General features: G+C 37.4%; 2 protein-coding genes and 1 pseudogene across 2 annotated transcripts; 2 read left to right on the top strand and 1 right to left on the bottom strand.

Moving 5' to 3' along the window:
* Window positions 1–6397: 6397 nt before the first annotated feature.
* HYAL4 (hyaluronidase 4) lies at window positions 6398–13761 on the top strand. The gene is made up of 3 exons (XM_026018683.2): window positions 6398–7379; window positions 11272–11361; window positions 13111–13761. Exons 1-3 carry the CDS (start codon window positions 6402–6404, stop codon window positions 13510–13512), a joined length of 1470 nt encoding a protein of 489 aa, XP_025874468.2. The 5' UTR covers window positions 6398–6401; the 3' UTR covers window positions 13513–13761.
* Window positions 13762–27116: 13355 nt separating this feature from the next.
* SPAM1 (sperm adhesion molecule 1) lies at window positions 27117–45936 on the top strand. Its single transcript, XM_026018655.1, has 4 exons — window positions 27117–27172; window positions 37932–39071; window positions 39545–39634; window positions 45345–45936. The coding sequence occupies exons 2-4, from the start codon at window positions 38115–38117 to the stop codon at window positions 45918–45920; spliced, it is 1623 nt and encodes a 540-aa protein (XP_025874440.1). The 5' UTR covers window positions 27117–27172; window positions 37932–38114; the 3' UTR covers window positions 45921–45936.
* Window positions 45937–52094: 6158 nt separating this feature from the next.
* On the bottom strand, window positions 52095–52635 carry LOC112935081 (gametocyte-specific factor 1-like; annotated as a pseudogene).
* Between the last annotated feature and the right edge of the window lie 19454 nt (window positions 52636–72089).

Below are 72089 nucleotides of genomic sequence, written 5' to 3'. Positions count from 1 at the left end.
CAGGCCTGAGGTTGGGCCTCCGCTCCCAGTTCCTGTGTACCCTGCCTGGTCTGCCACCCAGCTCTTCCAGTCAATGGCTTGGCTCATATCTTGGGGGGAAGGAGGTGTTTTCAATTATCATCTTGACTATGGACACAGAAAGGACTTAACATTTCACAAACCATTAGATTGCTTTACAGTTCAAAAACTTTAATTAGAAAGCTGAAGATTCAAATCAACCTAATGTTATTTTAAGGAGCTTAGTTAAAAACAGGTTGACAGAGAGAACATTTTATTCAAAATGTGGTCCTAAGACTTTGTGTGCTTTTCCAAGAAAGCTGTTGATCTTGGCTGCAAGAAATTTCAAGTCCTAAAGGAAAGTAATAACTTTTTGACAAAGACTAAGTATATACTCTTGCATAAAGACAATTATATTCTCTTTCAGATCACATTTCTCAAAACAGAAATTGTTCTTGCTTCATAAAAAATATGGCCTTCCCCCCCGAAGAGTGAATTTTCCATTAGCACGAGTGACACTGAAATAGTCGTTTTTATGTACTTAACAGAACTTAAGCTTATATTTTAGGGAGACTGGCAGGGAAGCAGTTTCATACAATCAAAATAATCCAGGAGTTTTAAAATTTGTTCTGATGGAGGGACATCGTGCTCTTTGATAAAGGCATGAAATAGAGTTGTAATAAAACGAGTACATAATGATGAATTTGGGGATTTAAAGAGACATTATCACATAGTGGATTATATTATAAACCAAGTTTATAAGATATTGGCACCAAGTTTTTAAGATAAATGTATGGGGAAAACTTAAGTGAGAAACTTCTATCCATTACAGTATATTTTTTTCTTCTGCTGGAACATCCAGCTTTCACAGTATTGATATTTCACAATACTGATGAGAGAAGAACTTAATCATTAGGAGAAGACACTGATTGACAGTCTAAGTCAATTGACAATGACTAAGGCAGTAACATCCTTCAAAGGAAAGAATAGATGCCTATTATTGGCTTTGCTTTAATGAGATTTTATTAGAAAGCAGGTCAGCAATTAGCTCTACAGAGCTGAGGGTACAGCTTTGAACTAAGTGGTTCTGCTGTATCTTCCATTCTTTTTTTTTTTTTTTCAAGATTTATTTATTTATTCATGAGAGATACACACAGAGAGAGGCAGAGACACAGGCAGAGGGAGAAGCAGGTTCCTCACAGGAAGCCTGATGTGGGACTCTATCTGGATTCTGGGATCATGACCAGAGCCCAACCGCTGAGCTACCCCGGCGTCCCTATATCTTCCATTCTGATAAATATTTATGCATATATTTGTATTACTGTCAACAAAATTTCACTTTGGTCAAACCTTTCCTGAAAGGCTTGGAAATAAAACACTGCATTTTAAAATTTCTCCCCAAAATGGGGTTCACTGGGATCCCCACCTAGGGATCATGACCTTCAGGATACTCTTTTAAATCTTACTGATTGAGGGGGATCCCTGGGTGGCCCAGCGGTTTGGTACCTGCCTTTGGCCCAGGGCGCGATCCTCGAGTCTCAGGATTGAGTCCCGTGTCAGGCTCCCAGCGTGGGGCCTGCTTCTCCCTCTCTCTGTGTCTCTGCCTCTCTCTCTCTCTCTCTCTGAATAAATTTAAAAAAAAATAAATAAATAAATCTTACTGATTTAGGGGCAGACACTTGGCATCTTAAAGTTTTGATAACAAAATCTCAATATCATGAAAAAAAGAAACAAGAGTTGTAGATCTGGAAAATTAATTCCTCCTACCAATACATTGAGATGGGTGTGGGTATGTATGTGTTTAAAAGCCTTCCCAGAGTCTTCCGTCTATTTAGAATTTAGAGTTGCAGTCAAAATTAAAACAAAACTAGCAGGATTAATTTATAGATTTATAATATTATTATATTTCTCTTCTGGTGATTAATACAAATACTGTAAAATTCTGAATATCTGGGTTGCAGCACTCTCATCTCTATCCTGGATTATTGCAAGAGCCTCCTGTTGGGCTTCCTGCTGCTTCTCTTTTGTGCTCCTTCCCTTCTGGGCTTGCCTAGCAGAGCAGCCAGAGGAATCCAGTTAAACCCAATTCAGACCAGGTCATTGTTCTCTCAAAACCTTCTAATTCTTTCCCATCTCACTTAGAATGAAAGCCAGAGTCCCAGCAAAGCTCTACAAGACCCTCACACTTACCTCTCTCTTTTACCTGGCCACCAGTTTCTTTGAAGTTCTTCAAACATGGCAGGCATCCTCCTGCCTCAGGGCCTTTGCACCTATGTGCCTCCCATGCTTTCTCAGATATCCTTCAGGCTTACTTCTTTTCTCTTGTAGATCAGTGAGGCCTTCCCATCTACAATGAATCCCTGCCTTTTTTTTTTCCATTACAACTTTCCAATGTACTATACATTTTATGTACTCATCATGTTTATCATTTGTCTCCCCTGAAAAGGTTTAAACCTTAGAGGGCAGGGTTTTTTGTTTGCTTTGTTCACTATTGTATTCCTAGTACTTACCGTGGGAAGCCTGGTATATAGGTGCTCAATAAATATTTCTTGAACACTAAGTACTGCCTTCACACAGTTGTCAATGCCCCGAAGACTACCTGGACCACACCTACAGTTGAATGAGTTGGGTTTATTACATGTTACAGCAAGGGAAAACGTGCAGCATGAGGAACTGTGAGGTTTCTCAGTAAGAGGGTATCAGCAAGAGCCTGGGAATAGAACTTCAGTTTTAGTTGGGTCATCTGGCAGAGGGTCTAAGAAAATGGATGTTTGGTCCATTGGATGCTGTCAAAAAGCCGGAGCATATCTATAATTGGGTAAAGAACAGCAGTTGTTCATTCAGCAAGAGAGAGGGATGTTCGGTATTGTCTGGGGGCACGCTGACCTTGTTTTTATCTGTGCTTGGGCAAAATGAAAACGTGGCCTTGCTTTGTTTCATTTTGTCACAGCCTGAGATCAAACTTGTTTGAGGTTGGTATTCTGTGAAATTGTTAGTCTAACAGGAGAATAACATGGCATGGCTCTAAGTGCCTCCAGGTTCTGAAATCTGGATGTTGCTTTTGTTTTTTCCCCTTAAGTGTATCACAAGCAGCTACACACTTGTGGAGGAGTGAGTGGAGAAATAGGTGTAAGGAGAGGATAGAAACTTCTCTGTTCTCTGCAGACTCTTGTATGTCCACATGTCGAGCCCGTCTCACAGGGGACCCCCCTTTTTCACCATCCTCCACGTCGGAATGGGGTGAGGACTGAGGCCTGCTCAGTGTAAGGCAGTCCCCCCTTTTCTGTTATCTTTGTCACATTCCCCACTAGTGGGCTAAACAAGTCAGAGCAGTTTCAGCTAAGCCTTCCTCGTGGTGGCTCTTCTTTCTACTGCGGGAGGGGTTTGAGGAGAAAGCTACCTCCCTTTCCTCTCAGGTTTTCAGGGTTGTGTCACTTTGCTGGGAGTCATTTGTTCAGGGGCTTTCAAAATACCTTCACAGAACTTTCCATGGTGAGGGGAGGGAACTAGTCCTTCGTATATGTTCCCAGAACAAACCCTATTCCCACAAAGAGAAAACTAGGTGATAAAATCTAGGGGTGACATCCAAGTTAAACTGTTCACTTATCCCCACCTCCGATATCTTGCCCCCAACGCTTCCTAAAATTCCACCAATTAGAGATTTGCTTAAAGAAGCAAACCTTCCCGGGATGATTGTAAGGAAGCAAAGAAGGGTGTTGCTACTGGTGACTCCTGGTTCAGTGTAACTGCACAGACAAGAGAGAGGTGGAGCTGGGCAGTGAGGATTTGAGTGGTTCACAGCGGTTCTGAGGCCAAGGGCACGTTTGGAAGGGCAGGCATGGGGAGGTTCCCTGATGCAGAAAGGAGGGTGGGAGAAGCAGCCAGCCAATGATTGCACAGTGCAGGCAGGGGACCCCAAAACTTGCTGACAGGTGCCGAGTGAAGGGATCTCCTCTCAGCGAGCTATGTTTAATTAGGTGAATGACAGAAGGTGCACCAGCACCCTGTGCTGCATGCGCAGGAAGCAGAAAGCTGAGACCAAACAGGTGACACAGGCACTGAATTGTCCTTTTTTTTTTTTTGCTTGTATTTGTTGTGTAAAGCTGCACATTTTATTAGGAGTTCTAGGGACACCTGGGTGGCTCAGTGGTTTAGCACCGCCTTCAGCTCAGGTCGTGATCCTGGGGGTCCTGGGATCGAGCCCACATGGGGCTCCCTGCCAGCAGCCTGCTTCTTTCTCTGCCTGTGTCTCTGCCTCTCTCTCTGTGTCTCTCATGAATAAATAAATAAAATCTTAAACAAAAAAAAGGAGTTCTGCCTACCACCTGCCATGGAAAGTGCACCTCCCATCCATCCACCAGAATCTGGGGAATAAGGAGGAGAGAATCGCTTGGTAACTTTGTAATGAATGGGCGAGGATTTCTGAGGCAGTAATGAGGGGGTTGACCAAAGGGAAAACAGTAATCAGTGGAAAGCAGTGTTTTGAATAAAACTCAAAGCAGAAAGTGTTCTGATAGGTTAGATTTTTATATATACATATATAGCCTTCTCTAACATAAAGTGAATTTTAACTTTAGCAAAAGCTTTTTCTCCTCTATTGACGAAAACATATGCAGATAAATCCATTTTTCTTATCTTGAGGCAGACTATAAAAAAAAATCAAAGATAAGGAACACTTTTAAAGACCATGATTCTTATTGTATTCATAAAATTATATTCCCTTTAAAATACCATTCTCCTGGGGCGCGTGGGTGGTGAAGCTGGTTAAACATCTGCCTTCTGCTCAGGTAGTGATCCCAGAGTCCTGTGATCACCCGGCATCAGGCTCCCTGCTCAGTGGGGAGCCTACTTCTCCCTCTCCCTCTGTGCATCCCCCTGCTTGTGTTCTCTCTCTCTGTGTGTCAAATAAATAAAATCTTTTAAAAAGAAAATACCATTCTTTTCAAATCATAATTTATACCTTCAGTATAACATATATGTTAATAAGTGAGGTAATCTTACCCATCTTTGTGCTATGGAGGAATACAGATATTTATTCAATTTATGGATGAAGAAAATATCTACCTCCATAGCACTTGAAAACTGATATTTTTGTATCTATCCATTTACTTAGTACTCCTTAAATGTCTTTGAATAAAGCTTTACATATTATTTTAGTAATTGGTCTGTTCAGATTTTCTAGTTTTCATAAATTATTTTATTTATTTTTTCGTAAAGTATTTTAAATTTTGGTTTTACTCCGTGTTCTAGACCTAAAAAATGCTATACAGTTTAGCTGGTGACATCTAGTGGTGAAAAATGATGATTACATACAACATGCAGTGCTTGCAGCTTTGCTGATGGAAATATTCAAAAACCACAGATTCCATGGAAAAAAAACCTATGTCAGTCGGAGTTTCTAGTTGTAACCAATCAAAACAAAATCTCACTGATTTGAGCCAAAAAGTGCTGTCCCAGGAGGACAATGTTGCCACTTAACACCAACACTATGGATATGTGGTTCTGGATGCCCCAGTAGGAGCTGCCACTCCTGGACATGGGAATTTCTGGCACCACCACCTTTCAGGTTCTTTGGTTCTTAAGATGTCAATTCAAAGTCTAGGGTAGGAAGAAAGGCACACACACACACACACACACACACACAAACAAGGTCTAGAGTAGGATGGATCTTGGCCACTAACACATATGGGTACCCTAGCTGCAAGGGAGCCTATGTAAGCATCTGGACGTTTGGGCTTACTTAATGAAACAATAAAAAGTTATTATAAGATTAAATGAGATGACTATTTGATAAAGTACTTAATCTTGGTGCCCAGAATTTGATGAGTTTTCCAGAATGATAGTTGATACAATTCTACATTTTTATTCAATCGTGAGCTTTTTTTGAGGTTAAGGACCACATCTTGTTCATTTTATATTCTGGACATAGGGTATGAAGTTCTGTGAGTGTTTTTCGTTTTTTGTTTTGTTTTGTTTTGTTTTTGTTTTTGTTTTTGTTTTTTAGATTTTTAAAATTTATTCATGAGAGACACAGACACAGAGAGGTGGAGACATAGGCAGAGGGGAGAAGCTGGGAGCCTGATATGGGACTCGATTCCAGGAACCCAGGATCACTACCTGAGCTGAAGGCATATGCTCAATCACTGAGCCACCCAGGCATCCCAGTTCCATGAATATTTATTAAATTGCACTGCTTGCCTCTGAATAGAAGCAAGCTTCTATTCTACCCTTGCTTCTATATCTCAATTTATGTATAGTCCTCTTTCAAACCTTTAAAGAAAAAGCACTTTAAAATAGAAATATATACCAATAATAATAATATCCATCCAGTATTTAAATTTTTTTCCTCCAAATTATCACTAATAGAAAATTACATCTCCCTACAGGTCTTCCACAGTACATTAATGCAGAAGATAAGATTTTATCTTATGAAAGTATTATCTGATGGACAATTAAGGCTTTGTGTTGTTCAACCAATACATCTCACATCATGGCTGCTCATATTCTTCATTCTGAAGTCTATCTCTTCTCTAAAACCTGCCCGGCTTCCAATTTATCAAAGGAAACCTTTTATAGCTGCTTGGAATGCCCCAACGGATCAGTGTTTGATAAAATACAATATAGGATTAAATTTGAAAATGTTTCAGGTTATTGGAAGCCCACTGGCCAAGGCCAGGGGGCAAAATATCACTATATTTTATGTCAACAGATTGGGATACTATCCATGGTATACATCACAGGGGGTTCCCATTAATGGGGGTCTCCCCCAGAACATAAGTTTGCAAGTGCATCTAGAAAAAGCTGACCAAGATATTAATTATTACATCCCTGCTGAAGATTTCAATGGACTTGCTGTTATAGACTGGGAATACTGGCGACCTCAGTGGGCCCGTAACTGGAACACAAAAGATGTCTACAGACAGAAGTCAAGAAAACTGATTTCTGACATGCAAGAGAATGTATCAGCTACTGATATTGAATATTTAGCCAAAGCAACCTTTGAAGAAAGTGCAAAAGCTTTCATGAAGGAAACCATCGAATTGGGAATTAAGAGTAGACCCAAGGGCCTCTGGGGTTATTATTTATATCCTGATTGCCACAATTATAATGTTTATGCCCCGAATTATACTGGGTCATGCCCAGAAGAGGAAGTTTTGAGAAACAATGAGCTCTCTTGGCTCTGGAATAGTAGTGCTGCTTTATATCCTTCTATTGGTGTCAGAAAATCTCTTGAAAACAATGAAAACATTTTGCGCTTCTCGCGATTTCGAGTGCATGAATCCCTGAGGATCTCCACCATGACATCCCATGATTACGCTCTGCCTATCTTTGTCTACACAAGGCTAGGCTACAGAAATGAGCCCTTATTTTTTCTTTCTAAGGTAAGACATCCCTTGCAAAGATGGGGAGATTTCCATCCTGTTCTTAAAAGAGACTTTTTTTTTTCTTCAAGGTTTTATCTATTTATTTGCGAGACTGAGAGCACAAGCAGGGCGAGGAGCAGAAGGAGAGGGAGAAGCAGACTCCTGCTGAGCAGGGAACCCCATACAGGGTTGATTGCAGAACCCTGATGTCATGACCTTAGCCAGAGGCTGATGCTTAGCCTACTGAGCCACCAAGATGCCCCTAAAACAGACATTTCTTTGTTAATTCTCTTCTTTGAAGAATTCCCAATTATGCTCTTTCCTAAGAGCATAATTGTTCCTAAACTACCATCCACTTAGACTCTTTATTTATGCCAACTGAATCTTAATTATTTATCATTCTTTTAAGGAACATGGTATGGAAGGAAGGTTAGAAGACAATAAGAACAACTCCTCCCCACTTTCCTCCCCAACTTTGATGGTGCTCCCTCATGATTGGCCTTTATTGGAGCAGGTAGTGGTGGACCAGCTGGAAAGTCAGAGAGGGGATTTTAAAATGGAGTAGTTTGCTCACACATGTGGAAGTGTAATTGGAAGTGTTCTTGCTTCTGGCCTCACCATCTAATATCAAGAGGAAAATGTTTTCTTTTTAATGTGTAATACCGGTTTTGATAAAAGGTACAAGAGAGGCACAACAATGTGAATACATGTAACACTACTGAACTATACACTTAGAAATGGTGAAGGTAGTAAATTTTATATGCCTTTTTACCACAATTAAATAGTTCTTAAAAATTAAAAAAATTTTTTAAAGGCATAGGGGCATTACAAATCTGCAAAAAGTAGGTGGATCTATAGATTTAGCCATCTGGTTTATTCTTGACTCTATGACCATAGCTAATGGAAAGTTGGTAAGAATGGTGCAAGTTTTTAAATTCCATCATAAATTCATCACCAGTCCATGATTTTGCAATCCTAGGTTAAAACTTACAAATACAAGTTTTAGTCTATTTATTTTACTACTGTAGCCAAAGACCTCCCATAAACCACAAGGGTAACTTTTAAAATAGATGAACTTTTGGCCCAATTATCTCTGCCTTCTTCTCCCCTTGCTACTCTACTCACTCAGATGGAAACTTCTAGAAATAAAAACTTAAAAGCAGATGACACTCTAGTGGTTGGACTTGGGTAATTATGTGTAGACTTACTATGTTAAGAAGAGTTGAGACTCGTTCAGGCTTTTACATGGGTGGTATAGTGGTATTTTAAGATATTATTGGATACTATGGGCTTATCACATTTCTTCCTTCTCCACCATTACAAGTTTCAATTCATCAGTGTGTCTTAAAATATAAAGATGTTCTGACTGTGAGGCACCCAAGGGAGAAGGCTCATCCAGATGAGGATGTTAGTATGACCAATAGGTATCTATGGAGCATATAGGGAGTACAGCTTAATCCTCAGAGGAAGAAAAGGCACAGATGTATCGGGATTTGGTAAATGCTAAGCCTTGGACACCATTGATGAGGTCAGTAAGAAAAAAAAGTCTTTATTGTGAACTGATATTTGTACTTCCAGAAAAGTCAGCAACAAATGATTAATAACGATAGGAAATCAATACTACCCAGGAGGTTTAAAAAGTTCTCTAGAACTTCTTGACCCTGGAACTGAAAGTTAAATACTACTTCCTTCTATGAAACTTCTTTACATTTTATATTTGGCTTAAACAAGTTTCTATCTTTGATGATAATACATTTACTTTTGAAAGAAATAATAAACTTTAAAGGATGAAGTGTTCATATTGAAAGATTAGTTTAGACTACTGGTACATTGTGCACATTCTATAAACCTAGATAAGCTTCCTTGAGTAGCTATAACCTCAGAAATGTTTCTGTTCCAAAGAAATAAGGAACAAAGGTTAGGGTATCATTAAGAAACAGCTCTCAGGCAGCCCTGGTGGCTTAGCCGTTTAGCGCCGCCTTCAGCCCAGGGTGTGATCCTGGAGACCCGGGATCCAGTCCCGCGTCAGGCTCCCAGCATGGAGCCTGGTTCTCTCTCTGTATCTCTAATAAATAAAAAATATTTAAAAAAAAAAAAAAAAGAAAGAAGAAGAAGCAGCTCTCTTTGACAGGCCCAGGAATCATTCTGTAACATTCTGAAAACTTTCTGAATGGGAAGGTATTTCCAAATATTTCAAACCATCAGTTCAGCCACCATTTTACTCTACCCTCTGTAAAAATATGCCCACAAAATTTTTGAAACCTTTTGAAACGATATTCATTTACACCAAATCATAAATGACAAATAATGGCTTCCATTTCTAATCTTCCCCCAAGATAGCTGCACTTTATTTTTAAGATTTTTTATTTTTAAGTAATCTCTATACCCAATGTGGGGCTCGAACTTAACAAACCTGAAATCAAGAGTCATATGTTTCACTGGCTGAGCCAGCCAGCACTCTGATATCTGCACTTTAGAGTAGTCGTGTATGTGTGTGTTTGCACAAGTATATACAAACATATATAGTTAGGATTACAAAAATGATTTAACAATAAGTAGCAAATTTCCTCACCTATCCAGACCTCAGTACCTCAGCGTCTTAAGATATACAATGAGGCACTATTACCTGCCCTACCTACCTAGCGGTAATACTATGAAAATCAAATGAGAAAATTTGAGACGCTACAAAAATATATGTAATATAGAGTTTCTGATTCAGCATGGTAAGAAGCTTGGAAATTGCCACTCCATCCTAACAAGTGAAAAACTAAACAGACTGAAAAATCAAAGCTTCATAAAAAAAAGAAAAAAGAAAAAGAAAAATCAACTCTTTTTAGATTCATGAGGACACAAGACAAATTCCTGCCCTCAAAATTTGAGGTGAATTACAGAGAATACAGAGAATCACAACTTACTAGATCAGAAATCTCTGTGGGAACCACTGCCAGAGTAGGGAAATCTGAATTACAATTGATGAGTTGCTAGAGACTCAGTGAAGACAAATCTGAGAAATAAAAACTCCAGGGGACTCAGTCATGGGTGGGTATGTACTTTTGTGAGTTTTCCCTCTAAAAGCTTATCAGGTGCTCACAATGAATATCAGAGAAAAATCTTATGCATCTAGCAGGGGGCAGGAGAAAAAGAACTGTTTTGAATACTCAACAACATTCTGTTCTTCTTAACAAAGTCTGCCCTCAGGAGAAACTATTCAACCAGAGCCAAACCTACTGGGGACTTAGCAGAGCCTAAGTGAAGGGGGCACGGGGGGGGGGGGGGGGGGGGGGGGGGGGGGGTGCGGGGTGGGGGGGTGGAATAAATACTCAACTCCAGTTGGCTCGGGTCTCCCACTTGCAAGGGAAATGCCCTGCTCTAGCCCCATCTAGCCAGCCTATCTCACCTAAGAAGGGGCTAGACCAAATTAGAGCCTGCAGGGCCTTAACACTGTATTGCTTTGCCTGGTCTTGGGATCCAAATGACACAAACCCCCTCCGGGTCCCTGTGGAGGCAAAGTCCTCAGGGGAGTGTTGCAAACAGGGAAGAGAATTTAGCTAAGAGGAATGCAAGGTATTCTTTACATTCGGAGAAGAAAAATTTCTGGGCCATGTACGGATGGCTGGTTTGTGTGCATGTGACCTTAGTTGACTTTGATTAAACAGCTTCTGTTGGCTATTTCTAGGCTGTCATCAAAATAATATCCTGTTTGGGAAAATTCAAGCTTTTCCTTAAAAATATTTAGTATGCTCTTCCATGTGAATATGGAGTATAACTTAGAGCCTTGGTTTATTCAATATCTATTTTACTCTGAGAACTAAAGAATCATCCTATTATATTGAACTCAACCTCGAATCCTAATCCCTGGCATGCTGTTTTATAGCCAAATGAATAATGAACTCTATTGTCTTCAATCTAGCAAGATCTAATCAGTACTATTGGAGAAAGTGCTGCCTTGGGAGCTGCAGGCATTGTTATCTGGGGAGACATGAATTTAACTTCGTCTGAGGTAAGGCAGTACCTTGAAGGTATAGTTAATATTATTTAAAGTATTTGCTCTTTTTTTTTATAGCTAACTCCAGTTGGAGCTCTCATGGCTCCCACAATAAACCAGCTTTAGACTTCAAGTCCAAATCAGTGCCTAATACATAGAAGGAGCTCAATAGTATTATTAACTTTTGTTAAGATAGTAATCATATTACTGACATTTGTAGACTATTATGTGCTGGGATTGTGCTAATTGCTTTTTGTTTTGGATGTGCTCACTTACTGGTCATAATAACCCTTATGCGGTAGGGTTATTTATTTATAAATGAAACAAAAGAGGAAATCCAACTAGGGTAAATAGCTAGTTAGGCGAGTTAATGGCATTAACTGCAGTTTGACTGGAGCCCTTGCATTTAACTACTACATACAATGTGTCATATCCTATTTTGAGAAGAAGAAACAGATGGTAACTTTTTAATCTCCGCATTGAATCTATTTTTTCTTTATGGAGAAGTTAGCTGAAAATTAATAGCATTTAAAATGAGACCTATATAGTTCTTCTCAAATTTCTCCCAGCTCAGATATTATTTACCCTAATAAATCTTTCTAGTTTTCCCCAATCCACATTAGTCACAGCCTCTTCTGTATTTCCAGATGCTGTTTGTTTATATCTCTATAATACGATATGTTTGCCTGGAATTGTAATGCTCGTATCCTCAACACTTTTTGTTAAATTGAATTTTTTGCAAGTTCATGATGATCTGATATTATTCTTAGGATTGCACAGGCTCAATTTGTTGCTGTCAAGGTACCTGTCATGAAACTGTGACAATATAAGGTTAAAGTTTCCTCTGTCTAATATAAGAATTTGGTAGAAGTGGGGAGAATCAATTCCTGACCCTCTAGGTGTGACATTCCCTCCCCCAGCCCATGCGGCTCAAGAGAGGAGCTCCATCAGGATGCTGAGTGCACAAACCAGGTGGCCTCTGTTTAGAACACATAATCGGAACCACAAAAAAATGATCCAGTCAGCCTTCCAGGCTTTCCTGTGTTTCAATTGTGTACAGATGTCCAGAATCCAGGGCAGTTGATATTTGAGCATAAATAACAGGAAAATCTAGGAAGCTACAGGTTGCCACTTAACAATTAACTGGTAGAATATGAGAATTCAGGTTCCTACACAACCCTGAAAGGTGGCCAGAGGACAGCAACTCTGGCATGATTTCTAATTTGGGTTTGTTCTTTTTTTCACATTCCATTAATGTGGGGGGCCAGAAGGAGAAAAAAAGATGTAAATGGAAAGAAGGCAAGGTCATCATATGCTGACTCTGGGACCCATTGACAAGTTCAGTTGCTTAGCCCTAGTGTAACCTATTCTCCATCTCCTGCCTCTTGGACTTGCATCCTTTCTTTTTTCTTTTTTCTTTTTTCCCTGGAAGGATTATATTTATTTATTCATGAGAGAGAAGCAGAGACATAGGCAGAGGGAGAAGCAGACTCCCTGTGGGAAGCCTGATGTGGGACTCAATCCCAGGACTCTGGGGTCACACCCTGGGCTGAAGGCAGATGCTGAATCACTGAGCCACCCAGGTGCCCCCTTGCAGCTTTCCTGATCAGGTTCCCTGTGTTGCAGCATCTGAGCCTAAGAGATCAACAACAGGAGCCAAATGTTAGGTTTCACTCAGGTCCAAAGAACTGCCTTGTGGGCCCAAATGCTCTAACCCTATTAGTGCCAAAACCCACTAAGACCCATTTGTTTCTACATTTCTAGGGCAACTGTACAAAGGTGAAGCAGTATGTGAGTTCTGACTTAGGACACTACATAGTCAATGTGACCAGAGCGGCTGAGGTGTGCAGCCTTCACCTGTGCAGGAGTAACGGGAGATGCATAAGGAAGGTATGGAAAGCTCCTGATTACCTGCACTTGAACCCTGCAAGTTACCACATAGAGGCCTCCAAGGATGGAGAATTTATTGTGAAAGGAAAAGCATCTGATATGGACCTGGAAGCGTTGGAGGAGAAGTTTTCCTGTCACTGTTATCAGGGATACGAAGGAGCCGACTGTAGAGGAACAAAGACGGCTGACGGCTGCTCTGGGGTTTTCTCTTTTTCTAGCTCACTAATAACACTAGGCCTGCTGGTTTTAGCAGGTTATCAGAGTATCTGGTCATGACATAATTGAGTTTAAATGGAACTGTGTGCCCTGTAGAGTAGTCACTTAAAGAAAAGATGAAACTTAGGACTTTTTTTTTTTCTCTTATGAAATACATTGAAAAGGTAGCATAAGTAGACATTATGTACGTCACTTAACATAAACAAGAGCATATTGCTTTATTTGGCCCTGATTTGGTTAAGAAACCAGATCCAGGAATAAAATCAGTGCAGTCCTCTTCCTTACTGGAATGTTTAAGCTGTATTCAAACTAGACCCGTATATTTTAGTCTTTATATGAACATATGTGTATGTACATATACATATTAAATTATTGATTTCAAAGCCTGTGGGTGTTTTTTTGTTTGTTTGTTTGTTTTGCCTAGAAATGTATTAAGGACAGATTGCTAAGCAATTATCTGAATCAATGGAAGAAGTCACCTCAGGGTATGAACTGGTCACTCGATCTACTGAAAAGGACCAAATGCAAAGTTCCTTGTCCCAGCCTTAGGTTCACACTGGGCTTCTGTTCCCCACCTGAGCTCACTGAGTGCAAAACTAGGTCCTGATGTAGCTTCTCATGGGAGGTGCAGAGGCTGAGGCAAATGGAACTGTTTTCAACTCATTGCAAAGCCATCTATTCCAATATGGGGCTTCTCTTTTCCACTATGAGTCCTTCTTTCACAGACCGTGGCAATTTAAACACCGTAAAAGGCTTCAGGAGAGTATTCACGTTTGCCTAGGCTGACATTGCTCTAAATCCAGAAATTGATGTCATACTACTAAAAATGTAGTTTGTGTCTTTTTCAACAAAAATCATCACTAAAAATATATTTAATAAACATTTAAGGGACCCAGAAGTGCCATTGAGAAGGGGTTCTACCAAAAATATTTGATATTTTGGTTCCCACATGTAAGTTTTTAAGCAGTGGTTTAGAGTCAGTTTGAATCTAATTTAAATCATGCTTTCATTACTCAACTGGATGTGCAACTCTAGGTAAGTTATTTATATTTCCCATTTTCTCATCTGAAATTTGGTAATACAGTTCTCAGCTCAGTGGATTCTCAAAAGTAAATGGAATAGCACATCCCATGCATACTTTGGCTCTTATACATGTTGCTAATCTTCAACTATCTTCCCTTAATCATCAAAGTAACAGAAACACTTAGAATAAAACAAAGTCTTGACCAATTTCCTCGTTCTTCTTCTTCTTTTTTTTTTTTTTGAAGATTTTTTACTTTATTCATGAGAGACCCAGAGAGAGACAGAGACCCAGGCAAAAGGAGAAGCAGGCTACATGCAGGCAGCCCAATGCGGAACTTGACCCCAGGATCCTGGAATTACAACCTGAGCCAAAGGCAGATAGATACTCAACCACTAAGCCAGCCAGGCGTCCCCAATTTCCTCTTTCTGATGTTATGTTTTCTTTTTTTAAAAGATTTTATTTATTTAGTCATGAGAGACACAGAGAGGAAGAGATGCAGGCTCCATGAAGGGAGCCCGATGTGGGACTTGATTCTGGGACCCCAGGGTCACGCCCTGGGCCAAAGGCAGGTGCTAAACTGTTGAGCCATCCAGGGATCCCCGTTATGTTCTATTTATAAACCACTTATGCGTTGTTGAGAGGCATGTTCTACCCCTGGAGAAAATCTACTTAGAAGGTAAACCCTAGATACATATAATGCTATAATAGAAGGCATCTTTTCTCTTTTCTAGGAAACCTTTCAATCCAAGTGTGCTGTTTTTAGCTCTGAGTCCAGCTTGTCAGACTAATGGACATGGTTAAGGTCTAATTTCTAAATGTGAAATACAAGTGAAAACAAAAAACTTTTACAATACTATGAATGAGAGGTATCATTGCATAAACTTTTAAAAATTTTATTTTTTATATCAAAGATGATATAATCACATAGAAAACTTAGAAAATAGAAAAATAAGGAAAGTCACAAATAATCACTCTTGACATATTGGCAACTTTTGGTGTATTTCTAGTCTTCTAAAGTGTTTTTTTTTTTTTTTTACATGATTGTAATACAAATCATGCATAATTTTGTGTCCTGTGTTTTTCACTTAACCATGCTATAAGCAGACTTCGTACTATTTCATAATCTTCATAAATGTTATTTGAATGTCATCTTTAAAGCCACATAATAATCTATCGACTGGATGGAGCAAAATTTCATCAACAATTTTCCATAAGTTTGTTTGTTTGTTTGTTTATTTGAAAGAGACAGAGAGGAGGCAAGGGGCAGAGGGAGAAGGAGAGGGTGAATCCCAAGCACATTCCCCGCTGACCAGGGAGCCTGATGTGGTTCTCCATCTCATGACTCCAAGACCATTACCTGAGCCAAAATCAAGAGTAAGAAGCTTAGGACTGAGCCACCCAGGTGCCCCCCATAAATTTTAATTTTTAAATGTCAAGCTTTTACCGTTTAGTCACTTCATCAGAGAATACTTTCCAGATCACCCTCCTAATTCATTAATTCACCTAATAATCAGTTTTTACATTCATCAATTTATTAAGCATTACTTCTTATCAGGCACTGTTGAAATGTATGCTTGAACAAAACAGAGGCTTGTCTTCCCAGAATTTACATTTTAGCTGGAAGAGACAGATATTAAATATATAAATAAGCAATTTATATCAAATATTAGCTCTTTTTATCTTTTGGCCTGTAGTATTTATCATCATCTGACAATGGTGTATATTACATATTTGTTTATTTCTGTCTTCCCTTACTAGAATGTAAACTAGAAAAATGAGGACTTCATTATGTTCAGTATTTGCTAGAATACTACTTGCTATAGTGCCTAGCACATAGTATGTGTCCTAAGTATTTTGAATGAATGAGTCATTCAATGGTTCAGTAACTTGAATCAATGGCAGCTACATTATTTATGATAAGGGTTGTTTTTTTTTTTAATTCTACACATTAATAGTAAGATATTGCCAAACCATACTCAAATACTCAAGCATTAGTGTTCTATTCTAATCCTAGAACGTTAGCTCTTGAAATCTGTAGTTTAACTCCTCTGTTGAAGAACTCAGGCCTAAAGAGAATGAATCACTTGGCAAAGTCAAAGAGCCAGTTTGTAAAAGAACCGAATCTGGTGGTGGGGATGGGTGAAGTAGGTAATGAGCATTAAAGAGTACATTTATCATGATGAGCACTAATTGTTGAATCACTATATTGTACCCCTGAAACTAATACAACACTGTATTTTAACTACAGTGGAATTAAAATAAAAAACTTAAAAAAAAAAAAAAACTCCTCTAACTCCCCCCCCCCCCCCCCCCCCTTGGCAAAAGGAAAAGTTTTCTTTCCTTTTTGAAAAGGAAAGAGTTTGGAGTTGCTGAGTTTTCTTTCCAACCTAACTGGTTGTAATGGAATCCAAATATATTCTTTCAGCTTTTGACCATGAATGTAATGCATTTTTAAAATTTAATTTGGCCTACTATTTCTAATCATGTTCAATCAAACTCCAGATATTCCAGTCGTAGATTCTCTGTTTAATTTGGCTTACTTCTGCTGGAAAGGAAATCTACTTCCTGAGCTGCTTAATGACCATAGCTTCTTTAGATTGTCCTAACTTCCCTTTATGGAAACAGTAAGGTACTTATCCTCTCTAATCTGCAATATTCTATTTTATAAAAGGGAGACAATAATGGTTTCTTTTGTCCTTTTATACTGACTTAATGAAATCAAGTAGGTAAAATACTTAGTATAAAACCTGGCACATAAAAAACTCCTAACAAATGTTAACTATTATTATCAAGTACTTTCAATATGGGTCTTCATAAAAGCTGTGACAGGCAATATTATCTCTATTTTGAAGAAAAAGTTACATATGATTCAGAGTATTGAAATGACTACTTAATATTGCAAAGAAGTATCCAGGCCTTGAGCCCTTTTTTGGGAAACTTGTTTTTCTTTTTAAGATATTTTATTTATTCATTTGAGAGAGACAGAGAGAGAGAGAGGGCACAAAAAGGGGGGAGCGCCAGAAGAAGAGGGAGAAGCAGACTCCCCACTGAGCAGTGTGGCCAATGCAGATGCAGGGCTCAATCCCAGGACCCAGGACCCCAGGATCATGACCTGAGTGAAAGGCAGATGCTTAACCAACTGAGCCACCAGGTGCCCCTTCTTGGGGCATTTAAGAAACTTAAATTAGTTATCTTTTCATCAGATCTCAGCAGAATACAGGAGATTTATTTGTACCAAATTTCTTTATACTAATCTATAGATATATAACCTACAAATATACTGATTCTGGTATCAGGTATTCAGTGCTTTTTTTGACCCCATGTAAGAAAAATGGTTAAATTAATCTACTAGCAATGTACCCTTAGCTTGCATACTCTAAATATCATTTACATATAAAAGAAACCAAGTTCTCTTAAGTAAATGTCCGATTTTAGGTCTAAGAAGGAAATGTACGCAATAATCAGAAATATCTTGTTATACTACTAAGCAGGGATGCTATCAAACATCACTAGAATTATATCAAAAATACTCACTAGTCAACTTAGAGTCTTCTGCTGCCAAATGTGGGAAAATTCAAGAGTCATTAAAGAAGTGCAATCCATGAAGTCAAAATGATATTAAAGAAAAACCTTCATTGATCACCTTTGAAGAATATTAAGGAACCAACTTATTACTTTGAAAACTGTTAAATACAAGGGAAAAACCAACCATTTATTATCCATATCGTATATGAACTCTATACACCTCAGGGTAACCAAAGAGTGGAGGAAGGAAATATTCAAGGGAATAAATGAAGAAAGTATGAGACTATCGGAATATAACTATTTTGCAATTCCTAATGAATTAATGAATAAGGCACAGATCATCACGGCTGCTAACATCATGATAAAAGATAAAGCCAGACATTACATACCACCTAACCAAAGTATGTAACACTAGCTAAGGATAAATCCTTCTAGAAATCAACAGAAATCTGATCAGGTATCTTCAAATTCACAAGAAACATTAGGAACAAAGGAAAATGCAGAACAACATGACAGGGGTATAATAATCAAAATTCAGCTCTTAAGGAGCTTTATAGGACAAATAATCAGTTTTATCAACAAATAAATTGCAAAAAAATAAATAAAGGAGAATGAACCCACCTGTATATCAACATAGGGCTTGTTAAGTGAATTATAGCAGATCTAGACAATGGGATAAGATTCAGCTCTAAAAGGAAATGAGGAACTTCTCTGTATGCTGTCAAAGGATCTCTAAAATACAACTGTCTTGTTTGGGTTTCATTTTCACTTCTATCTAATCATATTGGAGGCAACTCATGACCTTATACATTAGAAATGTATTTCCAAAAATAAAAAGAAAAAAAGAAATGTATTTCCATCATGTTTTATTTTATTTTATTTTTTTTTTTGCAATCACAAGAGGGTTTATTTACAAGCTCGAGCCTGGGTCCAAGTACACCCAACTCAGCAGAGCAGGGATTTGGACCATCATGTTTTAGATACACTTTCTGGGTATAGCTAAACTAATCTAAAATTTCTTAAGATCTAGTGGTTATGGAACTCTAAAAGGATCCAAATACAAAAGCCAAAATTGACCAACTAACCAGCATAAGCCATTATTAAGTCATGTACCTCAAATATAAAGTAATAAATAGGTTCTATTCAATATTTTTTAGAAATTTGCTTATTCTAAATCTTGGGCAGCAGCTCTATTATTAGAATTCAAAATGATAGAATAAATTTCAATAATGGGAAAAATAAATGTATCAAAGTGAATCTTAATATTGTGCTTTTTGTTTCTACTAGAGAACTAAATGTATAAACTTACTGATTCCTCTGTCTTTAATGCTAATTTTAAGAACTTGGAAAATTTTTAATATTGCTGAACATTTGTTTATGAACTTGACACTTTGTTATTCTCTGCAGATCCAGGAACCATTAATTTTTCACTTCAATGAAATTCACTTCAAATCCCTTTTGTTATGGAAACTTAGAACAGAGTACATACTCCATTCTTTGTATTCGGAAAATAAAAATCTTAGGTCACCATTGAGACTGCTTATTGCATTCTGTTATATTAAGATACTAAGAGAAGTAATTTTCTGCAATCAAATTTATTGCTACACCCAAAATAACACAATTCCTTTGTCAAGGAAAAAATAAATAATAAATATTATTTTTCTACTATATTGCCTATTGCACTGTTTATACACCTAAGTGTACAAGGATGCTATACTCTTTCACCAAGGAGCACTTATTGATTTTAAATTAATTTGTTTGTATTCTTAGAATCTATATTTCCCTCTGGGCATATGAAATCTGTCCTTACTCTCTTTAAAAAATATTAATTTATTTTGCCCTTTGGAGGTAGACAGTGCAAGATTCTCTTCCACAAAGAACACAGGGACTAAATATTGTCAAACTCACTACCTGATCATCTCAAGATAGTACATGACATTCTAGCTATTGCCTCTGAATTCCAGGCAGCACAATGGAAGAAAGTCCAAATAAAGCAAACACAATAAATCTCTGTTAATGTATATTTCCCAGAAACCATCTGGGGAAATAATGCATTAGTTTATATCCTTTGGTAGAATTTGATCACTCAACTCCATTTAGCAGCAAGGAAGACTGGCAAATGTGGTCTTTATTATTCCTGACAGCCATTTGGCTAGACCATTAAAAAATGGAACAGGAGATTGGGAAATAATGAATAATCTATGCAACTACTACATCCTGGATGGTGGACGCTTTTTTCATTTAATTTTTTCCTTCTGCTACTCACTAAAATTTCCTGAAAAGCAGGGACATCTTATTCACCATTGTATCTCTAGATCAAACTCAGACCAGACACACAGGAAGTACCTGAAAAATATTTGTTAAAACAATAAATAATAACTTGCTAGCCAGAGACGCATATTAAAATCATTTGGGGAGCCAACCCAAAACAAGCATTCTTGGGCCTTCTAGCTACTGTGGTGTCAAAAGTCTTGAACTTACATGCATATTCTGAAAAAGCTCCCCAATCAACTCTCATGTGTATTCCCAGTGAGAAAAACATTAAGCTAAATAATAAGAGAAGAAAAAGTAATGTAATCTTTTAAAAAACATTAATTGGAGTTCTGCTTCACAACCTAGGTGGTACTGACCGCAAACAGATTGTTCTTAAGAATTGTGAAAGCCATAATGTGGGAATGCTTTCCTCTCTCTACTTCTCCCTTCTTTCTTCTTTTCTTTCTCCTTTCTTTTCTTGTTTCCTTCCTTCCTTCCTTCCTTCCTTCCTTCCTTCCTTCCTTCCTGTTAAATTGCATTTCTGTCCAGTATTTTACTTCTTTTCATTTTAATTTCCCAAATTAAACATGATTACTATTTTTATTATATATAGACACTTTAGCTTTACTTATGTATTTACCTTTGATTCCCTCATTTTACATTTTTATATATCAAATTTCTGTCTAGGATCACTTTCCTTTTTACTGAGGATCATCTTTTATAGTTCCATTAGTGAAAGTCTACTGGGGGAGAATTCTCTATGTTTTTAATTTGATAATTTCTTAATTTTACCCTTAATTTAGAAAGTTAGTCTCAGTGGGTATAAATGTATAGATTGATGGTTATTTTCCCTTAGCATTTTGTAGATCCTTATCATAGTTTCTTATTGTTTTTGGTGATAAAACTGCTTTCTTTCTTTCTTTTTCTTTTTTTTTTTTTTTTGATAAAACTGCTTTCTATCTAATTGCCTTCCTTTGTAAGTAATCTGGCCCATTTTACAAGTCTAATTTTGGAGTTCTGTAGTTTTGGTTTAGGGTCTAAATGGTTTTTTTTTTTTCTGCTTATCCTGCTTATCATTTGATAGTTTTTGCTTAATCATTTTTATTATTCCATATTGCTACTTTTTAGCCTTTTATACATAGATATTTAATATTTAATATTTGATATTTATAATTCTTGAATATTAGGAGATTGTATATTTAATGTTTCTTATTCTTGCTAACCTTAATAATAATACCATATTTATTTGTGTGTTTAGCAATTTTTCATAATGAATTCATATTTTCTTGATTTTAATCTGTGAGAATTCTAAGTGTCAAAAATTTGGGTTGCTTTCTTATACAGAGGATTTTTAAAAAATTGTACAACTTAATTGAGATATAATTCACATATTATATAATTCATCAAAGTATTCATTTCAGTGGTTTTTACTATATTCACAGAGTTGTGCATTCATTACCCCATTAAATTTTAGAATATTTTTATCACTCCCCCCAAAACTACAAACCCTTTAGCAGTCACTCTTCATTATTCCCCAATTCCCCCATCTAATCCTAGGGAATCACTCATCTACATACATGACATGCCTGAAAGTGACAGGTGGAAGAAGTCAGCCCCAAATTAGTTAATGCTCTGTTCTAGAAAAGTCTTCACCATTAAACGAGTCATAAGAGTTTTTCAAATGCTCTCAGCTTGATTCTTATAAGATAAAATTTTACTTCACAAGAGGATTAAGAATGGCATTTCCCCCTGTTTGTATTCTCTCATTTTCTCATATAAAGAAATAAATAAAATCTTTAAGAAAAAAAATAACATTTCCTTTGTGGAGCCTATATCCTCCAAGAAAAAATATTCTGAGATGCTAATGAGAGTCAATATCAGGGGCTATTTTCCAGTTGCTCCAGAAATACAGCAAAGATGTTCTTTATTAGCAATAGTACAAGGTTAAATCTTGTATTCCTTAGCCAAGACCAAGCATCCCCTTTTCAATCACCTTTCATAGACTTCCAAAGTTTAACCTATAGTTATTTACTTGGCTTTCAACTTATTCAAAACTGACTTTCTCCAGAACTTTGTCACCATTGGGGTTGATTGTCAAAATCCAGGAAGAGGTAAGGGAGAGGAGAAAACAAATTGTACATGAGTAATCACTAGTGACTAGGTCAGGGTGAACTAAATTGTCCTGACTGGGTAGATTCCTTCTGTTGCCTAGTTTAATAATTAATCACAAGTAAATAATAAGATTTCCACACTGAAATCAAATGTTGCGTTTGAACTTCCCTATTCTTTCTTTTCATTGGTCCTTGAACCATATATTATTAACAGACACTGGCAACGCTCACACAGGTCCCCCTAGGTCCCTTATATAATCTGTTGTGTATCTTGTTCCCATAGTTAGTGTGCCATTCACTGTGGTTTTGCTTCCCGCAGCCCTTACCTGGATCCCTTGAGTGAGCAAGCTTATGCTGCCCTCCTCAGGACCTCGTTGAAATTGCATCATTTCTTGGCTACAACTTCTGCTTCTTTTATTCTCCTTAAGCGTTTTTTCCTGAGAAAACTTCCTTAATAAATCACTGCACATGAAACTTTATCTTAAGTTAGCTGCTAGGGAACCTGACCCAAAATTCTTTTTGTTCTCCAAATATTTAGAGACAAGCATAAAGAAGGAAGCTTACCTTTTATGTGGATATAATATCACAGCAAGTTAAAACACGAATTGGAGAACACATTAGAACATGTGACAAAGTGCTAATTGTTCTATATAAAGAACTCTTAAACAGATCAATTCAAAACAATGCAAACCGGGACGCCTGGGTGGCTCAGCGGTTGAGTGTCTGCCTTCCCCCCAGGGCGTTATCCTGGAGTTCTGGGATCCAGTCTCACATCATGCTCCCTGTATGGAGCCTGCTTCTCTCTCTGCCTATGTCTTTGCCTCTCCTTCTCTGCGTCTCTCATGAATAAATAAATAATCTTTAAAAAAAAAATGTAAACCTCACATGGGAAAAGGACATAGAAAATCACAGCAAAGAAACTATGAAATGGCCCAATTTCTTAAATAAAAGAAATTGTGATTAAAATGACAATGAGATACCATTTTTACATCTCCTAGGTTGGCAAAGTCTTTATAAAGTATAACAATACAATGTTAGTTTGGATATGGGGAAATCAGGCTTCTCAATTCTTGGAGAGAGTGTTAACTGATATAATCTCTTTAAGAGTCAACATGGTATATTTCACTTAAACGTGGACAAGGCTTACCTTTTCAACCCCCATTGCTATCTTTCTCATTCTTCTTTCAGGTTTTATAATAGCATTTGCTATAGTCTCAATATTTGTGTCCTCTCAAAATTCATAATTTGAAATCCCAACGTGGTGGTATTAGGAAGTGGAGTCCTTGGGAGGTGCTTAGGTCATGAGGGTGGAGTCTTCATGAATGGGATTACTGCCCTTATGAAAAAGCCCACACAGAGTTTATTAGCCTTCTTCCACTATGTAAGGATACAAAGAGAAGTCTGCAACCCGGAAGAGAGCCAACACCTAACTATACTGACACCTCGACCTTAGACTTCCTAGCCCTGACAACCGTAAGAAATAGATTTCTGTTGTATATAAGTGACTTACTCTGTGCTATTTTGTTATAGCAATCCAAATGGATTAAGACAGCATTTATCATTCTGAAATCATTTGCTTGTTTACTTGCTTATTGTCTCCTCACACTAAAGCTCTACAAGAGCCGAGACTGGCCTAAGTGGTGACTTCCATGCCTGTGCTTGACTTGTAATAAATGCTCCACTTAAAATAGTTGAATCAGGGTGCCTGACTGGCTCAGTTGGTGGAGTGTGTGACTCTTAATCTCAGGGTTGAAAGTTCAAGCCCCACAATGGCTGTGGAGATTAAAAATAAAATCTTTTAAAAAATAAAATAGTTAATTACTTCATTTATTAAGTATTACTTAATTTAATCTCCACATCCATTGTGGAGATTAAAAATAAAATCTTTTAAAAAATAAAATAGTTAATTACTTCATTTATTAAGTATTACTTAATTTATTGATTCAACTAAGTAATCAGCACCTATAGTATAGCTGGAGATGCCCCAGTGAATCTAGAACATCTCAATATTCTTCTGTAGTATCTGAAATTCTTACTTAGGCAAATAATTAAGACACTAGGGAGCTTATTAAACTAAAAAAATCTAAATAGAAGTAAATTGACTAAGGAATCGGAGCAATAGGAAGTTGTAACTGAGGTTGTGAGCCAGGTAAGATCAGAATCATGAGGTAATCTTAATTAATTGCAAGCAAGTAGATGGCAGACCTTGGCAGTAGTGTCAGAAGCTTTACTTGGGTTGCAGAGCTTATGGCCAAGAGATGTTTTAAGATAAAGTACAAAGGAGAAACCAGAATTAAAACCAAAGCAGGCAGAGTACTACAGTGTTCACTAGAATGTTCTAAGCAGAGAGGTGAAAACCAGGGCACAGGAGAATATCCTTCAGGCATCAGAACAAATCAAGCGATGAGAAGCTGTGGGGTACAGCCAGAGCCTATGGAGGGCCCATGAGTGCAGGCATAGAAGAGTTAAGGGGAATATATGACATTATTTCTAGATGAAGAGGGAGGCATTAGAGGTGCCAGCAAATTTAGGCAGATTATGACAAAAATAATGGAGACCCCCCCCTTTTTGCCACAGGTAGGAATATGGAAAGGGGCTGGGCTGAGGTGTGGAACAATTCTGTTGCTTCGGACACTATCCTATATTTGACTACAGACACCAGTGCTGCAAGAGACTGAACCTCCAGCCATGCCTCTTTGGGCTGTTTCTGGAGTTCTCTCCCTAAAAATTTAAAATTTGAGTCTAAATCTTTGAAGATAGTCAGAAACTTCTCGCATGTCACCCTTTTTTAATGAAACAAATCTCATGAACTGAAGAAGGCACCTGGGCCACACAGCAACTGGTTTATTTTCCTCATCTGAACTGCTGACGTAAGGCCCTCCAGGACTTTGGCAATAGAGTATATTGGTTCTGAAATCTGAATCTAAGGGATTCAACTGAAACTTGCCTGTCTGAAGTAAAAAATAAAGTTGTGTAGCATGTATAAAACAGACAAAACTTGTGCCTACCTCTGAGGGTTATTATTGGGAAGAAATGTGTTAATATGTGTACAGTGTCTAGAGAGAGAAGGGAAGAAGGGAAAGGGAGGGAAGGAAAGGAAGAAAATTAAAATGTTAGCGACTATTCAACTCTCTTCTTAGATTTGGGACTGAAGCTAGACTCAAGCCAGTGCTGTTTGTCCTCTGTTATCTCAGTGTGCTTTATATGACAAAGATGTAGGCTCAATGCTGATGGGCACAGACTTCACCCTCTCTAGACATTGTACTTTTCTGAGAAAGTTATATGTCAAGGCTGTATTTTATCACTGTTGGCAAAGTTAGAAGGTAATATACATTAACCAGGAAATAAAAGACCCCCATAAATAATTCAAATATACTTCTAATTTAGATAAATTGTTAGTCTTTTAGTTTAAAGGACTTCTTATTCTAACTTCTCAGGTCCTATAATGTGGAAAGTTAGTAACTATGAACACAGCATTTCCACTTACCTGTTCAAAACTGAGTAAATGAGGTCAAAACAAAACATAATTTGCTACCTTCATACCACGTATCATTCAGAGTGAATGAACAAAAAACAATAGTTGTGCAAAAATTAATAGAAAGGGTAAAGTTATCTAAACCCAAAGCAGACAAGTGGTTTAGGAGTAAGAGCACTGCAAATGGGGCCTAACTGCATACCTTTTTTTTTTTTTTTTTAAGATTTTATTTATTTATTCATGAAAAACACACACACACAGAGAGGCAGAGACATAGGTAAAGGGAGAAGCAGACTCCTTGCAGGGAGCCTGATGTGAGACTTGATCCCAGGACCTTGGGATCCTGACCTGAGCCAAAGGCAGATGCTCAACCATTGAGCCACCTACATACCCCTAATTGCACACCTTTTCATGTCTATAATAATAGTGACTTGTCCACTAGAGGACGTTGTAAAGAGCAAGATCTTCAGAATTAACTAGAACTCCGTTGGTGGGCAAGTTATCTAATTTTTGCTAATGCTTACTTCCTCATTTAGAAAATGAGGATGATAATTCTTACCCCAGAGTGTTATGGAGATGTTCAAATACCATAATTAATTGTTAACTAAAAATCATTAGGTGGCTTCATAATTACTTGTTGATTGTCTGATTTTAAAGATTGCTTGAAAGAAATTGCCTTTCCGTAAACAGTCTCCTAACGACATTTTGCTGAAAGGCTTGCTGTATTCATGTTAACATTTAATATATAACAAATATTGCACATTTGTGTAAAGCAGTTTAGGCGACCAATAAATATTACTTATATCTTGGATTTTTAAAACCGTAGCTATTGCTTGTTAAGAATGAAAAGCAAATAAGCGATACACAATTGAATAAAAACAATATTTTTTCTTAAAATTATAAACATTCACTAAGTAACTAAAGTACTAATTAGATTCAACCTCGAGAGACTCACTGCCCTATAATTATGTTGACAAGTGAACACGTGCCTTGGAAGTTTCTTCTTAAATCTTTGAAGTTATTTTGTTATCTATCTATTCTGTTTTGTGCTTGTTTGTTTTGGTAGCAAAATACTAGGTTTTATAAAGATCTTATCCCCATCCCCTAAACTCATACTTGGCCCATCCCCCAACTTCATAGTTGGTCCAAACTCTTCAAAAGTTCTAAAGCAGAATTTCTGCTCCAGAAATTCTGATTTCCCCATTCTCTCAGAATTCCTTTTTTTCTTGAGCTCTCTGCCAGTCGGTGAGTCTTAGGGACACTCCCATCCCGTCATAAATTAGCCAGATCCTAGTTGTTCGTCACTCTGAGTTCCTGTTTCCCTTGTCTCAGGTGAGAATCATAGGGTACTTCTGCTCTCCTCTGATCTTGGTGAAGAGACAAGTACAACTGCCTGCTCTTCTCATTTTACAAGGGTAAATGTGCTCAGGCTTTTATGGAATAGTGTATGGAGGCAGAAATAACTATAAATATTAATGGGTCTTTACAATGTTATTCGAAGATTGACTTTGTAGTTAAGTTTTCTTTTTGGATAGCATCTGTCACACATTTTGATATATGTGATATGTTAGATGTACTGCTTATTTTAATAACAACAGTAATGATTATTTGTATTTGTAGATGTAATAAGCATGCTAATAGCCAAAAGAAATTTGATACTGAGAAATAATTTTGTTAACTATTGTATCTTTGAGTTTTGGTAGCTGCTCTTTTTCTTTTATGAAATGGAAGCGGAGCCACCTCGTTTGGCCAAACTAATATATAATCACCCAACATTGTAGAGATATCTGAATCCTACATTAATAATTTTTGCCATTATTCATTTTAAATGTTATTTATTTGCCACTTACTTATTCCACTAATCCAATATAAAGGCTGAAAACTCTCTGGATAATTACATTTGACAAGCTAGAAAAATATTTCCATCAGGCTGAGAGAAGAGTTTGAAGTCTGAGCTTGAAGAGGTTGCTTTCTTAGTGGACTCCTCCATAAGATGCCAGGAAGTAGTCACAGCCAAATTAAAGCAAGGCACACTAAGGCTAGAGCCAGTCTGATCTGCTGAGAGAGTCATTGATCCATGAAGACTTTCTCATGTAGGTTTCCTCTCAGATCATGCTATGTGCTGATGAATGCCATTGGTAGGCACAGCAACATCATCAGATCTGGCTCCATGGAGGTGTGAATTTGTTGAGTATCTCACTTCCACCAGAATAAATCCATAATGCTTTTTTATTTAGAGTAAAAATATAATATATATATATATATTTTTAATTTCCTAGGGAAGCTTTAAAGCTAGCAGGCCTATGAATCATGAAATAGTCTTGGACTTTGCCTCCGTTTGTCATGCTTTTCCCTGCCTTTCACACAAAAGAGGGTGGAGGCAAGAGATAATATTATTAATAACAACAGGAACAACTTAACGTTTATTTGGTATTTACTCTGTGTCAGTTGTATGGTAGAAAGAAGAACTTGCCTTTACCCTGTTAGATTCTGCACCTGGAGCCTGTGAGTTGAGCTGACAAAAGACAGATTAACAGGAGAAAAATATATAGACTTTATTTAACATTTTTACAGGCACATGGAAGCTGTTATGGTAGTTTAGTCATTTATGGACATTAAAGAGTCTTCAAACGGATCAGAATTCTATTCTGGGTGCTGAAGAGATTAAATTATTGAGATTTGAGAACTTGACTAAGGCCCACTCAATAAGAAAGGGCTTGTTCTCGATATTGAAAACCCAGGTGCATCAGACTCCAAGGCTTCTGCCATCTGAAGTGCCTTGAACTGTTCCACGGTAAAAAATACATTTTATGTTATGACCAAGAGGACAAATTTGTAAATATATAACTGACACATATGGTTCATAAAATAATGTGTTTTACTGCACGTGATGATTGGTATTCTCTTGCTTCCAATTCTGTCCTGCCCTGTTCTATCCTAGCTTAGCCATTCCACTCTATGATAATCGATTTCACTTCTTTTTTAAAAAGTGCTCATTACAATCAGTTAAATCAGTTTTATGCCTCACCAATAGTCCATGGTCTGAACTTTAGGGGAAAAAAATCCTAGGAATAGGCCTATGGAACATCACTTTCTTGGATAATCATGTTCACAACTACTCTCCATTTTTGCCCAAAATGCATCTAAAATACTGGGATGATGTTTAGCCCTTGCTCTGCAGTGCTCTTTTTCCTTGAACTAGAAGCATGTGATCTCCTTGGAGGCCAAACAGCAGCAACCTCCCAAACTGTAGGTGAAGATAAGGGGGCACTTTGACTGTAAATACAACTTTTACTGAGTTTCTACAATTTGAAGTAAATTTTGCAGCTATGATTCTTCCTCTTCCTTTCTGCCTTTTTCACTGACCACAATCTTTATTTTTTTAATTTAAAAATATTTTACTTATTTATTCATGAGAGACACACACACACACACAGAGAGGCAGAGACACAGGCATAGGGAGAAACAGGCTCCATGCAGGGAGACCGACGTGGGACTCAATCCTGGGTCTCCAGGATCACGCCCTGGGCTGAAGGCGGCACTAAACCGCTGAACCACCAGGACTGCCCACTGACCACAATCTTTAAAGGAGAGTTAGAGTCTGGCTATTTCCCCCAAACTTGTCCATATCATCTAAAAATTTCAGTATCTGCAGTAAACATTTCTTTGGTGTTCTTGGACTAGGAATTCATAATCCCTAAATTTTTTTAGAGGTAGTCCTAGTCTAATTACATATTTTGACTTTTCCAATTGCTAGAAGTCAAAAACAACTGACACCTTGCACCTTACTTTAGATGTCATTCTTATAGTCTGGGATAAATGCAAATGAACCATCACAAGCAAGATTTCATAATATAAATAGTGCACTCTATATATTTGTATAGCTTCTTGTAAAAAATACTTCATAGGTATCATTTCACATATTATCCCCACATCCCTGTGAGTGAGATTGATCCAGGTACCACCAATATATTTCTAAAGAGTTAATACCTAAAGATTGAATAATTTGAATCTTCCAGCTATCCAGTGCTTATCCCATCAAGTGCCCTCCTTAGTGCCCTTCACCCAGTTACTCCCCTCACTCTCCTCCCCTTTTGCCACTCTGTTTCCCAGAATTAGGATTCTCTTATGGTTTGTCTTTCTCTCTAATTTTAACCCACTCAAGATCTGAGCTCCTTAATCCCTTCAGCTGTGAGTGTCTCCATCCTTCAGGTCCTACTGGCAGATGGAAGACTCAGTTAAGATAGAGAGAAAAAAATTAAAAGTGAATGTAAGAAGAGGAGAGAAGAGTCAACTGCAAAAAGAGTCACCACTAAATGTTACTAATGATACTCTGTGGCATATTTGTTCTACTCTTGAGCTATAGCACATCATTAATTGGAAAAAATGGTAGCAGTTAGAGACCATCCTGAGAGGATGGGATTAGACTTGAATTAGTAATATTAAAAATCCCTGCTAATTATAATCTCTAAGATAAATCTTACTATTCATACCACAATGTGAGGTCAAAGTAGCCATTGTTACTTCTTTAACTCTTATAACTCCTTATCTTGTTAATGTTTAAGATAAAATAAATTGGATTTTATCCAATAGGTAAACCTGTGCTTTGAAAGAATAATAGGAAATTAAAAATAATTTAGTGAAACTGAAAAAAAGGAAAAAATAATCTGATCAAAGAATTAATTGATGGATAGATTCACTCATTCACCCATACAGTTGAGTACTTATGGACCTTCTACTATGTATCAGACACAGTACTGGGAACTGGGGACATAGTAGTGAGCTCATAGTTTAGTGAGAAAGATATTTGTTTCAAATGTGAATAAAAACCGTGACTGGTACTAAGAAATGAGTACAATTTTTCTGAGAGCCTGAACACATTTACACTCACCTTGGTGGCAATCAGAAATGAACACTTCAATAGTCAGATGTGTTTGGAATGGCTACACAGTGGGAGCAGTCATTGAGAGAGGTATCTCTAGGCTCAGAATAGATTTTTAATGATCCAGGGCAAAAAGACTTATACAAGACATGCAAGGCAGGATCCCATTAGAATGAAACATGTATAATTCTCATATGGAATTCATACTGCCCATAAGAAATGTCACCACAAAACTCTCCTTCTTCAAAGGAACAAGGATTTTCGTGTGGATAATTAAAGATTTGAGTTTTATTTTACTTTAGATCCTGGCTAAAAAGCTGGCCTAGACTGAATTATCACACATTCCTCAGAAGTGGAGAAAAAGATGAATAGCTTGGGAAGACATTTGCTTGCTTGAAACTTCAACCATAGTTTTGCTTTCACAAAATGTGCATTCTTAAGGTAGACTGTAGAACATGTATTTTTAGGAAGAAAGGTATCAAATCAACTTAAAAACTCTGACAAGATTTTTGAACCAGTCTTCTTCTCAAGAAAAAAAAAAATCAGTCTGCATCCTAAGAGCCTGGTATCTCTATAGGCACCAAATACCGTAAATTGATAAGAAGTAAAACACCTTGTACTGTCTTTGAAATTGAGCTCATATGTTTTTATTCAATGACATTTATCTTCAGCATTTGCAAATGTGCTTAATCACATTTGATGCAATTGGATCCCTATTGCCTTTACTTTTATGAGCAAATAGGTGCTCTCTGTATTAGACTATAGTGGCCATTTGGATCTTTAATATAATCCCACATGTAGATTTAGTAACTATGACTTTGATAATTCAGAGAAATAAAACCCAAAAAGTCATCAGGCTGATCAAGGAAAGAGAATCATTAGTTTGCTAACAGAAGACCAATTGTAAACTCCTAGCTCGTGTTACAACTGGCATACCTTCGTGAATTTCATTGTGCACGGCACTGGTTATCATGGAGGTGCTTGTTACTCCTAAACTTTGACTGGAGCGGTACTAAGGCCTTTTGCCAATTTGTGCTAGGCAGCTGAGACACCGTAATTACAGAAGAACTAGGATTGGTCTCAGGTTTATGATGGGGGGATGTGGGGTTGACTGGAAGTCATTACTTGCATTACTAAGCTCAGTCTGGGGCTTGACAAATGGCATTGCAGAAAGTAACCCCAGCGAAGCTATTGTGTTTCTAACTAGCTCAAATTTAGAGACTCCTTAAGACTTTATTCAATTATTCAAGTAGTTAGTTTCGTCCTATCTGGTTGTGTTGGTGCTTCATGTTTGGCTATAAAAGACATAATTGTCTTCTGAGTAATGTTTGAACTCTGTGGCTTCTGGACGCTTTTATTTGAACATTTTCATCTTAAAGTGATGCCATAAGCCATGATTTTGAGTTTCCTGAAGTTCAGAGTACATTGGGTTCATTTACCTAATTATATGATTAACTCATCCAGGGTACACAATAGTGGAGACTGACAAAGATTCTCTATTGACCATGACAATCAGGCTGGTTGACCTCTCTTTCTGACAAATCCTCAAATGGTGGGCTTCTGTATCCTTCCTGTAGAATCTAGTTCTGGCAAGAACCCTGGTAAGTCAGTTTAGCAAGGAGTCCCATCCTCCATATCTGGTCATCTTGGAAATCTGATTAGGTTTCCTGTCTTCCACTGTTCCCCTAGTGCTTGCCTCATCAAGGCAAGAATCCTGTTAGGTCAGCTTAGCCAAATTTTCCCTTGCCCCTGATGTTCCATCTTAGCAATTTTCTATCCACAGACCCTCCACTTTGCCTTTTGGCTATAAAGTCCCACTTTTTCTTTTTGTATTTGGAATTGAGTTCAGTTCTACATTGCAGTCTCTTTCCCCTACTGTTCTGGTTTTTCTTTGACAGCTCTGTGGATTCTGGATGGTGTGTTTTGGTTTTTGTTCAAGCACTTTCTTTTAAAAATGTCACTATTAGCTGTAATTTTGAGTTTATTGGAATTTAAAGTATATCAAGCTCATTCATTCAATTAATGAAGTAACTCACGTATGTATCTATTGAGTATAAGTCAAGTGACTTGGAAATTTGAAAAACAGCCCTATCCTCAAATTAAGGGTATAATGTGTACATTCTATAATAAGGCCTCTGGAGTCTACAGAGATATTATAGACACAGAATGTTATTACAGGCACATTCACCTTCTTTCCAAAGGAATTTTCTTCTAAGACTAGGATGAATTGTTTTCTTATTTTCAATTAAACACTCTTGCTATTGAACTATTTTGCATTTTCAAAAGCTGAAATATTAATATCTTTCACAAAATATCAATATAACTTGCTTAAGGCCTCAATATCAAGAATTGATGTTTAATAATCCTATGGTTTTCTAGCTTCTTAGATCTATGACTTTCTAATTATATCATGGCCCAACAGGACAAAATTTTATTGCATAACATCAACATGTATAAATTACATCTCTATGTTCTACTACAGCAATTAAATAAAGTTTGATTTTGGGAACTGCTTTTGAAGGATTTTATTTGTTTGGTTCTTTTTTTTTTTTTTTTTTTTAATCTCCCCTCTCCTTTCCCACCTTAGGGGATTCAGAAAATTAGGATTTTTCTCTAACAAATGTCAAACCCGGCTTTCTTAATCACTTTGAAAATATAAAATTTTTTTTAATTTTGTGAGGAGAAATTACTTTTACAGCAAATGCTGTGTACTTCCTTGAAACCAGTTCATTCTTCATCTCTATTATACTACAGAAATCTTTTGTTAATTTAACAAAATGCTTTAACAATCAAAACAACTGCAATTAGGACTTGTTTTACCTGGGTTCTTAAAATTTATAGCATTTTTTGTTAATATGACATCTTTACCAATCTTTTTTGCTACTATAAGGCTCTTGAATTTGCGAGGATGTAAAGCTCAAGTATACACACCCTCCCTCCATCACACAGTAACATCTCAAAAGATTAAGTCTTCCCTTAATTGACTGGGCAAAGAGCTGCCTTTTCCCACCCAACACGTTGAATACTGATGAGCAATTATCTGGAGCAATTTTTGGAGCAGATCTGATATTTCAGAGGAAACTTTTACAATTCTGCCCCAACAATAAGTTGTTTTTTTTTCTTTCTACTGCATAGTGTGATAGGGAAAATCAAATATGGGTATCTGTGAAAAAGAATGAGAAGTTCTATAATGTGCCATGTTTTTAAATCTACCTCTTTAGTGGAAATTGTTTGGCACTTAGTGGTTAGTAGTAGATATACAGATTAAGAATGAGCAGCTTCTTTTTCTTTCTTTCTTTTTTTTTTAAGATTTTATTTTTAAGTAATCTCTACACCCAACATGGGACTCAACATGATCTTACAACCCCAAGATCAAGGGTCACATACTCTAAGGACTGAACCAGCCAGGAGCCCCAAGAATGAGCAATTTCTTTAGCCTTGAGGAGCTCCAGCCTGTGCAAAAACTATCTGTGGGAGACACTGACAAAGTTACCAATGAAGCAGAAGGAACAAAGTAGAGTAATAATAATGATAATAATAACAAAGGAAAAGGAGAAGGAAGAAGGAATTGATGGAATGCCACCAAAAATAGTATTATTCTCTTGTTTAATCAAGTTTATCATCATATCCATTTCTGGCCAAGTTATTTATAAAACATCATAGCGGGATCCCTGGGTGGCGCAGCGGTTTGGCGCCTGCCTTTGGCCCAGGGCGCGATCCTGGAGACCCGGGATCGAGTCCCACGTCGGGCTCCCGGTGCATGGAGCCTGCTTCTCCCTCTGCCTGTGTCTCTGCCTCTCACTCTCTCTCTCTCTGTGACTATCATGAATAAATAAAAATTAAAAAAAATAAATAAAAAAATAAAACATCATAGCTTAATAAGAAATTTCCTACAAAAAAAAAAAAAAAAAGAAAACTTGCTTGAAGTCTCTTCTCTTTCCTGAAAGCATGAATAAATTTTTGCTTTAAGAGAAAATTGCACATGGATTTTTCTGCTTTGGGGACTATTATGCTGGTCTCTTATTTTAAGTTTGCTCAGAAATCAGCTCAGATCCAGTATAACTTGTAACTGGAGGTAGAAGTCAGCCTTTGAGTTGAAATTAGAGACCAAGTAATACTTCAGAAATGAAACATAGTCTACCAAATGTAATTAGTATACAAGGGTTACAAAGGTAATAAATTTGGGGCTGGCTGCTCACTTGAAGTTTTGTTTTCTTATTTTTTGATATTCAAGAATGATTCCCAAAGTATTTATGGAGGTAATCTAGATACATTAAAGTTACCTTTAGCATCCTGAGGCTAGAGGCTATTTGGTGAATATTGTAACTGTAACCTTTATCATGCTCAGTTGTTCTGAGGCCAGTAGGGTACAAGTAACAGGGACCTAAGAAGTGCTGTGGAACATCTTCAACCTTGGGACTCTCCACTCTGGCCCTCCCTTCAGTCCTAATTTCGCTCTCACTAAAGTTATAATCTTGGCTTTATCAGTTTTTGTACACATTTCTGAATTTCACCTTGACATTGATAATAATAATTTATATTCAAAATCTATAATAGTAAGAGGATAGTATATGAATTCAGTTCTTAATTCCATTGAGGTAATATATACGTAGACTCCTTCTAGGAAATGAGAATAGCAGAAGAGTGGGTTCTGAAGACAGTCCTATGACTTGACTTCTCCATCTGTTAATTATGATTTTCTAGAAATAAAGCATTTGTAGTAGAAAAGAAGAGGCTAGAATTAAACCAAGAAATTTAGCTGTTTTGTTTGGCTTTTTCTGTCTTGATTGCCCTTACCTCAAAAATCCCAACCACAGCTCCTTCGAAAAGTAAAATGAGGGGCGCCTAGGCAGCTTAGCTGGTCAAGTGAGCAACTCATGATTTTGGCTCAGGTTGTGATCTCATGGGTCATTAGATTGAGCCTCATCGGGCTCCACTCATTCAGTAGTCTGCTTGGGATACTCTCTCTCTCTCTCTCTCTCTCTCTCTCTCTCTCTCCTTCTGCCCCTCCCACTGAGTGAGCAATTAGGCACTTGTGTGTATGCTCTCGCTCTCTTCCTCTCTCTCTCTCTCTCTCTCTCTAAAAGAAGAAAAAAAAAAGTTAAAACAAGAACACCCTGAACAAGCATCCTAATGAATAAACAATAAGAAGGTGGATGATTATATTCCTCTTCCCACTAAGGAGAAATTGAACTTCAAATCTCTTTTGGCAAACAAAAGGCTAGCCTTAAGTTTTATTTTTCTCCTCAGTTTTTATTTGAGAAACTATATGGTAGCTGAATGAAAGAAAATTAGAAGATCAAAAACATGTAATGGACTCTCAGGAAATATGAATATTCTTTTACATCCCTGGATATTCTTTAATTCCTTAAGCATGTGCTTATGTTTCTGTATATCTCAAAAAACTGCTTGTTTTCAGTAACATCAAGGCAAGGAGCTAGTTGGTCCTTAGTACTTTAGGCAAGCATCTTTACATGTTATTTAGCGATCTTTATAACTAGCTCTGATGCCTGCATAAATTCCTTCAAGCTAAAATACTGTATTTATTTAACCATCTCATCATTGGGTGGTGAAGTTGCTTTTAGTATTTTCTAGTCATAGATGCTACAATACATAGTGGTGAATGACACATTTTAAGTATCTATATCTATCTATATCATTTTTATTACAAAATAATTTAGGACAAATTCTCAGATAAAACATTCCTGTTTCAAAGGTTCTAGCTAACGTGTTGTAATGATAAAATTTCTTTATGAGAGTAAGAGTTAAGTAAGATTTTGGATGTCTTCAAATCTTGAGCTTTTAAATTTATTCTGAGGTAAAACAATCTTTTTTTTTAAGGAATGTTAATGACTTGCCAGTGCTCTAGGAAGATGTTAAAACCAACAGGCAGGGTGCCTGGGTGGCTCAGTCGATTAAGCGTCTACCTTTAGCTGGGGTCATCATCCTAGGGTCCTAGGATTGAGTCCTGCACTGGGCTCCCTGCTCAGCAGCAAGTCTTTATTCACCTTCTGCCCCTCGCCCCTGCTCATGCTTTCTCCCTCTCTCTCTCTCTCTCTCTCTCTGTCTCTCTCTGTCTCTTTCTCTCTCTCAAATAAATAAATACAAATCTTAAAAAAAAAAAAAAAGCCAACAGGCTTCTAGCCTGGGCACCACTGAAGACAAGCTGAGTGGTTTGACCCTGAAAGGACTTCTGGGCAAATACTATTGTTAGGAATTGGGAAGATACTCAAGGCTTAGCAGGAGGACTTTAGGAAGCATTTATCCAGACAATGGGCAAGAAGGACACTTGCAAAGCAACCTAGTTGATCTAAATTGAGAACAAACGTTATACACACTACTGGAGAGATGTTAATCATATGGAATTAAGTCAGGTAAGATTTTCTAGGGAGAGGAGATTCTTGTGTAAAGTCTCTAGTAGATCCTCTCAATGAGGATGCCTTTCTAGATGCTAACCCAGGTCTGCCCCCAATTCTGTGCCCCAAGACTTTGTCTAAAGATGTATTAAGAAGAGATACTTTGTTTCATAAAAATATTTACATATTTTTGTGCCTATACATAAGTTTTGTGTACGTATATATAGAGATACAGATATCTATAAGTATAGTGCATATTTAACTTATCTTTTACTCCATTACTTTGAGATATGATGGAGCACTATTCCAAATAACACTTAAACTTGTTCCTCAGTAGGAGATTTGGGTTAATTCAATAGTTTTGAGCACACTCTTGATATATTACTTCTGGTAGAAGTGACTTTTGCTTCCTCCTCTAGGTGCCTCCCTTCAAAAAAAAAAAGATGAAATCTCATAATTCTATGATAGGTTATTTTCAATTTTTGGCATGCTACTATAAAATGGTCTTTCAAGTAATAACAAACAAAAATGAGAGCTTCAACTGGAATTTTATTTAACAGGTCCTTGGCACAGCATCCTACAGAAGCAGAAAGGCAAAGGGAAAAAATAGCTACATTCACCTCTCTGTAGTCTCAGTAATGATTTGGAAAGATGAGACAAGTGTTAGCTATAACATGATTTGTATCACACAGAGGAGAAAATAATTTTATTGATTCAAACACAGGAGTTCTCCAACTTTAAAAATTGAATTTAACTCCTACACTTAAAGTTGAAAACTTGGCAAAGTTTAAAGTCTTGATACAGAAACATAGTGTAACAATATATTCTATTTATTATTTTTTTCCACTTACAGATGAAGCAACTTGCAAAACATTCTTGAAACATGAAGTAAGAAGAATAATATTTAAAAGTAACGTGATCGTTATACCTCTTTATCCATCAAAGTGGCTTCATTCCACTATCTCTCTTCTGTGCATGAAATATTGGATAAGCCAAAGTGTTTGGGAAGAAATCTTCATAGTCATTAATCTTTGCAATGGGAGTTCTCAGGTTCCAGAATATCTTCTTTAGGAGCTTTTTGGGGTCCAGTGGAACAACCCAAGCAGTGTTCATCTTCCTTCTGATTCCACGTTGCTTGACTCAAGAGTTCAGAGCACCCCCTTTCATCCCAAATGTTTCTTTCCTCTGGGGCTGGAATGCCCCCACTGAACTTTGTGCTAAAAGGTTTAACGTGCAGCTAGATCTGAACCTTTTCTCTCTGATAGGAAGCCCTCTAAAAACCGTCGTAGGACAAGGCATTGCAATATTTTATGCTGACAGACTGGGCTACTATCCCCACATAAATAAAACGACTGGCAAACATGTGAATGGAGGAATCCCCCAATTGGGATCCTTAAAAAAGCACTTGGACAAAGCCAAGAAAGATATTTCCCATTACATAGAAACAGACAGCATGGGCTTGGCTGTCATTGACTGGGACTCCTGGAGGCCTAACTGGGCAAGAAACTGGAGACCTAAACATATATACAAGGAACAGTCTATTGACTTGGCTCAGCAACAACATATACACCTTAATCTCACAGAGGTCACCCAGATAGCCCAGGCAGATTTTGAAAAGGCAGCAAGGTGTTTCATGCAAGAGACTTTAAAGTTGGGAAAGTTCCTTCGGCCAAATTATTTATGGGGTTTTTATCTTTATCCTGATTGCTACAATTATAATTATAAAAATCCCAATTACAATGGAAGTTGCTATGATATAGAAGAGAGAAGAAATGATGAGATCGACTGGTTGTGGAAGGAAAGTACAGCCCTTTTCCCATCCATTTATTTGAAGAGCAAACTAAAATCTTCTCCATTCACTGCTCTTTATGTCCGCAATCGTGTTTTGGAAGCCATTCGGGTTTCTAAAGTAAAAGATATTAAACATCCGCTTCCGATCTTTGTATATGCCCGTCCAGTTTTTACTGATATGTTGCTGACATATCTTACAGAGGTGAGTAAATCAAGGCATGAGGCCTATGAACTAGTGTCCACAAAAGGTGTTTAGTGGAATCCAATATCATTTTCAAAGGGAGTGAGATTTAGCTTTTAATATCCTTTAGGAATATTCACATTGGTGACTGTACATTGTTATACGCATATGAAAAAGAATATATTTCATTTTAATGTAATCATATAATATCTTAAGAACAATAAAAAACTAGGTAGAGTAGACAATATAGTAACTCAGGTCCTTTTTTTTTGCTTTCATGGGTTTTTCTCTTTTGTCAATAGAAGCAATTAAAACAATAACAGAAAAATCTGTAATTTGTTATAGTAGCATAGTGGTGGCAACAAGGATAGAAATAAATAGTGGGGAAGACTTAAATTATTATTGTTGAGCCAGAATTCTTAGCTTTGGTGTTATTTTCTTATGCATAGTATTTCTATTTTATTTCTGTTAACTCTTTTTGTCACATTTGCCAGGATGATCTTGTGAATACAATCGGTGAATCAGTTTCTCTAGGTGTCTCTGGAATAGTAATGTGGGGAAGCCTCAATTTAACCGAAAATGTGGTAAGTTGAATTGATAGGAAATAGATGAAAACATTTCCACTTTTAATGTGTTTGAGGATTGTTGTGGTACTGAATAATAAAATAAGTACTATGCTTGGCACATAGTGGTAGGTGCTTAATTAATACTGGTTGCATTAAACTATCCTTCCTTTGTGTGGTTATGTTATAAAGCAGAAAATATTGTACCTGTTTTCCAATGAGGAAACAGAAATTCAGTGAAATTGATTGAAATTCTCTAGGCTATCTGGCTAGTAAGTGGCAAAAACAGGACTACAACCTCAGTTTTCTGACACGATGTTTGTTTTTTTGTGATATGTCTCATCTTAAAAAGCCTATGAACTGGCCAATGAAAGAATAGTCAATTCTTTTATTCATTCAATTACTATTTATTAAGCACTTACTTTACTTATTCATTTAGTTATTCAGTGGAAGTTTATTACAAGGGCCAGCAATGATGGCCATGGGCCAAATCTGACCTACTTGCTTTTGTACAGCTCATAGGCTAAGAATGATTTTACCTTTTTAAATAGATGGGGAAAAGCCCCAAAATGATAGTATTTAAAATATGTGAGAATTCTGTAAGATTTAAATTTCGGCGTCTATTAGTAAAGTTCTATTGGAGTATAGGCATGCTCCTTAGTTTCAGTGTCTATGGCTGCTTTTGCAGTATAAAGAAATAATTGAATAGTTATGGCAGAGACTGTATCATTCAAAATCCCAAAATATTTACTGTCTGCCCCTTTACAGAAAATGTTTGCTGACCACTTGGTTTATTGAACATCTCTTTTGATTAAGTGCCAGATAATTCTTTAAGTGCTAAAAAATGTAGCAGTGAACAAAGCAAAGTCCTATCACCACGAAGCTCCATCTTTACAAGTGGAAATGCAACATATACAGATAGAATATATTAGGTAGTGATAAGTGCGATAGAGAGCAATGAAGCAGTGTAGCCAGGATAAAGAGAGATAAAATGGTGATACTTAAGATAGGGCAGTCACAGAAGGCCTCTCTGATGAGGTGCAGTTGGAACAGAGACCTGATGGAAATCAGGGACCAAGATGATAAGTGCAATAGCCTTCAGGCTGGAATGTGCTTGTCAAGAAAGACCGAGGAGGTCAGCATGACTGGAGTACAGTAAGCAAGGAAGACAGGGGTAAGAGGTGTGGTCCGCAAGAAGACAGAGGGTCAGATGTAGGACTTCATGGGCCACCAGGGGGCTTTCACTCTGACATGGAAGGCCTGAGAGGAAGAGTTGCAATCTCAAACATTTCTTATTTAGCTGAGCTCAAGATCCATGGTGGAGGGGCAAGAGCAGAAGCAGGAAGAGAAAGCAGTTGACGGTTTGTGAATATGAATGTGGTATGTGAATATAACCCAAAAGTAGAACTGAGAGGACTGACTGAGGGATTGGATGAGTAGGTTGGATAAAAGAAGTGATTAAGATGACTGAGGCTTTTGGTTTGAAAGGCTTGCCTCTGAGATGGGAAAGAGTTTAGGAGAAATGGTTTGGTGGGGTTGGGCAGGGAGGAAGCAAAAAGAGCCAGGCAGGAGTGGGGAAGGGGTGCATAGGCAACTGGGAATTTTTGAAAATATTACTAAATTGTTCAAAATTTCTCTAAGGGAGATGAAAAGGAATGAATGCTTCTTTATTTTCCACAGGTTATATTTAGTATTATCTATTTTAAGTAAAATTTTGAATAAAACTTGTTTTGTTAGGGAAAAAATGGTATTTTTTTTCTGTATAGATGACTTGCTTTCATTTTCACATAATGCACTTTCTTTAGCTCAAAAAGATTTTAAGTATCACCACCTAATCCTTTCCCTCTTCCTTCATTTTCTTCCTTGTTTAGTTCTCTATAACAGGTCTTTCTTCCTCACCTCTTCAATCTTCTTGATTCAAACAAGAGTAAAGCTGTCACATGGCCACTACTGAATTGGAGCTCAACTTTTGCTTCTCTAACAGATGTGGAAATACTAGTGAGTTAGGTGCCATTGAGAATATTCTATGAAGCTCATGGTCCAGGGGTCTTATCCTAGGACCTATAGAGAAGACACTTCATACAACACTCTAAGACCAGAAGAGACCTTTTGTCTCTTGTCCTTCAATAGACTCATTGTATTGTTAACTCATTTCTAAAAGTACTCAGCAGTAGTCCCCATTATGAGATTCTTCCAAGTAATCTGAGTTCTACTACTTATTGGTAGAACTCTATTATCTCTGGCTTGATCACCAATAAAGAGAAATAACATAAAATAGAAGTTAGGAGAAAGGGATATGTCCCTTTTGCAAAATCTTTCATGTCAGAAAATCATTTAAAAATTATAATTCTCCTGAATATATTCCTGATTATCATTCACTGTTTCTCAAATATGTAAACACTCTTCTCAAGGGTCTTGTAATTCTTTAATGGAATAATTTATAAATTCTCCATATACTTCCTTTTTTATTTTTTTCCAGAACTGAGAACTCCACCCTTATTCTGATGAGGAATGAATCAGGCATTCCCCAATTAGTAGTATGGTGTGACATACTATTTCATTGTCACATATGGTTTTTCTTTTGTTATTGCACTTTAATCTTAAATTTACCTTCTTCTCTCGTGACTCTCAGATAATCTTTAGCATTGTTCGTGCAGGGACAGTTCTTCAATTTAAATATGGTTATTGTCTACCTAATGACACTATCTTGAAATTGCCCCCTGTGGTCTCTGTTTTATATATTTCTGCTACTTTTGAATGCTAGTTCTATCATTGCTTCCCCCTTTTTCTATGTCATTTGTAATCAATAGAATCATGGATTACTCATCTTATTTCCTCTGATTCGTTGACAACTTGAGAAACTGGTAACTACAGGTTTAAAGACTGAAATTGACTTAAAGCAGTTGTTATCCAATGTAAGCAAACTATTTACACCCATTCCATTTTATCAGATCCATTGATGTGACAAGCAGCTTCTACTGGTCTCAGCTCATGAGACCTGATTGTTGAATATTTGGAAATTTTGTGAACTGGTTGTTAAACAGAACCATTATTAAAACTTAAATTACAAAAACTTAGAATGGAATAAATACTGTTAAAAACAAAAGTAATAAATACTCAAAATGTATTCGTTATGTATTTCACTACCATCCATAATCTTGAGGTTATGTATATCTAGTGTATCTATATAAGTGGAAATAGTATGTAATGATGTGCTTCTCTATACCATACTACCATTATGAGTTCTTGATTCCCAATCATCAGTAATGTTAAGTTGACAGCTTAAAATTGACCATGGCAGATGTATTTGCACCATGGATATTGACAAACATTGTAAACCAGGCCTTATCTTTAAGAAAGCCAGTTTCATATCCTTCCAAAGACTACATCTTGTATAGGCTAATCATTCTCAAACCATACTCATCCTTTACTCCTCTTTCTGCCCAGCTCTTGTCCCTGTGGTCACCCAGATTGTCATCTGAACTTCGTATAAATTCTCATATATTGTGGCCCTGGGGATACACTGTTGAAGAATATTGACAAAGTCTCTGCAGTCATGGAGTTTATATTAATGTTGGCTGGATAGAAAAAATAAACAAGAGAAATATTTGATGTGATAAGTACTACACAGAGAATTAAAATAAAAAGATGTGAGAAAGTAGATAGGAAAGGTGTCTGAGGTTTAATTAAAGCTGCAGTCTGAATGACAAGGTAAAGTGACTATGTTAAAAATTAGAGGAAAGAACATTCCAATCAGGGAAGCAAGTAAGTGCAGTTTGAAATGAACTTGCCATGCTTAAGAAACAACTAGGCACAGTGGGTAAGGGAGGGGTGTTCAAGAGGAAGGAAGGGTTACCTCACATGAGGCTGTATTAAAATCAGGAGAAATGGAATTTTGTTATAAACACTATGTAAAACTAGGATTAAGAAGAGGTTTTCGGGATGCCTGGGTGGCTCACTGGTTGAGCGTCTGCCTTCGGCTCAGGGCGTGATCCCAGGACTCTGGGATAGTTCTGTAGTTTAGAAGTCTGGGATGGGGCAGTCCCGGTGGCGCAGCGGTTTGGCGCCGCCTGCAGCCCGGGATGTGATCCTGGAGACTCGGGATCGAGTCCCACGTCGGGCTCCCTGCGTGGAGCCTGCTTCTCCCTCTGCCTGTGTCTCTGCCATTCTCTCATTCTCTCTGAATGAATAAATAAATCTTAAAAAAAAAAAAAAGAATTCTGGCATGGGTCTTATTGGGCTAAAATAAAAATGTTGGTAGGGTTGCATTCCTTTCCACGGGATGATCTTCTCTTACCTATTTGGGTTGTTGGTAGAATTCATTTCCTTGTGGTGGTAGCAACAAGATGTCTGTTTTCTGGCAGGCTATGGCTAAGGTCATTTCTGCTTCTAGAGGTCACTGCATTCTTTAGTTCTTGGCCCTCCCTTCTAGCTTCAAAGCCAGCAATGCTCGATTGAGTCTCCTTTACCTTTGAATTTGTTCTCTTTCTTCCATCTCATTTTTTTTTTAATCCCAGCCAAAAAAGTTTCTACATTTCTAAAGGACTCACAAGATTAGGTTGAGCCCAGCCAGATAACTCAAGATAATCTCTCCATCTGAAGATCCATACTCTTATCTGTAATAATATGTGTAATATTCCTTTTGCCATGCAAGGTAGCATAGTCACAGCTTCCGGGGCATTAGGGAATGGACATTCTTGGAAGGCCCTATTCTTCCTACCATCGATGGTGTCACCTCAAGGAATATAACGAGATAGATTCAAGTGTAAGCTGCCAAGATTCCTCTACTTGCCTTCTGATCTACTACCACCTTCCTTTGGTTTGCTGGAGGATTAGCACAGCCATCTCACTCAATGGAACTATGGATTATGAAAGAAGGGAGTGACTATCTTCTGTGTTGTTAAAAAGACAGCATCCCAGTTTTAGAATGCACCAGTATTGAGATGAATCATTTTAGTTATTAATCACTCAAGCTTTGCCAAATAAGTACATTTGTAAAAGAGTTGTCGTAATTCACCCATGACTTAAACTATACATAACATTTAACATAAAGGATACTCAGTTGAACCTGTGTAGTTATTTTGAGCTAGAAGTTGAGAAATCTTTCTCATGCTGTTTAAACTTGTCCTACAAAATGATTCTTATTACCTTAATTTATAATTTCTTGAGGGCTAACCAATGATATGCTGGGCCTTGTGCTAAACACTTTTATATACATTGTATCTTTTCATCTCACAACAACCCTATGAGGTAAGTGCTATAATTATCCATATTTTACAAATGGTGAAGCTGAAGCATAACGCAGTTAATTGACTTGCCCAAGGTCACCCAGATAGGAAACTAAGACTCAGAAAGCTTGTGAGATTCCCAAGGGTCACACAGCTAGTCATCAATGGAACTGTGACCAATCAGGGCAGATGGGCCCCAGAGACCATTCTCTAACCACTCTATCATTCTGTCTTATTAGTTTATGAGTTATTGAAGAAGCCCAAGGCTAGGTTGAAGTTAAGGTTCAACTGGTCAATTATTCAGTGGCACGAAATGGCATGTGACACTTACTTACAAATGTTACAAAAACAGAATAATCTTGCTAGATAAATTTTAAAAAGGTAAACTGTTTCCTATCTCTTGCTGGGTTCTGTTTTATCATGCTTCCTTAGAAATTGCATATCATAGTGAATTAATTCACATACTTGTCTCTTGATATTCTAACCTTCTTATACTCTTACAGCAAATTTGCACAGAGCTAGACACTTACATAAAGAATAAGCTGAATCCTTACATAATCAACGTCACTCTAGCAGCCAAAATGTGTAGCCAAGTGCTTTGCCAGGATGAAGGAGTGTGTATAAGGAAACATTGGAATTCAAATGACTATCTTCACCTGAACCCAGTGAATTTTGCTATTCAACTTGAGAGAAGTGGAAGATACACAGTACAAGGGAAACCCACACTTGAAGACCTGCAGCAATTTTCCAAAAAATTTTATTGCGCTTGTTATGCTAATACACACTGTAGAGAAAGAGTCGACATGACTGACATTCATACTATTAAAGTATGCGTGGGCGAAGATGTTTGTATAGATGTCTATCTAAACTTAGTACCCAGTGGTCACCTCCCTGTCTGGAAGGGGAAATATGTCACTTCAAGCAATATCTTCTCTGTCATGCCACCTGCTACAGGACCTCCATGTGTTCCTGGTAGAGATCTCAACAGGTGCCTCAAAGCCAGATTTATAGTAGAAGATAACTCCAAAACCACTCAAACGGGCTATCAGAGTATATATATTAAAAATAAGAAACAATAAACCTATTCAAGTATAAGTTCTGTGTTTATTAAATTTTCTGTCTAATGACATTGTTTTAATATCTTTTACATTTCTATATTCAATAGTTTAGCTAGCTTCGATTTTTCTTAGGCAAGTAATAATAACTATACACTTGAAGATTTATTTTTGAGAGATGAATCAAAACTCATGGCTGAGATAGTATTTTGATTTTTTGAGCACAGATTGCATTTTCATGATCAAATTGAATTTGAGATGATTATTAATTGATACACCAAAGATGTTGGCTAGGACTTTTAATTTTCAAAATTGTAGTCAGGAAAGTGTTACTCTTCTGAGTAATGAAATGAAATAGTAATGAATGAATGAATAGTAATGAAATCTATTGATACTACATTTTGCTTTTGAAAATCAAATAGAATATTATTAATATTGCATAGAATTAGTTTCGTAAGATGATATCCAATTTTGTATTTTCTCATTGCCATGAGCCTTTAGCAAATATCTCACATGCCATGAGGTATATACAGAACTAACAGGTATCTGCTATATTCTTGGTTTTATCTATAAAAGACTGATTATAAAAGTGTCTATAACATTTAGAGATCTAGTTTCCTTCTGAGAAAAATAAAGATTTAAATAATTCTAGTTTACTGCAAATGAATGTCCTTATAAGTAGTTCTTAATTTGCAACAAAAACATCATGAAATTATTATGGTAACAAAGCTTATCTTTTAAAATGTAATATCCCAAGTGTACCTGTCTGGCTGAGCACAGAACTATAGGTTTTAGGGATTTCATCTTGATAATTTCTTCAAGTTATGTTTTATAAAAAGGTGATTTAAAAAGTGATTAGCCTGTCAACCCTGTACATGGTTTAAAGGTATTCCAAATAAATATTAAAAAAAATAGTCCAGTTTTTCTTACACTTTTGATGGTCTTTGACAACCTTGTGTCTTCAAATGGCCTTATTTTACCTGAGCACCCATTCACATCCTTCATCAAGTATTTATTCAGTGTTCACTCTCTGCCAGGTTCAGTATTAACTGTCACAGATTCAAGGTGACGTTAGCATGATTCTTGTCTCAGTGAGTTTATTGTATATTTGAAGAAGACAGAAATTTGAAAATGGCAATGTGATATAAATGCTATTATAGAAGTTCAGCCTGTTCTGGCATACAAATAAGAATTTGGAGGTGTCAGAGAAAATTTCAAGGATGTCATGAAAGAGATGATGTGTCCACTACTCAGAAGACTGAATAGCAATTAGTGCAGAGACACAAGACAAAGGGAACTTCAGAAAGATGGAACATTGAGTGTGGTCTTTATAGTGGTATACAGTAGATGATGGGCCAAATGGTGAAAGCTTTGTTCCACCATACTAAGAAGTTTGGAGTTTACGAGGAAGACACTCCCAAACTTTTTAACCTGCCCTGTTTTCCCATGCATACCTGTCACAACATGACTCATTTATCTATTTTTACTCCCCATCAGCTTCCTATAATGTAAGCATCATGAGGACAGTTGTTGGGTCTATTTTACTTGCTGCCATACCCACAGTGTGATGAACAGTATCTGGGACTTAATAGGAGCCTACTAATTATTTACTAAGCCAAGAGGGAGCCACAAAAGAATTGTAAGTGTGAGAGTCGTCATGGCCACTTTTTATAATTGGGGCCCTCTTGGATCAATGCTGCCTTTTTCCTTAGCTCTGTCCTTTGTTCTCTGCTCCAATCACAATCTATGGTCAAAGCCGTGTTTTCATAAGTAAGCCATGAAAAGAGACAATTTGATAATGATCTGGAAAGGATACTATATATGGACTAGTTTAGTTTACTTAGAATACATAAATGGCTGTCAAGTGACCAGGACTTAGAAATAATAGAAGCTGCAAGGCAAACTGGAAAAGGCATGGATTCTGGAGTTTGACAGCTTTAAGGGCAAATCCCAGTCCCCAACAGTTATGAGCTATTCAAGCCTGAGAGAAGTAACCTTCTATATAACAGCAAAAATACATACTTTTTAGGGTTCTTGGGAGGATTGACTAATATAACACATGGAAAGCATTTGACTTTAGAAGTAACTCTGTAGGGATCCCTGGGTGGCGCAGTGGTTCGGCGCCTGCTTTTGGCCCAGGGCGCGATCCTGGAGACCCGGGATCGAATCCCACATCGGGCTCCCGGTGCATGGAGCCTGCTTCTCCCTCTGCCTATGTCTCTGCCTCTCTCTCTCTCTCTCTATGACTATCATAAAAAAAAAAAAAAAAAAAAGAAGTAACTCTGTAAACATTTGTAGGAGAAAGGAGATGGATATGTTTTTATTGGGTATGAGATGTGACCTGTATTGCTGTCTTCTGGTGAAATGTCAAAACAGTAGACTTGCACCATGGCAGACTTGGCTATGAACCCAATTAAGAAACGAGACTACTAAATAGAAAAAGAGAATTGGCACAAATAATTTATATAATACACAACTTTATATACCATCAAGTTTACAAAACCAAAGTTGGATTTCCACTTAGATCCAATATTTTCACCAGGGATCATGTTTGTATCTGAGGTACAAGAATAATTTGGTATCCCTGCTCTTCAGGAGCTTGCACATTGATAAAGATGATATATCAACCAAAACTGTGCACAGAATGAGGCATATGCAGAAATTGTAAAAAATGAAGAACTATAAGAAACATAGTTTCATCCTGTTAACACAACATACTAAAAGAATTGAGCATTTTAGCTTCAAAAGATATGGAATTCATTTTTTAGATACAGACTGCACCCTAAACTCTCAAGTGTCATACAAAATATCTCCCTGGTACAGCAGAAGGCTCAGCTCCAAAGGTGTTAATGAAGATAACTGCTTCTATTTTTGAAAGTGAATTTGAAAGAAGTATAGATATAGACTATTGAGTTTATTATATAAATACACTAAATGTTGTTGGAAGAAAATAGATGTTTACTAAGAGATCATGAATAATCATTTAAGCATACCTACTGAGTAGTGATAAAGACATGGAATTTTAAAAAAAAGCTCTTGGCAGTGAAGTTGGATATATATACACATTTGGGAATATTAAGTATTGTATTCTTAATATAGCAAACATTACGCTGACAAAAGTGACTAACAGGAAAATGATAGCCCATAGGAATACAAGGACAAAATGGAGAGCAGAAGTCCACAAAATGAGAAATATTTCCAAAATGTTTTTGGTAAAATATTTATTTGGTAATTAAGTAATAGTGAAAGAAATTTCTCACACTTTTCTATAAATTGGCTCCTGGCAAAGTAATAGTGATATTTACATGGTGTCTGACCTACTGAGGAAGAGGATGGGTAGGCACAGTTTATTTTGTAACTAGATATTTCAGAACTGTGAGGACATTTATTTGCCATGTAACTTCACACTGCAATGAAAGTGCAATGATTTCTGGTTTATATCCTTTCCACCCCACTCCCAGAGAAGCTCAGTGAAGGCACAGCTGTGTGCTTGGATTCTATGACATAGCACAATTCTTGGCACAGAGTAGGTGCTCAGAAAAAGTTGAAAAAAATGTTGCAATGACTTGAGCAAAATTGCTATTGATTGAAAGTGAATTTGATAAATTCCTAATTCAGTTGGTTAGCTACTGTGATTGAATGTATTTTTTCCATTTGCTTGAAGATATTTATTTTTGAAACACTTCATTTGAAATTATTTTTGACTTTGGAAATGCTCTCCATCACGTTCCTCTGTTTCTTTGGGTATACGTCAACAATGATCTTACTCCTAAATTTCTGCCTGATAAGTCCAAGGTAATAGTGTGTTAATTATGTTTTTTTTATTTTCTGTATATTAGGATGTTTTGACATCTTAACATACCTGTCAGGGAGAGACTGCCCCCATCCCCAGGGCGAGATAATTCTTAGAGATCACAAAGGGCATGTTATTTGATAAGCAAACCAACCATGCCAGAGCCCTACCTCCCCTATCTGGTCCATATGCCCCAGAAGGCAATATTCCCTTGTTTTTATCATCCCAGGACTAGGTCTCTAGGCAACTAGAGATCACCTCTATAGCCCTGTTGGGGTTCAGGACACATTACTCCAAAATATGGCTCCTTGGCATATTGAATATTTTAAGCTAAAGGATTTTGAGAAAGCGGCAGAAGCAGAAAGTTCACTCTGATCTCCTCTCACATTGCCCTTCTTACCACAAAACCATCATGTGAAAGATGTCTTCTGTATACCTGGACAAAAGGATCATCCTTGGGATCCCTGGGTGGCGCAGCGGTTTAGCGCCTGCCTTTGGCCCAGGGCGCGATCCTGGAGACCCGGGATGGAATCCCACGTCGGGCTCCCGGTGCATGGAGCCTGCTTCTGCCTCTGCCTGTGTCTCTGCCTCTCTCTCTCTCTGTTTGTCTGACTATCATAAATAAATAAAAAATTAAAAAAAAAAAAAAAAGGATCATCCTTGTCTCCAAAGACAAAGAGATGCCAAGAAGAATCCAAACCAACAGGCTTTGCTAAGTTTCCCCTAGTTTCTATAATTAGCACATTCTCTTTACTCTTTATCCTCTTATTTCCATACTACTTCCCATCCTTCATCAAACCTATAATGAAAATACACAGGTCTAACTTTTTTGGGGTCTTTTCCTTATGAAGGCTCCTGTGTCCCATAAATCTTATATTAAATTAATTTGTATGCTTTGCTCCTGTAATCTGTCAGTTTAATTTTCAGATCCAGTCAAGGACCCTACAATAATAGAGAATTTTTTCCTCTCTGCAGTCCAAGGCCTGCTGAAATTATTCAAACTAGCCAGTCGTCAACTGTTCAACCTACCCTTGAACACAAACCTATGCCTTGTGGTTCTCAAGGACACTCCAATAAAGGCTTTCCTCTCTCTCCTGGTCTGCTTCCTGTCCAAAATCTGGTGTTCCTCATATGTTCCTCTGTGTCACCTTCATTTTTACATTTTTAAAAAGATTTTATTTATTTGCGAGAAAGAGAAAGAGCATGCGCACGTGTGCAGGAATGGGGGAGGGGCAGAGAGAATGGGAGAAGCAGACTTCCACTGAGTAGGTTGCCCAATGTGGGTCTCCATCCCAGGACCCTGGGATCACAACCTGAGCCGAAACCAGATGCTTCGCTGACTGAGCCGCGCAGATGCCCCCTCTGTGTCACCTTTATAAATTGAGACACCAGCACAGAACAAATGGGAAAGTAGAAAGGCTTTTCTCTTTGTTCATATCTTGTTTTTACCATGAGTTCTTCTGTAGTAAGTTCATACTCTACATATTAACTGGAATGAGCAATATGTCCATTAAAGTGTGTTTTTTGGACTAACTGTGAAGGAGCATCTCTCATTAAGAGGTAATTTTTGGAAAGGACTTTTTGAATTATGGTACCTAATGAATGGCAGCTTCCTTTGAACTCGGCAAATACTGCAATCTTGACCTTGGGTGTAGGGTTCATATTCCAGAACTCAGAGGCTTATCTACCAGTGTTCCCCAGGTAAGAATACCAGGCTTCACATTATGTTCCACTTGCAAAACTGCCAGGATTGCTTCCACACAATCATTCTGCACAAGATACTAACATTTTGATGACACTGAAATTTGACATGGTGTGACTAAAGAATTTGAAAATCCACATCAAACCATCCATAAAATTGAAAACCTGGATACTGCACTTTTCTCTTTCTTCCTCTGCTTGCAATCCAAGAGAGAGGGAAGGAAGGAGGTAGGGAGAGAAGGTAGAGGAAAAGGAAAAGCACTCACTGCCCAGATGTCACAAATATCACAAGTGTCACTTCCTCCTCCTTGTCCCCTTGCCTCAGATTCCCTTTAAGAAGCAAAGCAGATGAAGCAAAATGGCAGTATTGTTTGGGATGTGCCAAATCCAGTCTGCTATGTACCCACAGGTTATAATGCAAAGTCACTAAGATCTTAAGGTCAGCTCTTCAAGGCATTAAATTTCCTGTGAGGAACAAGGAAAATGTTTTGTTTAGACCTTACTTCTCTATGTCTGTAAAAGCACTCAAACTGATTCAAATAATTATGGTACATTTTTAAGCTCTAATAACTTTTGTTTTGAAAGCCATAGACCGTCTATCTTCCTATAACTACATCAGGAGGGAAAAAAATGAAAGAATCCATTGGTAGGAAGAAAAAGCAGGAGTCTTATAGGGTCTGGCATTTGATGAGACAGATATTTAGTTACTGGGCATTTCCATTGTTTTTCCATGGCAGCACATACCGCAGAGACTTGGGAGCACACATGCCTGACACCAGGTTACTCTTATGTTCCAGAACTATGTTCCTTGCAGAGCTGTTGTTGCCACAGTAGTTAACTGTACCCCAGACAAATGGGGTTGCTGGTCTGTTCCTACAGATCTTTATGTCAGTTTTCATCCAAAGGAGGACACTGCCATGTGCTTTCAGGAACAGGCTTTTGTCCAAGGTTCCTGGTTCTGTTGGCAACATCCTGCTCAACAAAACTTTTATCATAAACAGCTTGAGATATGATGACTGATTTTGACCAGAGGAACATGGTAGCAAGCATTGAAAGGACAAGTAGTCATTTTGCTTTGACAACAGGATGATTCTTTCTGCATTTGATAGGATGATAAGGAACCTGGCAGCCCTGATCTGGTGGTTTTTACCATAGTGGCATTGTAATAACTTTGGGTTATTTCATATGGGAAATAACCAAAAGTTATTACAATGGGGCCAGGGAATCAATGTAATTTTCTTCCATGTTGGAAATGAAGATACAAAACCAAGTGCTCTGTGGAGACACACTCTCCCCACAATCATTTCTTCCCACATCTTGGCCCCTGACGTTAGTTAGGGCACGGGACTCCCATTTCCTGTGACTCCAATAATTTTTTAAATGTAAACACTTGTCTAACCTTTTATATTAGGTTGGTTTAAAATCTATTTTGTTCTTATAAAGTCATTGCTGCTCATGGTGAAATAATGCAAAGTTACACAGTGGGAAACTAAAAGTCCTCTTCCCTCCTCCCTCTGCCAGTGATAATCCCTGGTTATAGTTTCTTGTATGTTATTCCAGAAATTTCCTAGTCATGTGGAAGCAAATGTTTGTGCATATTGTTAAAAGATAAACTGAGGTATATTAGAATTATTAAGAGCTTATTTGAGCAAAAACTGATTCAAATCATGTAGCACCAAGCCAGAAGTGACAAGGAGTGCTCCACCAACAGGGAAAAGGCTTATACAGAGAAAGAAGGGAAGCAAATAAAGGAACTTATTGACTGGTCAAAGCTTTGAGCATAGTTGGATGTTTGTGATTGGTTGTACTTAGTATTTTGATTTTTAACTTTGAGGCATTTATAGGTTTAGATTTTGGTTTGCCTCTATAAGCTGCCACAGCAATAGAGCCACATCAGTCTAAGTGGCCCTTTGTTTAATTAATGTAACAGTATATTTAACACAAATAGGGCTATGGTGATAACTTGCTTTTCCCACATGACAATATATTTGGAATATCTGTAGTTAACCACACTGTACTCCACTGTGCCCTCTATGACAATTTTTTTAAAGTTCCTATTGATGAAAATGTCCTTTTCTGAAGATTTTTTTCTCTGTCAAAAATGTTGGAGTTAGCATTTGTATGTATGTATGTATATGTGTGTATATGTATGTATATGTATATATGTGTGTGTATATGTGTATATATATATGCACACTTTTGCCAGGATGAAATGGAATTGCTAATGGAAAGTATATATACATTTCAATTCAGATAGACATTGCAGAATTATCTTCTAAAAAGTTTGTTCCAATTAAGGATCTCAGCAATTTAATTTTGGGGAATATGATATTCAGTAAGATGTATTTATAATAGTTCTTTACTTAGAAAGAATAAGTAGGTTTAATTTGATTGAAAACAAATTATCAAAAAAAAAAAACAAAACAAATTATCTACTTCTGGCGCAATGCACAATGTGTTGCACTGGTAACAAACATTATCAAAATAGAGTTAATACCTCTGGGGGTTTCTGTCTTGTGCCTGATATGCCATGCTTCTTATTAGACTCCACAAAATTCTAACACATTGTATTAATACAACTATGTTCACTTACTTGGTTTCCAATTATTTCATTATAGCACATTTTTAATAACAAACATCAGATTAGGAGGTAGAACATACAGTTTTTACTGAAAGATATTTCTTCCCCCAAACCAACCTGCTAATGTTAAATAATAGATATAGAGACAAGGATGGGCTTGGGTTAACATACAATTATGTAATTTTGGGAGAACAAACCATAATGGATAGTTTCATTTTCTCTTATAGGTTTTAATTGAAGATCAGAGGTATAAAAAAAGATTTCTGGATTAATCATTTTATAAAAGTAGCAACAATCACGAAGTTTGTGATATGTAGTATACAAATATTTTTGAAAGTTGAGAAGCCAAAAGTATACTTTTTGCATCATACAGAAAACATTAGTCCTTAAATGGCGAAAGACGATTTTAGTGACTAATAATTTTAGTGATGTCATGTCCCATATGAAATTGAGAACTACCCTTGCTGAAATTGTCAATCACTGCCTTAGAAGCCTTCATAAATAAGAAGAGATTCCATTTGTCACCCAACATTTGTGTGTTTTATATACAACTTCCCACTTAATTTTTTTCTCCAATGAAGAAACAGCCTTAGATTAAGTGACTTCCCAAGGTCACATAAGTACAGCTGCAAAGAAGGCCCTAGTGCTTTGACTTCCAACCCTGTATTTTTCTACCATTCTACCATGTTCTACCATTAAAAAATACTTCCCTCCCATAAGGTTATGAGATGAGATAACATGGCACACAGACCTTGGAACTACTTCGGATTTCTTCTTTTTACCCCATAGCAGCATCTGACCATGAGTCTCTGCCAACTACTGAGAACTTTTCTGACTGCTAGACCCAGGGTGCAGGTGATCAAGGGCCACTTAATTTCATATATATTTTAAATATATAGTTTTCATGAATTAAAGGAGAAACTGTCATTCAAAGAAAAAGGAAGCCCCAGTATCAGGACACACAGCGATAAACTTTCCGTTTACACCAGCAGGGGGCAGTAGGATAACAGTGTCAATCCCAAGGCTTTTTCAACAATACCGTCTCTGTCCTTGAAGCCTTTCAGTTTCAGCAAACAGAAATGGTAACTGGTCACATGCTAGCCCATTATGTCACCAGAAGAAAATCAGTCGTCTTATCTTTCCGCTAAAACATGGGGTATTTAGATGGCTAAAAACAGAATATAAATAATTGCTGGTTTGTGGTTACTTTAGAATTTTTGTCTTTGAGTGATGATGCTTTAAAAATTTGCTTACTTATAAAACTGATTGAAAAGGGATTTTTTACCTTCAAGCAACAAATTTTTTGGTGGATATTTTGGCAGTGAGGAAAATGGTGGGTGGGGAAAGTAAGTGATTATATCTTTCCCGCAATTGCTTTATGTATTCTTAATAGATAAGCTGAATGATTTTTTTTAAAAACATAGATTCTGATATACTAGCTGTGAAACAACATTTGAGAGAGACCTAAAGAGAGACAGAGACAGAGAGAAAGAGAGGCAGAGATAGAAGGAGACTGAGATGAAAAGAGCACCAAGGAATTGCTCAAGTACAGGGAGGTGTGGAATTCGGTGGAAGGGGAGTTAAGGCTGGAGAGGTAGACAGGAGTCGTATATGAGGGTCTTCTGGGCTATGTTAATGAACTCCAAATTAATCTTTTAGGCAGGCCTGAAATGGTCAGGTTTGTGTTTTAAATCTGTGGAGAAGTTAAGGTGAGGAGATGAGCCTGGAAAACTAGTTAAACAAGGCTGTTGCTATTATCTAGAGCAGAGATGATGATGTCTTGAATGAGGCAAGTATGAGGGATGGATAAAGGAGGGTAGAAATAAAAATCAATAGATTGCTGGGGTTTTCGAGGGTTAGGAAAAACAAGGAACCTAATGTGACACCAGGTTTCTTCCTGGACAATATCATCCACTCCTGAGAAGGGAGTGGCGGCGGGGACAGCAGTGTGGGGGGCTCATTTGAGCATGTTGTATCAGAGGTGACTCTGGGGAATCCAGATAGTTTTCTGTTGTTGTTTTTATTTTTGTTTTTAAGCCATATGATTTGGATGCATAAGAGAGAAAGTACGACTGGTGTCATTAATAATAAATAATAATAGTTGGAGAGACATAGTATGCCTAATAGTTTGAGAAGATAGTTATCTGGAAGCAGACTACCTGAGTTCGAGTTCCAGGTCCATCATTTGCTGACTGTGAGTTTGAGCAAGTTACATAACTTCTCTCTTAGTTTCCTCATTTGTTTTAAGAATTAAGTAAGTTAATTCATGTAAAGCTTTTAGATCTGAACATGGCAGGTGGTAAGCACCATATGCCAGTTTGTTATATTGTTGTTATTTTTATTTAATTTCTCATTTATGGGACACCCGCTCTGGGCCCTAGCTGTGCTAAGGGCTAATAGGCAATTTCTCACCTAACTCTCGGTAACACCCTGTGATGATGATACTGTTGGGACCTTAAGAAACTCAGAGCTCAGGAAGGCTGATGAGATTTTCCAAAGCAATCCACTGGGAAATAAAGGGTGGAGCCAGGATGCAAACTCAATCCTAAAGGACAACAGGAGTCCAAGCCCATTAAGATGATACTTGAAATCATAAAAGTGTGTAAAGGGAGAGGAGCCAGAAAACCCATCGTTCCTCCATAGCTGGGAATAAGGGCAGAAAAAAGCAACTAAAGACTCATAGTGCAAGAAGCAGAAACAGGTTAGTCAAGTGGATTGTAGCTGGAGCTCAGTAAGGTAAGGATTTATTTTTCAGGCTGCTCTCGTAATTCCTCCTCTGCCTCTATCCCTAATATTGAGATTTTACATTTTACACTTCTGTGCATGAAAAAAAATTACTAAGTAGACGCACGAATCTTGACTCCTGTACCAGAGGCCTCACATTATCCAATAGACTCAAAGTATGATGAAGGCACTTAAAACTTTGAAGCTCAGAGCTGCTGATCTATGTTAGGTCCTAAGAGCTTTCTCCTTCCCTAGGCAGTGGTTACAGGGATTAATAATCATATCTGCTTCTGTGTCAGAAGCTTAGTGTTACTTCCAGGATGTATTCTAGCCTATATTCACTATCTTTGCCTGGAGGTCCTGGGACTTATCCTATATATATGTGCTAGTTTGCTAGGGCTTGCACAACAAAGTACCATGGACTGGGCAGTTTTAACTACATAAATTTATTTTATCACAGTTCTGAAGGGTAGAAGTCCAAGGTCAAGGTGTCAGCAGAGTTGGTTCCTTCCAAGGGGCATAAGGGACAAGATCTGTTCCAGGTCTCTCTCCTTGGCTGGTAGGTGGCCATCTCCTCTCCTTGTCTTTCACCTGTCCCTGTATACGTCCAAATTTCCTCTTCGTATAAGGATACTAGTCATATTGGATTAGAAGCCACCCTAATGACCTCATTTTAACTTGATTACATCTGTAAAGATCTTGTCTACAAATAAAGTCAAATTCTGAGGTACTAGGAGGAGAACTTCAATATGAATTTTGAAGGAGCATAATTTGGCCCATAACAATATCAATACCCTAATGATGTTAACTATAATTGTTACAGACTTTGACTTTGAATCCAGTATGGAAATGCAGTACAAGTAAAGAAACATTCTACTCCACCATTTTGTGATATCAACAAAAGGAAACAAATTTTCATTTTACATCCTCCCAGTCAGATCTTCCTTTTCCAATTCATAAGATATTTAATAAAGTAGCTTTCAGGGCACCTGGGTGGTGCCGTGGTTGGACTCTTGGTCTTGGCTCAGGTCATAATCTCAAAGTCGTGAGATCAAGACCTGTGTCAGGATCCACACTCAGCACAGAGTCTGCTTAAGATGCTCTTTCCTCTGCCCCCCCGCCCCACCTGCACTCTCTCTCTCTCAAAATAAATAAATACAACCTTTTTTTAAAAAAAAAAAAAGAAGAAGAAGAAGCTTTCTTTGTTTTCTTGATTAAGGAAAAAGATTTGCACTCATTTTAAAATAAAAAATCCTGTGTTTACATGCTCATTCAGCCTTTTCTGTCTCTTGTAGTCAACATCCTTTAGGGAATGGGACAGCCATGACTACCATGACCAACATACTAGGTATTAAGTGCAGTCACTCTCCCAGGTGCTGTGGAAAGAGAGGTGGGTTACAAAGATTCTCTGACCTCAAGATATTTATAATTTCATACTATTAATTTTAACCCTCCTTGCATCATAGAGGCTTGGTAATCTGGTAAGAGCTAGAGCTTCTCTTCCTAGAGATATTTATATATTATGATAAACAAAAGTATGTATACAGCTGATTTTGTTACATTAGATCAAAATACTTTCATATGCAGAATTGTGCTTTTTTCATCATTCTTTGCATGTAAAATTAATTTAAGGCAACACTCTTAAAAAAATAGGAAGCAGGAAAGAAAGAAATCCAATGTATGCAAATAAAATTAAGCCATAAACTTTGTCTTTGTTAAAAAAATAAATTTCAATGAAAAGGCATCTCTCCCTTGGCTTAATGAGAAGCTAAAATTACTGAGTGGTCTCTGGCATGGTCTCTACACATATACTTTCCTGTACACTTTGTTTTGATGGTAACATACACTAAAAAGCTGAGCTCACAACAGCGTGTGGTAACAAACAGAATCAGTTCATGTTCACAGATAACACAATGGTCTTATGACAAGAGAACACCAAGATATTCCAAGATTATTTGATATGGACAGTGGATTTATGTGGTTTAATTTCTGTTGGCTTCACATCACTGAAGTTTCATCTTCAGCAAGGGGATGCTGTTGATGTCAGCAAAGGGAAGATTAAGAATTCATGTTTCAATTTTCAGGTTGTCTGATCAGAAGTACTTTAAGAGTTGCAGAGTTTCAAGTTGTCTGCATATTTCTGTATCACAGATTTGTAAAAAGGGAAGAAGTTCATATTCTGCTTTCATTTCGTGAGAAAACATTTTGAAAAGGCAATGATTCAAGGTGCTGGTGGAAACAAATTGATACCTTGCAGACCCAGAGAAAGGAACGGGTGTAGAGCTTACAGCATCAAGATATGTCCTCTAAGCTGTGTTACCAAGCACCACAGGTGTTCCATCTATTCACAAAGGGCCCAATGAGTTACATTTGCTGAATAAACTTTTCAGCATTTCAAAGATATCAATGGACTTGAAATTTCTGAAGGGACTTTCTAAATAGGAATTTATTTTTGAAGGCATCAGCTGGCTGCATAAAGAAGCTTCCAATTCCTCCATCATATGCCTCAAAATATTTTTAAAAAGTCAACCATCATGGAATAATTTCATTTTTTTGAGGCACAGCTTTAACTTGTCTCTTCTGCTCCAAACCACACCCTTAACTTGACCATTTCTGGGGTACCCAGATTTTACCATTTACTTTGTTGCTATTTTAAGAGTAGGCTGACTCATCAGGGCAGACTAAATTTTGGGAAAGTCTTGCCTTTTCAACTCTAGTCTTCTTAGAAAAGATCTACACTAGTAAATTTTTGGAACAAAAATTATGAGATACTTCTTCAGCATTTTTGGCTTCATGCTTCTTTCACTGACAAGAATGGTGTCATGCAAAAGGACTAGGGCTTTGGTGTTCTATCACACACAGTGAGAACCAAAGCCAAAAGATGTTTGACATTTCTTCCTTATTATTTTCTTTGACATTTTCTAATTTAAGTCAATCCTGAAGTAAACAAAGACAGATGCTCATCATCATAATGATGGCACATATTTTTTAATTTCTACCAATAGAAAGCTGTTCTGACATATGACAACACTGATGAGTATACAGTGCATGTGTATAGGAGCAGCCACAATAGACATTGAAAAAATGGATTCACCAAGGTATTTTGGAGGAAGCACATAAAAAATTACTGTTGTGGATGTATGTATGCATTTCTGACCCCATGTATGTTCACACGCACATCCATATGCCTGATTCACAGACCTCCCTCTAATGCCCTCCTGTGGAGCACTGGTAGAAATGAGTGGGCAGTATCTTCAACAAAACCCAAATTCCAGTGTGACTACAGAAGGATGTGAGCCCAATGGTGGGACAGACCACTTTCCTGGTAGTGTTAGAAAAGAAAAGACCCCGATAAGATAACATTGGAGCGACAACTTAAAGACTGAGTAGATCTTTAGGTTGAGAGGAGGACAAAGGACAGAAACTGAAAATGGAGATGCCATAACCAAAGAACTTCCAGTACTGTGGGTGGACAGCTCTAAGAAGCTAAGAGTTATGTTGGAAATGTTTAACTATCAAGACAGAGAAAATTACATAGGCTTGAATTTTAACTCTGCTGTTTTTCTGTGTAACCTAGATAAGTTTCATAAAGTCCTTTTACCTCTGTTTCCTCATTTTTAATGTGGGGATGGCAGTTTAAAGTCAAATTGTGCTGGGATCTTGTATTTGCCCAAATAAGATTTCTTTAAACCCTCCTTGCCATACCAAGTACATGAATACCCTATGAAAGTGGATACAGCCCCCCTCCCCTTCATTTAGGGTCAATAGCAATAGCGATAATAATAAGGAGTAGAATGAGTCTGTATTCTGTGCAAGTGTTGTATTAAGTGTTTTACATGACATGTATCATCATGTTTTGCTTCATAACACTTGATGCAGAAGCTCTCACTGTGTCTGTGATGCGGAACCAGGTTAAAATAGTTTAAAAGGCATAGCCAAAATTTCTTAGAGAGCAGCTGTAGAGCCAGCCCTTAAATCAGGCTCTTTGCTCTACCTCTTCTGCCTTAAATGTCCTATAGCTAGTCTTCTTCAATTGTCTCCAATGATCACCATGCCTGGATTCACCTTCTCTGGCCAGCCCCTCAGGTTGATGCTTCCTTTGAATGGTCTGTTCATATTTGATTGACATCTTTCCATGAGGCTGCTTCTCAGACCATCGTGGGTGCTCACGTGTCTGTGTGCAGGTGACACATGCCACCCCTTCACCTGGATTCGAGGGACACGCATCTGCCAGGGCCCCATACTGCAGGTCCCTGTATTTCTGTGAAAGGGAATTGCGTGCACTATTGAGTTACTGTCAGGCCCATCTTAAATGCTTTCTCCTTGAATATGCTAGAAATGAGTGCCCCTGTTACCTCTGAGTGACATAAAATCATATTGAGCAGGAGTGGTGACTGCTCTGCTCTTACTTATATGTTCAGAAAACTGACCCTGGGGAGGGCAGAGAACAAAAGGAAGAAAAAGGAACACCAAAAAAATAAAGCACATTTTCTAAAAAGGTGCTCATGGAGTGGAGGCTAGGTGTTTCTCTGGGATCTGTACAAACACATGCTGGGTTTCTTTTCATTTCTTCTAAGGAATTTTGTCAGGTTATCAACCATGGAGTTTGTTCTGCCTGAGGGAAATGACTCCAGCTGGGTCTAGCTTGATTGAACTGTTTACATTTCTGAATTTCCTCCCTCATATCTTCCTCTGTCAAACAAGGAAACTCAAAGTTAGAAGAAGAAAGTATCTTAGTTGATATTTTAGTCTGTTTGGGCTGCTATAATAAAATTCCACAGATGGGGTAGCTTATAAACAACAGGAATGTATTGCCCCCAGCTCTGGAGGCTGGGAAGTCTAAGATCAATCCACCAGCATGGTTGTATTTTGGTGAAGGCTTCTTCCTGACTCACACCTTGCACTTTCTCACTGTCTCTACTTGTGGAAGGGCTAAGAGATCTCTCTGGAGCCTCTTTTGTAAGAACACTAATTTCAGTCATGAGGGCTCCACCCTCATGACCTAAGCAACTCCTAAAGGCTCTACTACCTGATATCCATCATCTGTGGGAATTAGGATTTCTTCATCTGAATTCAAGGGGGACACAAACATTGAAGCCGTGCCAGTTAATTTCTGCCATTTTTGTTCATTTAGGTTGATTCTGTGAAGTAACAAGGGAAAGACAATAAGGAATAGAAGCAGAAGATTAATCTTGAGACTTGCCAAGTTCAACTTCCTGACCACCCCACCAGTCTCAAGATTTGGAGTAAGGGTACTGTCACCCACAGTCCCGTAAACTTCCCAGATTGCTTTCTGATTCCAATTTGAAAACAGTGTCTCATGCTCTCTACCACAGTGGATTTAATCTTTCCTCCTGCTTTAGATAGTACGTTGTAAGTCACCCAGATGGACCCTCTGGGTAGCATCATCTGCTTTTCTTAGTGTCCCTCACCCACATTTTGACTAGACAATATATTTTGAGCTACATTGTATGTCACAGGCATATTTAGAGGTATAAATTAGCAACTGATTTCTTTCAATCAAATAACCTAACAGAAACTTTTGCCTGAAATCTCACAGATTACTTCTTTATTGTAAAAAAATAATATTCATACACATTCTGGCATATATTAACCATTGGGTCTCCTCCATGAAAGCCTCCAACTGAGAAAGTCAGAATAAAGAAATGCTACATTTATATTCAAAGCATTGTGGACACAAGAAAGAGCACAGTGCTAATAGCTCCTTGCATTATGGCTGCATCTGAAGTGACAGCTGACCACATTGCAGTTGAATTTCAGTCCATTCCTACCTCAAGGAAGTTGTAGCAAAAGCCCAGTCCTAAGAGCTTGTTATGAGATGCCATGTTTACAATAAAAATGTGCAGCCATGCTGTCAAGGCTGCTTCCTCTGCCTGAGACCAGACAGGTTCTCAAAACACTTCAGGAGCTTTTAATGAGTCCTCACAAATCCCCTGTGAAGTGGAACATTTTTCATCTGCCTCAAAGCAGGAGGTAAAACATTTGTTTGACTTGCTTAAGGTCACAGAGAAATAAAGAGGCAGAGAGAGCCAGGGCAGATAGAAAGAAGAACTGAGCTGGATGTTGAAACAATCTGTATTATTCCCAGAGTCAAAGAGGTGGGCACAGGTGGGATGCAGCAAGGCTATGGGTGTTTTTCACAATGTCATTACTGCAACTCAGGGGGATGCTGAAAGTATGCCATGTGCCTTTCCTTGCACTGAGAAGGCACCAGAGAATGAGGTGAGAGGAGGAAGGGGCAGCATGGGGATAGAGGAAGAAAGAAGGATCTTTCTTCTTGGGTACAGGGCAGGTAGAGACACAGGGCTGAATGTAAAGTGATAGGGATGGGGGCTGCCAAGTAAGAAAAAAGGCAGGGAAAGGTTTGTTTTCTGTCTGGGTCTTCATTTATGCAGGTGACTGAGTGACTATATGGAGAGGTCAATACCATTGAGAGAAAAGGTTAATGTGATTCAGTTCTACTAGGAACAAGAGGCACAGCTTACCACACACGGACACATGAGGAACTGCAGGTTTTTGTTGGGAAGCAGAGGCAGGAGTAGGTGTGGTGGGGGGGAGGGTAGCACCTAGGTTATGCCCTTGGGGTTTCTGTGGAAAAGGCAGGACAGGTCAGGGTAAATAGTTTGGGATTGGCTAGTTTGAATACTTTTGGTAGGCTTGGGGCTATAGGGGTGGTCTCTAATTGCCTGGTACCTAGTCCTGGGATGATTAATACAGGGGAATATTGACTCCTGGGGTGTCCAGAGAAGATAGAGGAAGTAGGACTCTACATTGATTCATTTGCACATCATACAGCATGCCCTCTGCTATCTCTAAGGATTAGCTTGCCCTGGGAGGAGCAGTCTCCCCAGCCAGAAAGGTGTTTTAAGATGTCAAAACATAATAATATACAGAAAATAAAAAAACATGATTAATTCACCATTACCTTGGATTTATGAGGCAGGAATTACTTCATATTTATGACAAGAATTTCTTCTCTAATATAAGAATGTTAATAAATGTCTATGTGACACATATGATTATCATGAGAACAAAATAACATAAGGGACAATAGATGAGAAAACACTTATGTTTTGACATAGGCTGCAGGGTCTCCCAGAGAGTCTTCCTCCTCCACTCTCTGCTGTCATCAGGAGGCTCTGCCCAAGAAAAAGGAGCCCTTTGGTAACCACACATGGCACCTGGAAGAGTGACCACCGTGAGCCAATCAATGCCACCCATCTTAAGATGTGTTATGGCAGTTCACAAGTCCATCAGATGAAGATATATATCAAAATGGAGCAAAATGTGAAGAAAAGATAGACGTATGTCTAACTTCATCATTCTTGCCACATGACTAGCTAGCATGGATGTGAATCAGGCAGATGTGGGTTTAAGATCTGGATGCACATTTCTGAGCCATGGACCCAGGGTTAATGTTAACTCCTCCCTAAGCCTCCTTCACCCATACAATCAGGAAATTGTGATGAGGATTACATGAGATAGAGCATGAAAGACTTTAGTCAGCTTAAAAAAAAAAAAAGAATTTAGTGAGATGCATGACATAGAGGAAGTGCTTCTTGATTATAATAATATTAATAATTTATTAATAATCACAAAAAGTAACTCATTGGCTGACTTATTTTGTTTTTTTCTTTGTTTTTTTTTTAAATTTTTATTTATTTATGATAGTCACACAGAGAGAGAGAGAGAGAGAGGCAGAGACACAGGCAGAGGGAGAAGCAGGCTCCACGCACCGGGAGCCCGACGTGGGATTCGATCCCAGGTCTCCAAGATCACGCCCTGGGCCAAAGGCAGGCGCTAAACCGCTGCGCCACCCAGGGATCCCAGCTGACTTATTATTATTATTACTAGTGTTATTCCTGAGTTTGTATATAATTTCTGCCTTATCACTGCTAATAATGTCCCCAATTATATTTCCTGGGTGAAGTTTGTTATCCCCATTTAATAAACACTGAGTGCTTTAGGATTAAAGATGTGTATTTCAGGATGAGTGGGAGACCTTGAAATTACTAATGCCTGTGACAGGGGTACGATTACCTTTCTCCCAAAGTATCAGCTCCTAGAGTGTGAGAAAAGCTGCCAGCCATCCCCTAAATGTTGATGAGAATGTCATCCACACTAGGAATCTGCTCAACTACATCGCATTCTCTGAGAAAATTATTCCATTGGAAAGACATTCTCAATATTAGATCTGTTGCGTTTTCAGAGATCAATTCTATCTTGATAGCTGACTAGTTGTCCCTCCAGTGATCCGACAGCAATGACACTCTACAAAGTAGGTTCCTCAAAAAGGATGTCCCTTGGCCCATCTTCATACCACTGAGGGGCCTCTGAAGAGTAATATTTGAACAAGGAATGCCTTTGTTATTGGCCAACATGCTTGTGAAGCCTGTCTTATTTTTCCATCAAACTCAAATGAGGATGCAGTAATACATATTCCCTAGAGAGATGAGATCAAAACAGTAAGTTCCACAACCTGTTGAACATATGAAGTACTAAATTTTTCATTTTAGATTCAAAGAAGACCATAGAATATAATTCCTACTAAAAAGTGTAATGTTAGAAAATTAAGCAATAAAAACCAACTCTGAAGAAAAGATGCTATTCATGAAATTTGTTTAGGTTATAGAAGTAAGGTAAATAAAAAAATAAGGATGATACATTTAAAAATGATATATGATAAATGGAGTAATGAAAATTACCTTAAAAAACAGCAAATTATATCTGGAATAAGACTGGTATGCTAATAAATGTCCTGCCTAATCAGAAATATGTAGAGTTAAGTCAGGTAATTATCTTAGCTGAAATTCAGTGATTTTTTTGGATTATCTAGCTTACAGCTCTATCAATTCCTTTTTTTCTCTTATCAATTCCTAATCGATTTCACAATTGATGACTATTACTGTATTTTTTTTCTTTTTTCCTTTTTATAATAATTGTCTTATTGAAGTATAACAATACATTCAGAAAGGGATACAGATCATACATCGACAGTTCAAAGCATTCTCATATTGAAACACTTTAGTGTTTCTAATTTTAATGTAGCCTGATTTATTAGTCTTTTTCTCTCAGGTAGAGCTTTTTCTGTACTGCTTAAGAAATCTTTGCCTAGACCAGGGTCATTAATAAATTCTATGTTATTCTAGGAATGGCCTGGGTGGTTCAGTCAGTTGAGCATCCAACTCTTGATTTTGGCTCTGGTTATGATCTTGGGGTTGTGAGCTTGAGCCTCATGTTGGGCTCCATGCTGAACATGGAGTCTGCTTGGGATTGTTTCCCTCCTTCTTTCTCTGCCCCTCCCCCCATGCTCTCTGTCTCTGTCTCTCTCTCTCTCTCTCAAAGGAAAAGTCTACAGTTATCCTCTAGAAATTCTATTGTTTTACCTCTTAGATTTCGACCTGCCATCTATTTAGAATTTATTATTTTCTTTGGTGAAAGGTAGAGTCAAGGTTCATTGGTTATCCTTTTTAGATGTCTGATTTTACCAGTACCATTTGTTAAGGCCATTGTTGTTCTTCAGTGTCACTTTATACAACTTGTTTTAAATAGTCCTAATCAAATAGAGTAAAGCCTGAGAAGAATGTTTTCTTTTCCACCACATATGCACCTTTTTGTTATGTACCTGGAATCCATGATAAAAGATTTCTCTAATTTTGTTGTTGTTGTTATTAAAGCAGACTTTTTTTTAAGATGCATTTTAATGATCTTTAAGCCAAGACCACCACAAGACTCCACCACAGTCTTGGATTTTTGCCATAGTCTTGAGTAAGCAACTTAAATTGGTTTTTGCTCTGCTTTTGTTTCTTTTTAAATAATTGTCAGGAAATGAAAGGGATAATGCTTGAGGTCAAACTTCTTTCCCAAGATAAATATTTTTGCTGAAAAAAATCTGTACTTCCATAAAAAGAAAAAAAAAAGCAGACTTCTCAGTGAAACATAACTGGAGGATTCTGTTCCTTAGGTTATGGAAAAATTTGATATCCAAGGCAATCTTGATTTTCAAGGTTAAAGAAAATCACACACTTTGCTCAGGTGCCAAGGGAGGTAGCCTGATAGAGTGACAGAGTTAAAAGAGCACTGGACTCAGAACCATGCTCCTGGTTTCCCATTCCTGCTCTATAACTAGATATTTTTCCTACACTTTTTCATTTCCTTCTTTCATATAATTAAGGGTTCCTGGCCAGTACTTTTTTTTTCCCCTTGCTGTGACTGTCACATGTGTTTCATTGTGCAACCTACACTGATGTGTATGCCTGTCACTTTGTCACTGTCTGGTCTCCGTTTATTACTTTCGTTACCTCCTATTCAGGAAGCTTTCCTGAAGACAAGAAAATAAAAGAAAAAACTTTATCCTCTGTAACTTATTAAGCATAATTTTCAAGTTACTATTATTAAAAACTCACTTGTAACCATATGAAGCTGAGAACTTGTAATAGTCTATAATTCCTCATGGACCCTGCTCATTTTTTTCCTCAATTTTTGTTACCAAAAATCCTAGACACTCTTGGCTTTTCCTGCAATACAAAGAGTACTGATTTTTTTCCAACAGTCCTAAGGAAATTTATAGTTTCTTACATGTCCTTAGCGAATTCCACCTTATAACCAAAGGCATGTATTTATTTACCTAGAACTTAAAGATAAAAGATAAATTTGTGACTCTGGAACAGAGAAATTAATTTACAACCTGTAACACCATATTTCATTGAATCTAATATTCCATCCAATGTAGGCAGCAGCAGCATTTTAAGTTCCACTAAGAAAGAAGAAAAAGTTCTCAATTAAACCATAAATGAAAAAGAAATAAACCATAAATGATCAATTGTAAGATATATCTTAATAAAAAATATTAGAGGGCATAAAAATGTCTTGGATCTATGAAATACAGTAATCATATTAGTTCTCTAAATGATTTACTGCATCATATATAAGAGAAAAAAAATAGTGGTATGAGCATGATAATTCCCAAACTGTTTTGTTAGAACTTCCAGGGGATTCCTGGATGCCTCCCCTTGCCTGCTGAACCGGAGTACTGGGGAGTGGGTCCAAGGAATCAATGTATGTTAAAACAAATCTGCCAACTAGTTTACCAACACTCCTTGCTTGGCTCTGCTGGTCATTTATATTTAGGGACTTTTGGAATGGAGGAAGCCTATTTCTGATCTTTGGCTTTTATCTCTATTCCTCTGCTGCTGTTGCCAAATCTCTAGAACCAGCAGTAGGTGATATCAGTGGAAGAGCTACCTGATATGTTGCTGGATTTTTTCTCTTCTGTAAAAAGAAAATAGACTGATGGACTACTGCTGCTCATATTTTCAAAAAATAGGGATGTGAATACTATTAGTACTAAAATTGATTCTTGGCAAAAAGTTAAAAATGAGTATTAAGCTGATGGGTTGGTATTTTAGAAAGGAATAAGTTGATCACAAGAACCATATGATAGATTTGATAACTAAATTAACCTATTTTTTCTTTTTTCTATTTTCCCATAACTATCTAGTAGGTTATCAGGGAATGATATAAACATAGTGTACTGTCAATGCAGCAAGCCATTTGACAAGCCTCCTAGGATATCCTTGAGGACTTGATGAATTATGTACTGGATAATATTAAGTGAATTCATTTCAAGGAGTGCCAGATAAAGACACCAAGTTTTTACCCTTGACCCTATCTTATTTTTCTTTTTCACAAATGATTCACTTGAAGACATAGTAACATGTTTGTCCAATTTGAATGTGACCAAAGGTAAGAGAGAGCTCACTAGCACTACAATCAATCAAAAATTGGCTGTATGATCTTGACATGCTGGGAAATCAAGGAAAAAAAAAACAACAAAAAACTGTGAGCCTTCATATTTTGGTTAAAAAACATAATTCAAACAGGTACTGTATGTGTACAGAAGAGATATCTGAACATCTAGAGCACTTTAATTGATCTGAAGTGTATCATAATTTTAAGGTATGATGTCATTGTTGAAAAGCTTAAAGTATTAGCATGCTACAAAGAAGCTCACCAGTTCCCTTAATAGAATGACTCATTTCCCAGGCTAGGCCATGGAGAGAGAGTCTCCAGATAGGGATGAGCAGTTGGACATCACAGCTTTTCTCTTATCCTTTAAGAGATTACACTGGCACAAGCTATAATTTAAGGGAAGTCACCAGGAAATGAGGGAATTTCCACAAAAAGACTACCCTACGCAATCAGCTTCTAGGAATGGCTCTTCTAAACAACAGAACCAGGGCTTGCCTCAAGACCCCCTGTGCGTGTGACCCTCTGCCCAACCACAGCATTGTTTCCTTGCTAACCATTCAGTTACCTCCCTGTATGGTATCTAATTTCCCCAGCAACCAAGACACCTCCAAACATCTCCAAAGATCCTGAGTGGAGTGAGGAAAATGATCCATTTCTTTCACATGATAGGCCCCCTTCCAGGTCTTAATTCTATTCCCAGCATGTGTCTTTTCCATGGACAACTGACATTGGGAATGACTACTTCTTCACAATGAGATCCTAGTTTCCACTCTTGTGATTGGCATGAGAGTACACTTTGACCTCAACAGGACAAGTGTGTCCTAAGACGATAGTTCAACATTGGTACGAGATACACACATATGGGCAGAACAGAGATGTCCTGCCTATCAAACTATAGTAGTAGCTGCATGAAGAACTTATGTCTCTGATTTTGTAATATATCAAATCTTGAGTGCTAAAGTCAATTCTGCATATCAAGAAGAGAAACTTTGACAAGCAACTCAGGTTGAAGAAACTGAAGGAGTGAAGCTTGCAGAGTAATCCAGTGAGATATGACAGCTTTCTTTAAATACCATTTAGGTGAAGAAGCACCGGAAGGATGTCTGAACTTAAGGTTTATTCTACTCAAAGATCTCCGATTCTCTGATTTGTTCTATATTGTTCTAAATAGAAGGACTAAGACCCATGAGCATAAGATACAGGGAAGCCAACTTTGGTTCAATATGATTAAAAACAAAAACTCTTCAATATTTAGGACTGTCCCTATAAGAAAAGACTGCCCTATGATGTGTGCTGTCTATCGTTTAGTCTAAGAATAGTTCTGGAAGGACCACTGGTTACTGAGTGGTAAATATACAGGGTCTGCATCTGGATTGCTTAGTTCAAATCCTAGATCCACATTTAATACCTTTGACGTTGGGCATGTTATTCAAACTCTCTATTTCTCAATTTCTTTAGCTGTATCATGCAAATAACAATAAGGTTGTTAGGGGATAAAATAAGTTGTAATTGAAAAATTCTTAGAACAATGGAAGGCAAATATTAAACACAGTAATTATTCGGTATTAAGTTCCCTATTTTGTGATTCTAATCTTAGCTATTTTCAATGTTCCTGACATTCTTAACAGATAAGAAAGAGTCCGTTAATATAATATTCAAAGAGGGCAAATGCTTGGTTGATTGGCTTATTTGACTGTGTGCTATGATTTAAATGCCAATTTGGTAGAAATATGGAACAGATATTAAACTAAGTTTAGCTCTTATAAAAACAACTTATAATTTGGTGCTTTTTAGGTGACTGAGTTACATTTGGTTTAGCATTAAGAAAAAAATTAAGCACAAGATTAGTTAATTCTAAAACAAATAAGCATCACAGAATTGTATAAGTAAATAAATTTTTTTCCAAACTAGTTTCTAAGCTTATAAATAAACATACATCATTTAATATAGTTTACCAAAAAATGGAATCATATACACTGATTTGCAGTTTACTTTTTTAAATAAATTAAGACAATTTTTAAGAGTAGTTTCAGGTTCAACAACAAAATTGAGGGAAAGGTATGGAGATTTCTCACACACCCACAACCACTATACACACACACACACACACACACACACACACACACATGCACACAGCCTCCTGCATCACCAACGTCCTTCATCAGAGTAGCACATCAAATGAAGGTCTCAGAAGACCAGTTCTTCAAACTCTGAGCCTATGCCCAGTTGGGATGTTAGCTGTTTGGTATTTTTTTAAAAGATTTTATTTATTTATTCCCAAACTGTAGGTGAAGATAAGGGGGCACTTTGACTGTAAATGCAACTTTTACTGAGTTTCTACAATTTGAAGTAAATTTTGCAGCTACGATTCTTCCTCTTCCTTTCTGCCTTTTTCACTGACCACAATCTTTATTTTTTTAATTTTAAAATATTTTACTTATTTATTCATGAGAGACACAGAGAGAGAGAGAGAGAGGCAGAGACACAGGAGGAGGGAGAAGCAGGCTCCATGTAGGGAGCCCGACGTGGAACTCGATCCCGGGACTCCAGGATCATGCCTTGGGCCAAAGGCAGGCGCTAAACTACTGAGCCACCCAGGGATCCGCCTGATTTGCTTTTTCTACTGTATTGTCTACTGTCTGCTTTATATTCTACCCTGAAAGGATTTTTCTATTGCTCTGAGAACAGGAAAGAAGCAAAATTTGTATATCATATTCCCGGTTGGTTTGAAATGATCAGAAAAACAGCTGTTTAGGGCAATTCTTTTTCCACTCCAGGGTTCCTTTGAATAATGTATCTTGGGTGTTTAAAATGTGATAGGATTAGCTGTAGATCAATTTTAAAATGTTGTGTCTCAATCTATTTTATAAAACAAGGATAATTGTTTATGTCAAATTTCTAAAAAGAAGTAAGTATACACAGATGGAGAAAACACATGACTTTTTTTAAAAAGTAATACATATACTCCACTAGGAGTAGTTTATATTATAGTTTTCTAGTTTCTAGACATATCTGGAGGCTATAAAGCTATATTATCCATATATTAGATTTCTACTTCCTATTAATTTCGACACTGGTTTAATCAAGTCAAATAATAACACTGAATACCTGAGGTGGTCTGTGCAGAAATAAGGTGATAGCTTAAGCTTCATTCCAAACAAGTACATGATGAAGACATGACAGTGATTTTTACGCAAACATCTCTTACTGAAACAGAGACTTATTAAATTTATAGATGCAAGAGTATCTTGCTAATTCCATGCAAATCATTGTGGGAACTGGAATGAGACTCTGATTTGTTCTTTTGCAGGATTAGTCCTAAATCTCCTAGAGAACTCAACCCTACCTCACTTCTTTTTTTGTTGTTGTTTAGTTTTTTATTTTAATTCCAGTTAGTTCATATAACCCCAGCTCACTTCCTTGTGCCATAATCTAGCTCTTTGCACTGCCTAAAGTATAGACTCACATATAATACAAAGATAATATCTTTTATACATTGGTATTTCCTGTTGCTTTTTGCTTAGGATTTTGTTAAATATTTGGGGGACATAACTCTTCTATAAGAAGGTGTTCTGTAGTCTCTGTCCTTCTTAATTCTTTTATTCAACATGTATTTACTGAG

This window comes from Vulpes vulpes, chromosome 7 (assembly GCF_048418805.1).
Source record: "Vulpes vulpes isolate BD-2025 chromosome 7, VulVul3, whole genome shotgun sequence".
Classification (NCBI taxonomy): domain Eukaryota; kingdom Metazoa; phylum Chordata; class Mammalia; order Carnivora; family Canidae; genus Vulpes; species Vulpes vulpes.
The sequence above is the reverse complement of the archived record's forward strand: the minus strand, read 5'-3'. Positions and strand labels throughout refer to the sequence as shown.

Coding starts and splice junctions, on each gene's coding strand:
- HYAL4 (XM_026018683.2), top strand. CDS start 6,402: ATGCAGAAGATAAGATTTTATCTTATGAAAGTATTATCTGATGGACAA. Junction 7,380..11,271: donor CCTTATTTTTTCTTTCTAAG/GTAAGACATCCC, acceptor TCTTCAATCTAG/CAAGATCTAATCAGTACTAT. Junction 11,362..13,110: donor TGAATTTAACTTCGTCTGAG/GTAAGGCAGTAC, acceptor CTACATTTCTAG/GGCAACTGTACAAAGGTGAA.
- SPAM1 (XM_026018655.1), top strand. CDS start 38,115: ATGGGAGTTCTCAGGTTCCAGAATATCTTCTTTAGGAGCTTTTTGGGG. Junction 39,072..39,544: donor TGCTGACATATCTTACAGAG/GTGAGTAAATCA, acceptor CACATTTGCCAG/GATGATCTTGTGAATACAAT. Junction 39,635..45,344: donor TCAATTTAACCGAAAATGTG/GTAAGTTGAATT, acceptor ATACTCTTACAG/CAAATTTGCACAGAGCTAGA.